Source organism: Mustela lutreola, chromosome X (assembly GCF_030435805.1).
Source record: "Mustela lutreola isolate mMusLut2 chromosome X, mMusLut2.pri, whole genome shotgun sequence".
Lineage (NCBI taxonomy): Eukaryota > Metazoa > Chordata > Mammalia > Carnivora > Mustelidae > Mustela > Mustela lutreola.
Genome location: NC_081308.1, coordinates 55,245,083 through 55,317,171, shown reverse-complemented (window position 1 = coordinate 55,317,171; position 72,089 = coordinate 55,245,083). Strand labels below are relative to the sequence as shown.

Here is a 72,089-nt window from a genome sequence, read left to right as displayed (position 1 = left end):
TACTTAACCATGAAAAATTAAGAAATACTGCCATTTACAACAGCATGGATGGATCTTGAAGGTATTATACTAAGTGAAATATTTCAAAGATTTTATATATTTTTTAAATTTATGTATTATGATATCCCTTACATACAGAATCTGAAGAAAAGGCAAACTAATAGAAACTTAGAGTTGAGTTGACAAGGGGTGAACCTGGGGTGGAGTAAGGTGGTCAAAGGGTACAAACTTGCAACTATAATATGAAAAAGTTCTGGGGATCTAATGTACAGCATGATGATCATAGTTAATAATATATACATACTTTTTTATTGTGCTTCCCTTTATTAAACTTTGCATATATCACATTCTTACAAGTTGAAATTTTATAGGATTCTTGTATAAAAAAGGTCTGCTGCCTCCATTTTTCTAACAACATTTGTTCATTTTGTGTCTCTCTGTCACATGTTGGTAATTCTTGCAATATTTCAAGTTTTTTCATTATTATTGTATTTGTTATGGTGATCTGTGATCAGTAATTACGACCCACTAAAAACTCAGAACTAGTTTACTTAAGGTATATACATTGTTTTTCTTTAAAGACATAATGCTTTTGAACAGTACAGTATAGTGTTTATTTTTTTATATGCACTGGGAAACCAAAAAAACAATAATAATTTGACTTAGTTTATTGAGATAATCTCTTTATTGAGGTGGTCTGGAACAAAACCCACAAGAACTCTGAAGTTTATCTCTACTGTACTATATACATAAGAGTTGCTAAGAGAGTAGATCTTAAAATTCCTTACGATACATGCATAAAAACAGTGGCAACTATATGAGATAGTAGATGTATTAACATTTTTATGTAGATTATATTGCAATACAGATGTATACCAATTTATCAAATTGTACAAAATTTACACAATGTTAAAAGTTTGCAATGTTATAAGAAATCATTTCTTAAATTTACAAATTATAATATGTCGATTATTTTTCAATAAAGCTGGAAAAAACTTTTTGTAAAATTAATCTATTTTTCAAAAAAGGAAGTAAGGAAGTAGAAACTGCAACTAACTCTGAAATAATAGAATATAAAATCCATTTTAGTTATATACACTGTGACAAAAACTATTACTTAGTTTACAATGAAGGAATACTTATGAAGCATGAAGGATGGTCTATAAATAAGGCTGAAAGAGCTCATTTTTAAGGTTTAAATTTAAAATCTTCTTTTGAGATACTAAACTGACCACCCAGTTTTCCAAACATAAATATCTTAACTGCATGAATTTATTTCATACAACTCTATAATCTAGTTTCATAAGAAAGCAGCATGCAAATTTTGAATAAGACAGACTTGCTTAAGTTTCTTTATGTTCAACAGTTTAGGATACTTCCCTAAAAATAAATAGAAGAAAAATCAGCATATTTATCATGATAATTATTATTCATAATGAGATTCATATTGAATTAGAAAATATATATCCTCAGGGGGGGTAAAGTAAAATGAAATTTATTTTGGTAAATGTGTCTATGAATAGTCAATACAATGCCTCAATATAAATGAATATTATCATTTTGAACAATTTAATTACTATTATTAGAATTATTATAAGTATAAAAATAGCTATCATTTTAGCATGGAATATGAGACTCTCATGCTCCATGCTTCATTACAGCCACACAACAACTCTGCATAATAAGTATTATCATCACCATTTCATGGGTGAAAAAACCGAGGAAACACAATTTAGATAACTGGTTTATGATTACATGGCTAGTAAAGATGCATCACACTAATTTAGGCTTTATGATTTCAGAATTGTACTCTTTCCACTGCACATTCTATTACTCTGTAAATACTTGGCTTGTTTTCATTTAGTTCTTCAATTTTATTCATGTGGTGGTGGCTTAAAGCTTCATTTAAAGGAAGCTTAAAAAATTCATTTAACCAAAAGCTCCCAAGAATTAAAAATGTCATGGATCTAATGTAGACATGGATATCATTAGTTAATGGGTAACTATATATTTTCCACTCTAGTGAGATAACAGAGTATTTTTCTAAGTTTCAGTCTCTGAGTGTTAAAAAGGACTTTGTTAAAATAGAAATATTTAGACAAAGGTGATCAAAAGTCTAGATCAGGTCACCTTAAGAGAAATATTAGGAAACTGAGGAAACCAATGGAGATTTGAACACTGAGCTATGATATAATGAAAGGTTTAAAGTATTTAGTAGAGTATAGAAAAGCCCTTTAAAGCCTGGTCCTAGCCTAGCATTGCAGCTTCTGGGATATCTGTCTATCTATCATCTATCTATCTATCTCTCTATCTATCTAGATATAAACTGGAAAACTTTTTTAACTTAAAGATTTTGAGAAATAGAACATAATCAGCACCATAGAAGATCTCTTTATGATAACAACCTAGCCCCTCCTCCCAGGTTGTTAATATTCTCTCTTATTTAATGTAACATTGTGCAAATATACCACTGCTGATCTGCTGTTATGAATGAAATAACTATAATCATCTGTTTGCATATCCTGGTGAAAATATTCATTTAGTTCCATGTTGTGTTTCTAGGAATGGACCAATTTTTTTTTTATTTTTATTGTTAAGTTTTCTAAATATTGTACAACTTACCTCAAATGTTTTTATTATGGGCACTGTCATTCTTTCACATTCTTGCAAGACATTTTTACTGTTGCCCAATATGGTAAGTGTGTAATAGTATGCCATTCTAGGTTTTAATTTAATTTTAATTTTAATTTAATTCCAGATTCATAATAAAGATAAACAGTTTTTATATATGAGTGGCCATTTGGATTACCCTTTCTGTAAAGTACATGCTCAAATCTTTTGATATCTTAACATTGTGTCATACTGAATTCTTTAATAGTAGATTTTTGAATGAACTTTTAGCTGTGTAGGTCTTCTCTATTTTATTTTGAACTTGTTTTCATTTCAAAATCTTTATATTTATTTCCATAATCTGCTTTTATTTTGCTTTGTCTATTATCTATATATTTATATATTTATTTATTTATTAGCAAGCAAGAGAGAGCGAGCGAGCAAGAGTGCAGGGAGGGATAGAAAAAGAAGAGAAAAGAATCTTAAGCAGGCTCCAGGCTCAGCACAGAGCCCAACTCTGGGCTCTATTTCACAACCCTGACATCATGACCTGAGCCAAAATGAAAGAAATAAAATAAAATTAAGGTGTTAAATAAAAGGAAAAGAATTGGAGGTTTAATTAAGTGAGCCACCCAGGCACCCCTGTGGTATCTTAAATTAGCTGTCATATCTTTAAAGTTCTAGAGTATCCATTTGGTTCATTTATAAAATCTTTCTCAATATCATTTTTAGTGTCAGTTTTTTGTTCAATTTGCTTCCCCTCTCATTTCTTTGAGCAGAGTAATCAAGCCATTTTACAATCTTTATTGATCATTTTAATATCATACTTAATCCCATTTTGTCTATCAAATCTTGTTAATGGTTTTTCTTTGCGTGCTTTGTTACATTTTGCTATGTTCAAGACATTATATTTGAAACTCTTATTGAGTAGGGATAATTAAGAGCTATAATAATGGTATGGTCCTCCTTGGCAGGATTTTCTATTATATCTGAGACTCTACAAGACAATCATACTCCAAATTCAGTGACTGACTTTCTCAGTTTACACAGAAGGCAAGGCAGGCTATAGTCTTATTTCTGCTTCTCCTTGTGCTTTGGGGATCTCAACTTAAATTTGGGTTGTACCAAAGTCCTCAAACTTGATTGTTGCTGGATTTTGAATTTTGTTTCTCTAGTATCAAGAGTCTATTAAAAACACAGCTCAGTGTGTTTTAGCAGTTTCAAATGCTCTCATAGCTAAAATGGCTTCAGGGCATATATCTCTAGGCTCTCATTGTATTTCGTATTTTGGCCCAGTAATCCCTCACTTATTTTTATAATCATTCTGATATTTTTAACTTTAAAAGCTATTTTGTCTGGATTTTTAGTTGTCTTAAGTAGGAGTTTTTAGATCACCAGTACTAGAAGCAACAACAAATATACATGAAAATATCTGCAGTAGTTTATCACATCTTTATGGCTTCGAAGTTCCATAAGCTGAGGCATCCTTCTCTAATCACTTAGACAAACTCCAATTTACCTTTTAAAACAACACAAGAATTGCTTCATTTAAGAACATGTTCAGGGATGACTCTTCCCCACTGTTCTTACTAACATTCCCACACACTCTTGGCTACCCACACCTTGTTTATGATCTTTCATTAGGTATATCAGCATCACCAGGATTTTGCTCTAGTGTATTTTTGTCCTTTAGAGCTTTAATTAAATATGAATTCCATAGAAAGTCTGTCCCTTTTCTTTCAAACCTGGGTTAGTTATTTCTTCTCATCCTTTGTCAGAAGTTACTTTATTAGAGAAACTTACAGCTGTATTGTGACTTTGGAGCCTTTACAGTTTTTTGACTGGAAAAATCACCCACCCCTGAGATCTTTACACAGCTTCATAGCTGATATTATTCAGAGATCTGTTCAAAACAGACTTTTTAAGGGAGTCCTTTTCGGACCACTCAGTTAAAAAACCTCTTCTTCTCAATCACTGCTCTTTTTAAAATGTGCTTATTTAGTTCAAATATGCATCACTATTAAAGAAAAACCAGTACAATTTTTTTTTTTAAAGTTGGGTTACCTATTATCTATCTCTCCCATTAAAATGATTCCTCTGGGCTGGGGTTTTGTTGTGCTCATCTTAGGCCAGGCACTCAATAAATTGTCTATGAATGATTGAGTTGTTTGACTCCCTTGCTAGATTCTCAACTTCATGAGGCCAAGGATTGTTCTATTCAGTCCTTCTTTATCCTCAATGTCTGTTATATTGCAGTCACTTACGTGACTAATGGGAAAAATCACAGAAAGAAAGAGTTAAAACTACAGAAAAACCCTGTAGGTTCAATAACACAAAGCTTTCTAAAATTATTTAGCCCAGGAATTGAATACTGGCTGCACTTTTGATTATTTTTTAAATGATATTGAATTTAATTTAAATGGAAATACTTGAATGGTAGAATAATTTAAAAATTATAAAAGCAACTTGTTCCTTAAAGTAAGAATTATATAGGGCTTGCTTTAGGTAGCATAGACAGTTTCACAATATTTATTCTTCCAATCCAGGAGCATGGAACATTTTTCCATTTCTTTGTGTCTTCCTCAATGTCTTTCATGAGTACGTTATAGTTTTCTGAGTATAGATTCTTAGCCTCTTTGGTTAGGTTTATTCCTAGGTATCTTATGGTTTGGGGTGCAATTGTAAATGGGATGGACTTCTTAATTTCTCTTTCTTCTGTCTTGTTGTTGGTGTAGAGAAATGCAACTGATTTCTTTGCATTGATTTTATATCCTGACACTTTACTGAATTCCTGTCAAGTTCTAGCAGTTTTGGAGTGGAGTCTTTTGGGTTTTCCACATATAGTATCATATCATCTGCAAAGCATGATAACTTGACTTCTTCTTTGCTGATTTGAATGCCTTTAATTTCCTTTTGTTGTCTGATTGCTGAGGCTAGGACTTCTAGTACTATGTTGAATAGCAGTGGTGATAATGGACATCCCTGGTGTGTTCCTGACCTTAGTGGAAAAGCTTTCACTTTTTCTCCATTGAGAATGATATTTGCAGTGGGTTTTTCATAGATGGCTTTGATGATATTGAGGTATGTGCCCTCTATCCCTACACTTTGAAGAGTTTTGATCAGGAAGGGGTGCTGTACTTTGTCAAATGCTTTTTCAGCATCTATTGAGAGTATCATATGGTTCTGGTTCTTTCTTTTATTGATGTGTTGTATCACATTGACTGATTTGCGGATGTTGAACCAACCTTGCAGCCCTGGAATAAATCCCACTTGGTCGTGGTGAAGAATCCTTTAAATGTACTGTTGAATCCGATTGGCTAGTATTTTGGTGAGAATTTTCGCATCTGTGTCCATCAAGGATATTGGTCTATAGCTCTCTTTTTTGATGGGATCCTTGTCTGGTTTTGGGATCAAGGTGATGCTGGCCTCATAAAATGAGTTTGGAAGTTTTCCTTCCATTTCTATTTTTTGGAACAGTTTCAGGAGAATAGGAATTAGTTCTTCTTTAAATGATTGGTAGAATTCCCCTGGGAAGCCGTCTGGCCCTGGGCTTTTGTTTGTTTGGAGATTTTTAATGACTGTTTTAATCTCCGTACTGGTTATGGGTCAGTTCAGGATTTCTATTTCTTCCTGGTTCAGTTGTGGTAGTTTATATGTTTCTAGGAATGCATCCATTTCTTCCAGTTTGTCAAATTTGTTGGCATAGAGTTGCTCATAGTGTGCTCTTATAATAGTTTGTATTTCTTTGGTGTTAGTTGTGATCTATCCTCTTTCATTCATGATTTTATTTATTCGAGTCCTTTCTCTTTTCTTTTTGATAAGTCTGGCCAGGGGCTTATCAACTTTATTAATTCTTTCAAAGAACCAGCTCCTAGTTTCGTTGATTTCTGCTCTGATCATTACGATTTCTCTTCTCCTGCTGGGCTTAGGGTTTCTTTGAAGTGTGTAAACCTGGCGATTCCTAGACCTGTACCCCTTGGGATAAAAATATATGTTTATAAAAAATAAAAAATTTTAAAAAAAGAATTATATAGGGCATCTCTTCTAGAAGCAAAATTTTCAAATGTCAAACATCTGAAAGCATAGAAGGAGAAGTAAGAATGTGAATTGTACTTCAATGCTCTTTTCTTTATATTCAGCAAACAGCTACCTTCACACCTTTCCAATTTTTTCAACTCTTTTGACAAAGCCTTCAGAGGAGTTACTGCTGATGACAATCATCACAGCCTAACAGGAGAAATTTTATAAAGAAAAATAATAGCATGTTTTTCCCAAATTGTTAAGGATATGGTGAAACTCTGTTGGATTCAAAGGAGGAATGTGCAATTCCATGCTCTATATAATAATAACTTATTTTAATAGTGGCTTTGCTATTTTTCAGATATATCCATTTACTGAAACCACTAACAAGTAATCAAAAACAAACAAATTAACAGGGGTTTGAGACAGGAATTATCTAATCTAAAATTAGCACATGTTCACAGAATACACAACACATATCCCAAGTACTACTATAGGTTTCAAGTAATAGTCAAAACAATAGTAAAAATTCTTCAGACCCTACCAGTCAAATCATAAATGGGACCTTAACTGTAAATCCTTATCTTTAGATCAAAGCGGGTAATTGGGTGCTGAAGATACATTATAGAACTAATATGTTATAGAACTCTGAAATGAGTCATTTATTCCACCACTTTTCCTGCACAGCTGCTGACCCATGTTTTGGTTCCTGGAAATAGCTGCTACCCTGTCATACTTCTTAAAAGCACATATATTGATAACTCGACTCATTCCTCCATTCCTCTGTGACTGTCACTGTGTTAAAATGTGGAGCCAGCTGACTCACTTGTGGTGGTAACTTGTAGAAATAATAAAGTAGAGGAGTTTGCAAAGTATTTTGTTATTTCTAAAAATGCAAAAACCAAGTTACATTGAAATCATAAGGGGTGTTTCAGGGAGAGCTGTAGGATGTGGTTTCTTGTGTAATCCACAGAGATTAGCTCCAACACATATTTAAACTCTCCTCTAGGAACAACCTTAATGGTAAAGCAAGAAGATAAACAGATGTATACACACCCTGGCACAAAATTTTCACTTATGTTTGGCTTCCTAGTCTCCTCATGTTACTTATTTATCTTAACTTCTCTCTGAAATCAGGGAACACAGAATCTCAATCAGTTGACATTTTTCTACTGAATTACCCAATAGTCTGATCACACCCCTAAGACTTTTTTAAATTAGTTCACTCATAATCCCAAATCTGCTTTGCCTCCTCAGCTCAGTACACTGTAATTTGATTTCAAAATGAGGACAGTTGTGAGTAATGCCACATTCATTAATCTATTTTACAATTCCTTGTACTTAGAACTATGAAAATATGTTAATAACATCCATTCCAATAAGCCACCCTAAATTTATTATCATGAAACAAGACCTCAAGAAAGAGAATTCAAAATCATCCATGTATTTGCAATGTGTTGCAATAAAGCCTTTATCAATAGACTTCCCTGTGCACATGGTGGTCAAATTGCTGGTGAAAGCCAGCCAGATCTATTACAAGCTTTCTCATGGCTTCTAGGTACCCCAAGTGAGCCTTTATTGATACTGGGAAGGAATAAAGCAGAGAAGGGATAAACAGTGATGTAAGAATTGGCTAGACAAAAGTAATGACCCTCGTTACAAAGTGAGTATTTTAAAGCAAAAGAGCCTGTTGGGAATATTGTTTTATAAAATAGTGGTATTTTTTTTACTAACTTTTTAAAATTCAATTAGTTAACATATAGTGTACCATTAGTTTCAAATGTAGATTTCAGTTATTCATCCATAGCATATAATAGCTAATGCTCAGTACTTACTCTTATAGCTTCTTGAAAGCAGAATTTTAACCCACTGAGCCACCCAGGCGCCCTTGAAAGCAGAATTTTAGATCATATTTTCTGATTACTTCCATGTAGTACAACACTTTTCTGCTAGCAACCTTCAACACATACTGTTTGTTCGAGGAATTTCTTTAATAATAAATAAATAGGAATTTATTTAAATTTATAAATATATAAAATAAATAGGAATTTATTTAAATTGATTTAAATATTGCATGCTGTTTCATTGTTCATAAATAAGGTGATGATATTATAGCCATTAGTTGGTAGCACTGATATATCACTTTCTCTTTACTTCTCAGTTCATTCTCTGTACACAAAATAGATACATATTTTAAAAGAATCTGAATCTGTGGCAAACTTTTAAAAAACCCTAAACAATAAAGTTTATCATTTTAAGTAATCTCAATTATCTTCCTCAATTGTGATAGTATATCCTTCTATCTAGGCCAGATATTGTATGAGGGATTTGAAGAGACATTTCCAAATTTCATTTTTCTCATCTGCAAAATGCTGATCATGATCCTACAATAAAATACACTTACAATTTTTTTATGAGAATTTATTTATTTATTTATTTATTTATTTTAAGATTTAAATTATTTATCAGAGGGAGTGGGCGAGAGCGCAAGCACAGGCAGACAGAATGGCAGGCAGAGGCAGAGGGAGAAGCAGGCTCCCGGCCGAGCAAGGAGCCCGATGCGGGACTCAATCCCAGGACGCTGGGATCATGACCTGAGCCAAAGGCAGCTGCTTAACCAACTGAGCCACCCAGGAATCCCTTTTGATGAAAATTTAATCTGTATAAACAACATATTTGCTGTAATGCGTGGTTCATGGAAAACATCTTATTTAATTATAAGCAACATCAGTATTAGAAATTAAGTAAATGTGTCTATAATATTTCAAGTTTTAACACATGATTCCAGTGCTTTGCCTTATTTTCTCAAATCCCTTTACCATTTTCACTGACAGAGTCAAATGTACTTTTTCTACTAGTAGCCAGCTCTTTGTGTTTTGTCAGATAAATGCCCTTGTGAATTATTTATAATAGAGATATGAGCAATAATAATAATAATAATAAATAGCAATGAAAATGTTAAAAAAAAAGTATTCTTAACTAATTAGGGTTCTTAGACATCATTTAGAGGAACCACCTCTGGCAAGCAAATTAATCTGCAAAACATTCCCAGAATTAACAAGTCAATCAGATACAGGGTTGTCCGCAGACTGAAAGGTGAAGCAAAAGGACTAGGTTTGGAAAATAGGTTAGGACAGTGAAAACAATGATCAAATTTTTGGGCAAAATTAATTCTTACGTGTCCTTTCAATGGAGTCCTGGGCATTATGTAGCAGAAACTCTGGAGATTATCTCAATCCTTTGGAGTCACACCGTTTATTAGCTTGCTATTGACAAAGTTATTTACAAACTGTAGAGCAACAGGTTTTAATATAGAAAACTGATGGTAATGCACAAGATTCTTGTTAACAATAATGCAAGTTAATGATTTTTCATTAGAAAACATAAATTCTATAACCCAAATTATGGGCCCAGAGCACTTTTGCTGCACAACTCTGCTTATATCCCAAAGTACCATGTGAACTAGTTTTAATATCTGATTCTCTTATTAATTTTTGAATAAAAATTCTTGACACAAGTATTTTATAATTGTGTGATAATCATGCATTTAATTTCTTGGAGAAAAAAACACACTTTAGCATAACTATGTTCATTCACAGAACCAGCCTTGATAACACACTTCTATATGTTAGAAATGATATAATAAATGTAGAATATTGGGCACTTGTTTGGTATTCTTTGCCAGGTTTTGCACTATCTAAAAAGAGATCAGTGAACTTGGACTGGAGTTAGTAGACATGGAAGAAAATAAAATATTACAGAGAAGAATACTCTGTGGTCCACAACCTAAACGGGCTGGGATTCCCATCATTTGGATCCCTGTAGCTTTACAAAAGTCAATTAAATTTTTGTATCTCCCATTAAAGTTGATTCCCCAGTACTTTTTCAAACATCTCTTGTAAAGTATTGTTTCCCAGAAAAAAGGGATTTTGCACATGTACCTGCCTTTGTCTCTGGTCATGATCTCAGTCAGGATCCTGGGATCAAGCCCCATATCGGGCTTCCTGCTCATTAGGGAGTATACTTCTCAGTCTCTCTCTGCAGCTACCTCTCCCTGCCCCACTCATGCTCTCTCTCTCTCAAATAAATAAATACAATCTTTAATTTTTTAATTAAAAATAAGATAAATAAAATAAAATAAAAAGTCTGGTCTTACTGCCCCATTTAGCTCCCTTTTTTTGAGTTGTATTTAAAGCAGCATGAGAGAACATGAGGCTCTCAAACTTAAAAAAAAAAAGGAAAAATTTGAGTTTTGTTAGGATTTAAGATCTTGTCTGCTATACAAAAACGTTAGCTTTGTTAACATGTGAAAATTAACAAAAGAGAATAAGGTAGAATTCTAATAATTTTTGTAGAAATTAAAAATTTCCTCCAACCCAATTACATACAGACCCATTAAGTAAATTCATTCCAATGTCCCAAACCAACCTTTTCTGATAGTAATGCATCTGTGTAAACAGGGTCAACCCAAGGAATGTATAAATATTATTATTTGTTTCCTGTATCTTCCACAGTCACATCTGGGTATATTGGTAGCAATATCCATCTTATAAGACATGATATCATAAGGAAGGGTATTCTGTCCATTTGGAATGACTGAAAATCATTGTAATTTTATCTTGGTGCAGTAGCTTGAGATGGCACAGTGTGGGTTATGAATATATATATTTTTTTACTGGGAAGAAGAGATTATAGAGATATTGGTTATCCAAGAGAGACTGACAGGTGTTGATAGTTGCCAGGTCAATATCCATCTACTTTTTCCTTTAATATCAGAAAGCACTGAGGGACTGACAACAGGAAACTTAAAACAACATCAAATATTTTATTGTCTCTTTTCTAGTTACATTGTAACCATATGACAAAGTATCAGTCTTACAAGATATCATTCTCTTTTACCTCTATCTTTCTGCCAGAAATGTGGGCTTAATAGTGAGAACTCCAACAGCAATTTTTGCAACCGTGAATAAAAAACCATGAAAACCTTTAAGACAGTTCACTGGACTTTCTTAAGACTCTGAACCAACACCAGAAAACACTCTCTGTAGTCCTCTTGTTAAATGAAAAACTATGGTTAAACCACTTTTGACAGTCTACTACATACAGCAAAATGTAAATCTTAATTGAAATATGTTCTCTCAGCTGTGCTTAAGCAACTGAGTCCTGAGCTTTTCAGGTTTTCAGTCTGAAAGAGTACACCTCTGGTGCTCTTAAAGGGAAGAGAAAGGACGCCCTGTTCTCCATATAAATTAAAGAAGAGAAATCTGTGCATTTAAGTGGGCCATATAAAATTTATCAAGCAATTATCTCCTAACTACTTCCTATCCAAATTACCTGATATGCTCTCCCTACTCCTTTATTCAATGTTACTGCCTTTTCCAGGATTCTGTATCACATCACAACATGTCTTCTGTTATTTCCTTCTTGCAAGCTAGATTTGTTTTCTCCATCTGAAAAAATCAATAATCATTGTGTATTTCAATTCCCATTTTCCTCAAATGCATTGATTCTTCTTATCTATTACTCGTTTCTCATACTCTGTGTCTTTGTCTTTATGGGGTTTGTGCTTTGCTTTTCCCCATCCTTTACTGCCATTATATAATCAAATCTAATAGCTTCTTAGAGAAAGTTAAAAATTCCTGCATAGCCACAAGTGAACACAAAGTCACTGATTTTTAGCAAACCTAAGAGATAGTCAGACATCCATTCAATTTCTTTTTTTTAAAGATTTTTTTTATTTATTTGACACAGAGAGATGACAAGCAGGCAAAGAGGCAGGCAGAGAGAGAGGAGGAAGCAGGCTCCCTGCTGAGCAGAGAGCCCGATTTGGGGCTCGATCCCAGGACCCTGGGATCATGACCTGAGTGGAAGACAGCGGCTTAACCCACTGAGGCACCCAGGCGTCCCTCCATTCAATTTCTTAACTGAGTCTCAAATGCATCCTGAGTTCTAACCTAAACCTAAGTTCTACTTCTTACACGTTGTTATATGACCAAACTCTTTCAGTTCAGTATTTTGTAACATTTAAATATTAATCAATTGATGCTTTTCTGTGAATTTCTATGAAAATAATTTGAATACAGTAGATTTATTGTTATATTTGTAGATTTATAATCAAATTTTCATCAGTTGAAGTTTTTGGAAATTTCAGATATAGTGATTAACCTAAAATGATACTGCCTCAAATACCTCTGATATCAAGGCCCAACACCTGATTATAGCCACACCTGTGGTGGATAGTTCCATGGGAAATCACAGTTATGTAACACTGATAGCATCTCATGTTCTCTCTCTCATTTTAGAATGTCTCCAACACAACCCAAAAGTGTAGGAGAATTAATGTCCTCTGAGGACAGCTCTCAGTGAAGTGGAAATAAGAACCATAGATAAAATTGTCAGTTTTCAGGTCTTCATGAGGACAACTTAAAGAAGTTTCTCAGGAACTTTCAGTAAAAGCAAGCCTTCATTTTCTATCCACAACAATTATATCAACAATGTACCTTTTTGACAAAGTTGCTTCTTCACTGTCTCACTTTCCCATTCTTTTCTACCTTGGATAATCCCCCAGATAAACTAACAGTACTCAAATCCTTTGTCCTACACTTTGCTCTCAGGATAAATGGAGCCAAAAGACTTAGATTAATATCAAGTTCTGAATGGGATCTTAGAGCTATTTCTGTCCAGATTTTCATAAACATAGGGACCTTTGAATTATCAGGCTATAAATAAGTTCCAAATGGAGGGGGCAAAAGCAAAAAGTAGAAATTTTTATGTTTGATTTTTTAATCATGATTAAAATATTAACATTAAAAAGTGTGGATATTTGTAAAACAATGTCATAATGTAAGAAATAAGTTGCATAGTCCTTTTGAGAATATTAAACCAAGTGTTCAGGTGCCATCTAATTTCTTGTTTAATCCAGAACTTTGGTGTGCATTATCTTGAGGAATAGGATTTTGAAGTCCGGACAGACTAACAGAAAACTGATCCAAATGTGTGTGTTTATATTTCTGCTTTTGTTGTAAAAATCAAAGTCTGATTGCTGGTTTAAAATGGTAAAACTAATAATGTTCATGGACTCTATTATAAATTTTCTAATTGTATGGGAAGAATCCAAGAAAAATATAATTAGTTGATTTGCAAATCCTCAAAGAGCTACAGATTCAGGTAGTGGTATGTTCTGATTCAACAGCATCATAATGCTGCATTTTATATGTGTGGCTAATGGATATTTTCATGAATGTTTGCTAGCTAGTCAGCCAATACAGAGAAATATTAGGTAGGGTAATTACTCACAGTTGTGTTTAATAAAATGAGAGAAAATTATCAAATGACTCTAATAATAATAATCCTAGAGCAGGCTAAATAATTCAATGATAATTACAAGTATTAATCTAGCTTTCTTCCCTGATTATGACTCTTCTCTCCTTTATCATAATGGGAGTAGCAGATTGTCTGCAATGAGTTGTGAAAAGCCAGCAGTGACTTTGGCAGTGAAGGCCTCCCATCAATTTTGATAGGTTAAAATGATTCTGGTTGGTCTTGAGTAAATGTGTCAATTTTTTTTTCTGTGTGTGTCATAAAAGAAAGAAGCAATAGTAAATTCTTGCTGTTATTCCATCGAGCCAATAAAATCATACTGCCAACAAGAGGCTGTTGACACCGTAAGTGTAGTTAACTTTCTTGAAATACTAGGCCTGGAAATAAAATTCCAATATTTCACATAACCTCTTTTTTTTTTTTAAAGAAAAAAAACAAAACAACTATACTGCTTACATTTAGGGCCCCGCTGTTGTGTAACTATTTTTGAACATGGCTACTGTCAATGTCTATATATATATTTTTTTCTGTGCAATAAATTCATTTAGAGATAAATTTGGATTGCAAATTATTTTGGGGGAGGCATGGTATTTGTGGCTAGTTTTACAAGTTAAAAGGACTAAAAGAAAGAAGAAAAACATTTTTCATTACAGCATATTTACATCTGTCCAAAGTACTTATTTACTATAACACTGACTAATGTATAATACTGTACACAAAGAAAGAAGTTAAATGAGTTATAATTCATTCGAAGTATAGCTGGCCATTTTAAAACTTACCACTGCATCTTTCTGGTATGAAATGTGATATCTGGCAATCTGGTCCAGTTCATTACATCAGGTCATTTGTATGTTCTTATTACCATTTTGATAGCATAGCACATTTTGATAGCATAGACATTTTACAATGGAACTATGATGCATATATTTTCAAAAGTATAGACATACATGAAGCTATGAGGTCAAAAAAGATGAATGTCCGTAGTACCATATAGACTCAACAAATAAAAGTATCCAAGGCTCTGAGTGAGATTTATGAATATTGTATAAGATTAGGCCAACATGTGGTTTTGATATAAATAATCTGTTCTTAAATTAGAATTACAATCGTTGAGTACAGTGTTGAAAATGGCAGATAGATTTTAGCTCTCTTTGCTGACTAAGGAAAATGGAAAAATGTTTAGTTTGGTCAGATTTTCACTTAACTTCTGAAAAGAGAGAACCCTTCTGAAATAAGAATCCTTAAAGATATAACCCCATTGGCACAAGTTTTCAAGAAACTTGATGTTGTAGACAATTATATGGCACACGTACTGTTCTAGATGCTTCATGCCAATAATATGTAAGCCATACCAAGGCTACATATTCATATAGAGATGTTCCTCAGCTTACAAGGGAGCTATGTACAGAGAAACACATAAAAAATTGAAAATGCATTTAATACCCCTAAACTATGAAATATCATAGCTTACCTTAACCTTATTTAACATACTCAGAACACTTACATTTGCCTGCATTTGGGCAAAATCATCTTAAGCAAAGCCTATTTTATAACAAAGTATCAAATAGCACATGCAATTTATTAAATATTACACTTAAAAAAAAGATGAATGGTTATATATAGAATGGTTGTAAGTATATCAGGTGTTCACCCCTGTAATCTTCTAGCTGACTGGGAGCTGTGGCTCACTGCCCCTGCCCAGCATCACAAGACAGCACCATACCACATGTCACTGGCCCATATAAAGACCCAAATTCAAAATTCAAAGTACAGTTTCTACTGAATCACTTTCACCTTCACATCATTGCAAAATATATCATAAGTTGAATCATTGTAAATCAGGAGCCATCTTATTTGAAAGTTAAATCACAGTCACCCATATACACACCAAAAAAAGGCCTTCATGTAGGGCCATCTATGGATCTCTAAACAACATAGCATGACATATCAATAGCAAAAAATGGATGTGAAGGGGACAATTGCTTTGCGTCAGTACTCTGAGCAGTAACATACATGGCCTTACTCACCTAGCAGAACTCCAGAGCTAGCTGTTGGCAAGGAATTTTACAAATGTTTGCTGAACAGATTAAGCACTATTATTTTTAAATTAGTGTGCATGTCTGTTTTCTAAAGATATGTTACTTTATTTTATTGACTTATTACAAAACCCAATAAGTTCCTCTTATTTAAGTGGCAGGTAAATAGAATTCTTTTTAATTTAAATCAAATGGCTTTTTAGGGAAAATATACTGAAAATTCTGAAACTTGTATTGCTTATGAATCTTTTATCGGAATCCTTATCAAGTTGTATTTTTCAAGTTTGTCCTAAATAATATTCAATGAATTGAAAATATTTTTTGGATTTTATTCAAGACTATTAACACACAATTTCACTTTGTTAAATATAGTGCTAAAGTTTCAACCAAAACGTTGTGTCTTTTTTTTTTCCACTACCACGTCCTCCATCTACTGACTGGATTCTCTCCCCAACTAGCACATATATACCATTGTCTATATTTAGGATAAGTAAGGGTCATCTTCTGTCTTTATTCTATTTGTTGTATGCTTCTGAACTTGTTGAATTTTAATATAGTCACACCATAAGCATCACATATTTTGTTCCCCTTTAAATAGTTATCAGTGCCCAACCAGAGCATACCTTCAATGCTATCAATATACTTACTCTGATATATTATTTTTGTATTTTTGTAAATTAAAATAATTAAACTACAGAACAAGAGTTTCAGGTGGTAGCTGTTGTAAGTTTTACCCAAACTGACTTTGTCAAACTCGCTTTTGTCATGATATATGTCAAGTAGTTTTCTCAGGTTTATTTTTAGAATATCCTTGTATAATGAATATTTACACTGATATCTAGTATAAAAATCTTGCAATTTATTTTAGAAACATTAAGATATTGAAAATCAATCTATTTCTTTAATTCATTGAAGACATTTTTGGCTTGTTTCCAGTACTTTCTTACTGGTTAAAAAATGAATTTGAAGTAGTCTGAATTTCATTATTATATGGCACTTTCCCTTTGATGAATACAAAGACAATATTCTATATTAGCTATCTGAGAAGAATTTATTTTTAAAATTTTATTTATTTGTAAGAGAGAGAGTGAGAGAGAGCACAAGCAAGGGGAGCAACAGGGTAAGGGAGAAGCAAACTCCCGGCTAAGCAGGGAATCTGTTGCAGAACTCAGTCCCAGGACCCTAAGATCATGACCTGACCTAAAGGCTCAGGCATTTAACTGACTGAGCCACCCAGGTGTCCCAATCTGAGAAGAGTTCTGTATGTTATTCCTATCAATATGCAGTTTAACGTCTAGGTAATTAACTTAATATTTTAGTGGCTATTATATAGATAGCACTATGTTCCAGGCAGAGAGTAAGATAGAAATATTAAATCAGGGCGCCTGGGTGGCTCAGTGGGTTAAGCCTCTGCCTTCGGCCCAGGTCATGATCCCAGGGTCCTGGGATCGAGCCCCGCATCGGGCTCTCTCCTTGGCGGGGAGCCTGCTTCTCCCTCTCTCTCTGCCTGCCTCTCTGCCTACTTGTGACCTCTCTGTCTCTCTCTGTCAAATAAACAAATAAAATCTTTAAAAAAAAAAGAAATATTAAATCAACCATATTCTATACATTCTAAATGAAAATAATTAATCAATCATAATAAATCCTTCTATTTATGGAATATCAACTTATAAGCTTTCCTCCATATGAACAATGCCAAACACCAGAATAAAGGGTCATCTAATACAAATAAAGGATAGAATTAAAGAATTCTGGTAAGCAATTTAATTTTGAAAAATGGTGTTATATTGTTGCTGAGTTGTGGTTTTCAGTTACATAATATCTAATAAGTGCAGAAGTAGCATGAGTGTTACGTGAGATGAGAAATGGTATATAATTAAGATATTTTTAATAGTACAGATAAATACAAATTTGTAAACATAGCATTATGGAGGAATAAAAATAAACGATAGCTATTCACTCTAAAGTGAATAAATCTTGGAAAGTTAATAGAGAAGTAAAACAAGGACAGTGCAAAAAGTATGGTACATTTTTATGAAGTTCAAACAAATTCTGTTAAACCATAGATGGACTTAAAGATACTATTATGTATCAAATATTGTAAAAATTAAGCAAGGAAATAGCAAACATAAAATAACCAAAGCATACAAACTTGGATAGATATAATAGGTGTGATCATGTTCTACTTTATAAAGAGATGAGTTAATAGATAAATAAAAGTAACTAGAATTTTTAGAAGTTAATAAAACTTCGCCTGTTATTTCTTACTAATATAAAATATATGGTTTTCTAACAAAAACGTTTATCTTAAAAATATTTAAAAATAAATTTCAGGCTACTCATAAGGTTATATTTACTTTTCCACTGAAGGAAAAGCTGGTTGTTGTAGTTGTAGTTGTTTGTTTGTTTTAGCCTCCTCCTTGTTTTTATTATTATAATGTGGAATGAGGAATGTTGGATTGAAAAGTGAATTATTTTATAGACAAAAATCATTACCTGATTCACCTCCTGGTACAGCAAATGGAACTCCTGAAAACATGCCCTTTTGCCTTACGGAAGAGTAACAGTTATGCTTACTTCTGAAACATACTTGGTGGTGGCCCTATGTAGTGACACCATAGTAAACATTTTGAATATTTGCAATTAATTTGTATAGTCATAGGGCTCCAAAGGGCACTTCTGGTATCTTAGCAGGTATTTCAATAAAGCTAAAAGTTGCCTGACTGTTTAAAAATAGTAAGGCACAAAACATGGCAGAAGTATTGTCCTCAGATATTATTTTTTTCTATATGCTCCTGATTCCAGACATGACAAGTTATTTTTTTAATTTTTTTTAATAAAAGATTTTATTTATTTATTTGATAGAGATCACAAGTAGGCAGAGTCAGGCAGAGAGAGAGGAGGAAGCAGGCTCCCTGCTGAGCTGAGAGCCCGATGTGGGACTTGATCCCAGGATCCTGGGATCATGATCTGAGCCAAAGGCAGAGGCTTTAACACACTGAGCCACCCAGGCGCCCCCATGACAAGTTATTTTTGATAGATATATATACAATGTATTTTCCAGTTATAAGAAAAATGGTTCTGCTATTTTTAACCTTTTTTTAAAATTACATAATATTTTTAAATTAAAATTTTATTTTTTAATGTTTTACTTTTCAATATACTTCTTAGAATATAAAACCTATTCCATGTTGTAAGAAGTTTACCACTTAAAAATGGTAATTTTCTCATTGTATCTTCCCCTCACATTGCTTTATTTTGAATAAAAAATTCACAATAAACATAACTGATGCTTTCCTTCTGATGGTCCCTCTGTTGGTCATATTGTATATGAGCCATGACAATTAGTTTTACAAAATTTATTGATGTTTGTTGATATGTTTTATCATAACTAATTTTCCCTCCCTTAGCTAGATTTCCCAGCTTTCAGACAGGTGGACACTTCAATAAACCATATCCAAGGGATGTATCAAGTACTTCTTAGACATTCTCTCAGATCCTTGAGGTCTCATTTTGCCTAGGGATTTGCAATAGGTTCTGCCAGAGGCACCACTGTGACGAGTGATGTCCATGGTCTATCTCCTGCTAAGCTCAAGAGATCACTGCTTTCCAAGTTTATCTATATAATTAATGCATTCCAGCAAGTTCTTTTTTTTTTTAATATTAACAAACTTATTTTAAAGTTTATATGGAGAGGCAAAGACCCACAATAGTCAACATAGTGTTGAAGGAGAACAAAGTCTGAGGGCTGACTTCAAAGTTTACCATAATGATAGGGCACGTGGGTGGCTCAGTGGGTTAAGCCTCTGCCTTCGGCTCAGGTCATGATCCCAGGGGCCTGGGATCGACTCCAGCATTGGGCTCTCTGCTCAGCAGGGAGCCTGCTTCTCCTCATCTCTCTCTCTGTCTGTCTCTCTGCCTATTTGTGATCTCTCTCTCTGTCAAATAAATAAATAAAATCTTAAATAAAAAAGTTTACCATAACGATAATTGTAAGCAAGATATTGTAATACCACAGAAAGACTAGATGAAAGGAACAGAATATATATTATCAATTATATTTTATATTAAATATAAAAACAAAAGCAATACAAGAGAGCAAAATACAATCTTTTAAACAAATGGTTCTGGAGTAATGGTGAAGCTAAAGGTAAAAATATAAAATAAAATAAAATAAATCCAGGCAGATATCATACACTCTTCACAAAAATTAACTCAGATTGGTTTATAAACCTAAACATGAAACATGTAGAAGGTAATATAGAAGAAAATTTAAATGGCCTTGGTTTTGGCAATAACTTTAGCTACAAAAGCACAAGCACTGAATTTAAAAATGTCTACTCTGTGAAACACAATGCCAAGAGAATAAAAAGGCAAAGCACAGACGATGAGAAAAATTTGCAAAATACACATCTGGCAAAGGACTGTTAATCAAAAATACACAAAGACCCCTTAAAACTCAACAATGGGGGAAAAAACCTGATTAAAAATGAGCCAAAAACCTTACCAGATACCTCACAAAAGAAAATATTACAGATGGCAAATAGCATATAAAAAGATGCTTCACATCATATGTCATCAGGAAAATGCAAATTTAAACAAAAAAGAGACACCAATACATACCTAGAATCCAGAACACTGACAACAGAACACTAAATGTTGGTGAGGATGTGGAGCAACAGGAACGTTCTTCTATATTTATTGAGAGTAAAAAATAGAAAACAACTTGGCAGTTTCTTCCAAAACTAAAAATATTCTTGCCAGATGATTCAGCAGTAGCAGTTCTTGGTATTTATCCAAAGAAGATGAAAATTATACCCACAAAGATGTCTATAGTACTTTTATTCATAACTGACAAAAGCTTGGAAGCAACCAAGATATCCTTCCATAGGTGAAAGGTCAAATAAAGTGTAGTACATGCAAACAATAGACTATTATTTAATGCTAGAGAAATGAATTATCAAGCCATGAAAAAATATGGATATAAATATTTAATAAATATTTGATTTTAGGCTTCTACCAGTCTATCAATAGTATTAGTATATTTTAACAGTGAATGCTCAGCATTCATGAATTTACCTAATAAAATATTTTGGGTTCAATATTTTAAATACTTCAACCTCTATGATTATATTCCTAATAATTTTGAATTGGGGTAAATAAATCTTAATTTTTGTAACTTGTTTCTTATTGCAAAACAGCTCAATGAGATTTTAGAAAATAAAAATTTACAAAAAAAACGTTTAGTTTACAATTGCCAAATAATTTAAAACTTTATCTTATATTCAAATACATATATTTTTCTAAATTGATTTATATGCTACTAAAACCAACAACTTTTATTTATACTAGATTTCATATCATGCAGTCAATGCCAGAAAGCCAACTGGCAATGATTTGTCTTAAATAGAGTTAAGATGGGTGTTATTACAATGCAAGATGGAAACATAGATAGTATAACAATTGAGTGTTACATAACTTTTCTGTTTTGTATCAAGTTACTAATCTACAAAAGGCTTTTATCGGTGACAGACTTGGGAATTTAACAAAACTTTTAAACTAGCGTGTGTGACTCATTCCTAGAAAACAACACAATCAATAACACTTTATTTAGATTAAATCATGACTATTTCTCCATTTGAATAAAAAAGGTAGCAACCCCAATAAGTTTATTGAACATGAAAAGTTGAAATGCTATAATGCTCCTAAGGAATTAAATGATCCAGTCATGAATTACAAAAAAAGGATATAAATTACCAAAGTGTTTGTATAATTGTAATGTACAACTGCCCATTATCGTACAATAGTGTAGGCTTGTACAAGAACTCTATAAAAGAACTCCACTTCTAAACTGTGGAAAATATGTTCCCTTTCCCCCTATATACAACTATTAAGCCATTCATTTAGCTTTTAAAATATCCACTTAATACAGGCTTTTTACTCATTTGAACAGGCAGCAGGGCTCTATTCTTATTGCTTACATCTGAAGGATAGACTTCTAGCGTAAGAGGTAAAGCCCATAAAGGAGCCCAATAATAACAACAAAATACAGTTTAGTGAGCCCTTACAATCTGCCAGCTACCTTTCTGAGAATACTTCAATTAATAAAACATATAAAATACCTGACCACAAAGAGCTTACATTCTTTTGAAATATAATAGTGAAATAAACCAATAATAGAGGGGTACCTCGGTAGCTCAGTCCATTGAGTGACTGCCTTTGGCTTGGGTCATGATCTCAGGGTCCTGGTATGTAACTCCCCAGCAGGCTTTCGAGGCAGTGGGGTGTTTTCTTCTTCCTCTGCGCCCCCTCCCAATTCTCTCTCTCTCTGTCTCAAATAAGAAAATAAACCAGTAATAGAATAATGATTGATGGTTGATGGTGATAAGTGTTACAAAGAAATACAGGAAAGGTAAAAGCCATTGGAGAATGCTGGGATGAAAGTTAATTTTATTTTGTGTTGGGAGGTTATATCTCATTTATGAGATGTTCTTTGCACAAAGACTCAGGAAGTGAAGGAGGGTGTTATACAAATATTAAAGGAAAAGATTGCTCTAGGCAGAGAAAGTAAGTATATAGACTTTGTGTGAACAGCTTGTCTGTTACTTTTGAGGAAAAGCAAGGAGGCCAATGAGGAGTTCATAGTGGTGGAGAGAGGAAGAAAGTATTGATGTATGACCTTCTAGTACAGTGAAATGCCTTCATTTTTTATTTACTATGAAAGGGGAAGATACCAAAAGATTTTCAACAGCAGAATAAAATCATCTGACTTGATTTTTAGGTTAAGTTGCTGTACCAAAATAAATTTGCAGGGAGAAAGGAGTGCAGTATGTGTGGAAGTGGGGTTATCAATCAAGTCAATAATTCAGGAACATATGATGGTGATTTTAGCATCATTGCTCACCAATAGAAGTGGTGAGGTATGGTTTTTATTTTGTGTATATTTTGAGGGTGAATATTCGGGTGAACAGAATGGGGTATGTGCAGGACAGACAATATCAACATTTATTTTACCTGTACAAACAGAAGGGTGGAGTCTTCATTCTCTTATATGGAGAGAACTCTGAGTTCAAATGTTTTTTCTGATTAAATGGCATAGTGATGATGAGGATTTAGTCAGACAGTGAAAGAGAACAGTAAGCATAGTGTTAAGCGGTAACACTTAACATAGTGTTAAGCGGTACATTTGAACATCAAAAAACATTGTGTTGGATCATGTGTTTATGTGAGTAAATAAATAAATAAAGCTTCCTGGGGTTCTGATAGAGGTAAAGAAGACTACTATATGATCCAAAGGGGCACGTGTACCGAATGTTTATAGCAGCAATGTCCACAATAGCCAAACTATGGAAAGAACCTAAATGTCCATCAACAAATGAATGGTATATATATGTACAATGGAATACTAGGCAGCCATCAAAAGAAATGAAATCTTGCCATTTGCGATGACATGGATGGAACTAGAGGGTATTATGCTTAGCAAAATAAGTCAATCAGAGAAAGACACTATCATATGATCTCCCTGATATGAGGAAATGGAGGTGCAATGTGGGAGGTTTGGGGGAAAGGAAAAGAGTAAATGAAACAACATGGGATCGGGAGGGATACAAACCATAAGAGACTCTTAATCTCTCAAAACAAACTGGGAGTTGCCGGGGTGGTGAGGAGGGTAGGGAGAGGGTGGTCGGGTTATGAACATTGAGGAGGGTATGTGCTGTGGTGAGTGTTGTGAAGTGTGTAAACCTGGCGATTCACAGACCTGTACCCCTGGGGCTAATAATACATTATATGTTAATTTTTAAAAAAGTAGAAGAAGAAGACTACTATAAATCCAATGGTTTTCAGCGAAGAGTGTGTAATCAGGCATATTTTATTAAAGTAACCAAGTAAAATGATGGTCGAAAATTGGAATAACAGAAAACATAAAAATCAGAGATTTTAAAAAGAGATATGGGACAGTGTAGAAAATATAGTCAATGATATTATAATAGTGTTATATGATGACAGATTGTGGCTATGTAGTGATCATAGAATAATGTATGGAGATATTGAAAACCTGAAACCAATGTAACACTGAATATCAACTCTACTCAAATAAAAAAAATAATAAAAATAAAACATTTTAATTTAAAAAGATAAAAAGAGGGAAAAGAATTTGAAAAGTGAATTTCAAAAAGAGTAAAGATGAGGCTAAGACATACTCTGAACCTTGAGGAAAACACCATTTTGAAAATTCTTCCCATTTTGAGAAAACTCAAATGAATCAATACCATAAAAGAACCCATTTTAACTGAGAGATGTAATGAATTCTCAAGAAATAATTTTATTGCAGGATAATTCTTCCCTATGAAACAGCATACAGAAAACAGGGGAAACACCTGGAAGCAAAATAAACTATACTGAAAATAAGAATTAGGAAAAAGATAAATGATGAAAGATAAGAAAATTAGACCTGTGACAGAGACCTAGTGAAGAGAATTTTTAGCTTGTGGTTTAATATTTTTGAGGATAATATAGAGTTCATAACTGCCTTTAGACAGGCTGGTTGTAGGCAGTTTAGGCAGACCCCTAAGACAGGCCTACTTTGGGCAGGTGGTGTTGGATGAGGCCATTGGGTTGGACAAGGACAAATCCAACCATTTGACTAAAGTGTCTGTGAAGATGTTGAAGTCAGATGCAACAGAGAAAGACCTGTCAAACCTAATCTCAGAAATGGAGATGATGAAGATGATTGGAAAGCACAAGGACACCATCAACCTGTTGGGTCCTGCACACAGGACGGTCCTTTGTACACTATCATGGAGTATGCCTCCAAAGACAACATACAGGAGTACCTGCAGGCCCAGAGGCCTCCTGACCTGGAGTACTGTTACAATATCAGCCACAATGCAGCAGAGCAACTCTCCTCCAAGGACCTGGTATCCTGTGCCTATCAGGTAGCCTAAGGCATGGAGTACCTTGCCTCCAAGAAGTGCATACACCAAGACCTGGCCACCAGGGAAGTGCTGGTGACAAAGGACATGATGACCTCAGACTTCAGCCTTGCCAGAGATATCACCACATCAATTACTATAAAAAAACAACCAACAATGGACTGCCTGTGAAGTGGATGGTCCCTAAGGCCATGTTTTATTTTTATATATATAGGATATATTTGTATTTTTAATATTCTAGTATTGCTGTCACGAAAAAATAAATCTTCAGAATGGTGGGGAGGACATAGATTGAAAAAATAAAGAAAACCAATTATGGTTAGAGAGCTTTAAAATGTATCAGGGCTATAGAGTCACAGAGAATTTCTAAAAGCTGAAGAACTTGGGGAAGACTTCATGAAGACAGTATCTTATAAGTTGTACTTACATGAAAGAAAGTATTTTAATTGACAAAGAAGTAGTTTGCCAAAACAATTCTTCTATTTTTTCCAGGAGTAACAGAAAATGTATGATACTTGGACTTCATGAAATCATATTTATAACTGAGAACATTTGTTCATATTATATATAAAATATACTATATTTTACTTTAAATATTTATATTAGATACGCATTTCATTTTATTGTATAAGTATCTATTACATGTCATTTATTCTAGTACATATTGTGTTGCATTTTTATTATTCAATTGGCATTATACTAGCATATTATGGTGAAAAATAAAGCTGCCACCTGATTTCCTGAATAAATAAAATAAGCCAAATAAAACATAACACTTTAATGCTATCCAAAAAACTTATCTTTGAATTCTTGCTATTCTATTTTTTTTCTATTCCTCTGTTCTTCTTGTCTGGGAGCTGGTAATTTAGGTGCTGCACTCAGAAGCTAGGGAGATTGGGAGAGAAACAGACATTTCTGTTATCACAATCACAACTCTGTGTGACAACAAAATTGATTTGACCATTATCCTTTCCTCCACACCCAAAAATCATTGCAATAAATGACAGCTCTCTATCAAGTAGCAGCTTAATTTAGTGTAGTTTCATTAATTTATCATTTTATTTTATTATTTTTATGAAGTTTTTTCTTTTACTTTTAGTATAGCTAATAGACAGTGTTCTATTAGTTTCAGGTGTACAATATAGTGATTCAACAATTCTGTATCTCATTAGTCAATCTCATCATGATAAATGTACTCAAACTCTTTCACTTGTTACACCCATCCTCCCACCGACCTTCCCTCCTATATGCTCTATTTTAAATGAGTAACTTCAGTTAAAGGTTTTTTGTTTTGTTTTGTTTTTCCCTCACAGGAACATTTTTTACTTGAAGCATGCTTCAGGGCACATGGTTCTCAAAAAGATATGTAAAACGTTCCATCTAAGAAAAATAGGATACACATTTTCTTCAAGCATGCGCAGAAGAATCCCCTAGCTAAATTACATAAAAAGAGATATAACTGGGACACCTGGGTGGCTCAGTTGGTTAAGCATCGGCCTTAGGCTCAGGTCATGATCCCAGGGTCCTGGAATTGAATCCCACTTTGGGCTCCTTGCTCAGTAGGAGACTAGCTCCCTCTTTCTGCTGTCTCTCTCTCTCTCTCTCTCTCTCTCTGACAAATTAAATAAAATCTTAAATAAAAAGAGGAACATAACACATACTACAAATGTAAGAAGATTGAAATCATACCAAGTATATTTTCTAGCTGCAATGGTACAAAACTACCGATCAACTAGTGACAGAATTTAAATATACACCAACGTAACTTGGTAACAGAAAAAAGCAATATATAAAAAGGAAATCAGGAGGATGGGGAGGTAAGTAACACAGGCAAAGGAGATGGTGAGAGAAATGCTACACTGACAAGAAACAAAGGACAATGCACATATTTTTATATTATTGGAACCTAAAGAGCAAGGCAGAGAGCCAGAAGCTGGGAAGCAAGAGCAGACCAAGATGGCATTTTTAATGGTTATAAAAACAGGAAGAGTTTATAGCTAGTAGTTATTGATGGAACAAATATGACTCATATATTACTGTATTATTAGATCCACATCAAATAGATTTCAGAAAGAGACTCAAATATCCTTAAATGATGAACCACTATTGTTTATGAAATTTCCCCAATGGCAGGCCATACAAAGTAAATTACATAGTAGATAAAGAAAACATACTGCTTAGAATATGCTCATAGTCTCTTAATTTTTAAAGTACTTAATATTTCATGTAATGTAAGAACAGAATAATGAGAGAGTGCTAATATTTGTAAAACAAAAAAGTCTTTCTTTTTTTTTCCAGTCAGTTTTACATCTCAATCATAGCGTTTTTAATTGAGACTTGACATTTTTCTGCTCTTGTTAGGACTGTTATTAAGATAACAAGGTAAATGGGCACCTGGGTGGCTCAGTGGGGTAAAGCCTCTGCTGTCGGCTCAAGTCCTGCATCGGGCTCTCTGCTCAGCATGGAGCCTGCTTCCTCCTCTCTCTCTGCCTGCCTCTCTGCCTACTTGTGATCTGTCAAATACATAACTAAGATCTTTAAAAAAATTAAAAAATACACTTAAGATAACAAGGTAAAAAATGCTTCAATAATTTTCTATATTTAAGGTATCTTCTCCTAAACCCCTATGGTTCATTTTGTTTTCAATTTTATATCCATAATTTAAAACCGATTTCTAAAATAAAAATTCTGTATGTTTGCACTTGGGCTTCAAGTTTGTTTGCCTTTTGTTGAGTGTCTAAAATATACGTATGGTTTCAGAATATAGGGTGCCAGCAAGCAGTTACTGTATCTACATATAGCTGTATATTTCCAGCTGTTTTATAAAGCTTATCTTTATTTTTCAATATGCACGCAAATGAATTCTTTATTCCAGTGAAATTCACATGCTTTCACAGAGCCACTACAATCTCTAAAATGAAAAGAGTTTCTTGCTGTGGAGTAGAGACATAAAAATATGTTAACTGGGAGTTATTGTAAAGCTATTTTTTTCTAAGCAATATATTCTTGGTATAATTACCTTTGCTACATCAACCAGACAAACTTGGAATTTCAATCTTTATGAGAAAAATAAAATAAAACATGAATCTGTGTAAACTGGAAATGATAATAAAGCCAATTTTACCCTTATAAAAATATACTACAATCTAATTTTCTCTAGTAGGAATACTTGACTAGTATGAAGACACTGAAGATGAATATTATTAAGCTGAAACCGGACATGGAAGTTTTGGAAAAAAAGTTATTGTATTTAATTATTTAGAAATATAATCAATATTAAAGATAATCTGCTGCCAAAGGTGAAAATGTTGAGTTAGAGCTGTTATTATTTTACTTCCAATAAAATATCTTTGAAGCTGAAAATCAGATGGTAAATAGAAAAGACAAACTAAGACTCTGACAAAAGAATGGATCCATAACTTTTATAATGTGAATATCAAAAGTGGTTTGAACAGGAAATTGGGACTTCCACTTTCAGCTGCATGATGTACTTGCAATCCAGAATCCATGTCACTTACAGATCATATGCTGGATATCAGCTCCTAGAATTCTCTGCACAATAGCCAAGAGGCTGTCTTCAGTGCCTTTTGTAAGTCTCTTTCCTGATCCCACTCTCATAAGGCAGAGTAGCCATTGGTATATGTGCTCCTAGGCTTGAGACATGGCCAAAGGCAGCAGGATGGCAGGTAGGGCCGGAGCATACGTGCTGCACTGTTTTGTTGTACCAATGGTGGTGTCAGAGTCCTTGTTTGCATGGAGCATAACTGTAAAGTTGGAAAAGAAAAGTGGACTCCAAAGCAGAGACTTACACTTGAGCTCTTATACCAGCCACACAAATGGAAGAGATAACCTGATCTCAGGATTTATTTCACTTCCCAAAATAAGTATCTCCCTGAGTAATTTATAATCCAAAACCTATATACACTGTTACAAATTTGTACTATGTGAGTGGTCTGAAAATGGCCAAATTGAATGATAACCTTTAAGTGGATTGGAAATGACTATAGAAAACAAAAGTTACCCCTGAAAAAATTCAACCACCTCCATTCAAAAGGTGAGCATCTCTTTCTTCTCCCAAATCAGAAAAATTTTATGTCAGTTTCTCAAAATGAAATTAAACTTAAAAAATATTGTTTTAATGTTCTATTCCATATATACCATACTCACTGTGACCCTCTAAATAAGAGTGAATTAGGGACCTCCATCCAGTTGCTTGTTGTATGGCCTGCCAGTTAAGAATTTTTTTTAATGTTTTTAAATGTTTTCAGATAATCAAAAGCAGAATAAAATTTTGTTACTTGAGGATTATAAAATATTCAAATTTTAGTTTCTATATTGTTTTATTATTACGGAATTCCTCTCATTTGATAATTCATTATCTGTGGCTGCTCTGTGCCCCACCTCAAGAGTTCTGAGAACCAATCTGTCTACCCCTCACCTAGCCTGGACACTAAGAATGCAAAAGATCCTTATTGTCTACAGTAATTAATATGTGTTGATATTCCACAATCTTTATTAGCATACTTTTGATTTTCTAGGGCCCTTACACCCAGGCAAATAGTTCTATTATTCATTACATGATCTGAAAGTCCCATCAACTCTTCAATGAAAAGCGTCAAACAACAGTTTGGACCCTAAGATTCTTTGAGTTATTCACTTCAGAACTCTACCTTCCTGTCTTTCCCAATCCTGGATTGTTATATCATCATTACCAATCTTAATCCAATCAAGGTCTCACATTGAAAAATTTACCACAAACAGAATTTCCAATTCTCAACAAATTTACCTCCCTCCAACTGAGATGTTGCTAAAGCTTCACAGAAGTGTTCCCTCTCCTAATGATAAGTAGTAAACTCAGCTTTGCCTTGTTAACACAATGTATTGGTAATATTTAGGGAGACAGTTTCAACAATTTACTAGATGCCATCTATATGATATCTATATGGACTTGGCATTAAGGACCATATAGTCCTCAAAGTCTAAAATATGTACTAGCATTCCTTTTACAGAAGAAAATTTGTCAACCTCTGTATTATATGAATCATATTTGTCCCATTAGAATAAAAATTCCCTACTGAATCTCTTTGCAAAGGTGCATTATTGTTTTATTTATGTCAGACTACAAGAGTTAATTTCCTTGTGGATTCCAAAACAATTTCTGGGAAGGTGCTGCAGGGTATGGGGCAGATCATGGATTATGTTCATCTATCCTCCAAATTTGATATTTTTAGGTACTGAGTAAGGCACCTGCTTCTATCTGGTGGATGTCCCCCTCATTTTTTTCTATATGAAGAACTTTTAATCAGTGGAAAAGATCATATTTCTTATAAAAAATATAAGTGTATGATACAGTTTCCTACAAAATTTGGTGCAATCTTAGCAAGATTTGAAGCAATACACATATCAAAAATAAGTGGAGAGGGTTACAGCACAAGGATGGAGTTTGCAAATTATCAAAGTCCTTGGTGTCTTACCTTCATCTCCTTCTGTGGGAATATGTGAAGAACACTCCCAATGAGAACAAGCAGGCTATTTCTTCAGACATTCAGAGATAGCTATAGCTAGGGAGTCGGTCACCATCACTTGCATTTGGTAGAGACTCAAAGACTGTCAGGGGAATGGAAAACCTTATGGTAAGCAAATGGTGAGGCTTCAGGTATGCTCTGCTTGGAGATTGAACTGTTTCCATTTCTTCAGTTCTCAACATCTCAAGAGTGATCACAGACTATACCTGAGAGCTTGTTACTGAGATATTCTTAGCTTTCCCACTTTTTCAAAAAAATGCATTTTTCCTTTTTTCTTCATATTTTATTTACATTTTTGGACTAGACTGATTTTTTTCCATTTTATTTTATCTTATTTTATTTTATTTTATTTCTCTTCAGTGTTCCAGAATTCACTATTAATGCACCACACCCACTACTCCATGCAATGCATGCGTTCCATAATATCCACCACCAGGCTCACCCAACCTCCCACCCCCGCCCTCCAAATCCCTCGGTTCGTTCCTCAGAGTCCACAGTCTCTCATTATTTGTCTCCCCCTCTGTTTTCCCCCAACTCACTTCTCCTCTTCTTCTCCCAATGTCCTCCCTATTATTCCTTATATGGCACAAGTATGTTTCACAAGTAAGTGAAACCATATGCTAAAATTGACTCTCTCTGCTTGACTTATTTCACTCAGCATAATCTCTTCCAGTCCTGTCCATGTTGATACAAAACTTGGATAATCATCCTTTCTGATGGAGGCATAATACTCCACTGTATATATGGACCATATCTTCTCTATCCATTTGTCTGTGGAAGGGCATCTTGGCTCTTTCAATAGTTTGGCAACTGTGGCCACCACTGCTATGAACATTGGGGTACAGTTGGTCCTTCTGTTCACTACGTCTATTTCTTTGGGGTAAATACCCAGCAGTGCCATTGCAGGGTCATAGAGTAGCTCTATTTTTAATTTCTTAAGGGATCTCCACACTATTTTCCAAAGTGGCTGCACCACCTTGCATTCCCACCAACAGTGTAACAGGGTTCCCCTTTCTCCACATCCTCTCCAGCACTTGTTGTTTACTGTCTTGTTAATTTTGGCCATTCTAACTGGTGCAAGGTGGTATCTCAATGTGGTATTGATTTGAATCTCCCTGATGCCTAATGATTTTTTCATGTGTCTGTTTAGTCATTTGTTTTAGACTGATTTTTTTTTATTGGAGCTTCTCCATGTAAGGATCAAGAGGTCAGAAACCAGTCTATACTTAGGTTTTTGATCTCTAAATGGTAAAATATGATGCTATACTATATTTTATTTGGTATTCTAGAGATGGTTCAGAAGTAAGTGTTTGTTCATGGCTCCCAAATCATTATGTCCTGTGAACCATCTAAGAGAAAACTTGAAAGGAAAAACAACAACAAGAAAACAGCAAAACCCTCTTCAACTGTGTGAAAGATGAGGGTTAAAACAGGAGACAAAATCCTTAATTGTCTCACTTAAATAAACTCAAATAAGGATGAAAATGGTAGTTTCTTGAGAGAGGAAAATAAATATCTGGGGACATATTTCTCAGATGCCTTGGAAGAGACCCCAGAAAGTTAAAAATCAAACCCTACACAGTTGCAGACCCTGATCCTTCCACTAGATCACATAGGGAAATTGTAACATTGAGAAACAAGCGAAGGAGAGAAAACCTGTCCACCAGAACATTGACACCACCAACATAACACAGTAAAATTGAGATTATCTTCCATTTATAAAAGGAACTTTGTACCAATGCTTGGTAAGACTTTAAGTTCCTTTCTTGAAAATGCAAGGAAATTATATATACGATTGTCTTAATGTGACAAACTATCCTTGATTTCCTCAGGATCTTTTAAAAAACATTGCAGAAATAATGGTCATTTGTTGTTATCTATTTTTATTAAGTAGGAAAATAGTCCTTCACAGGGAAAGTCCTGATATTAACCCCTTATTGGCTATCTACTGTACTGTACTGAAAACAAATTAGAGTAACTCTTTTCCCTCAGATTAATTTAGATGAAGAAGTAGCATTTTGGGGAATAATTAATTAATTAATTAATTAATGTCTTGCAAGAGGCATTAAAGAGATGTTAAATTTAAATATATGGATGGACCTAGAGGACATTACACTAAGTGAAATAAGTTAGACTGAGAAAGATAAATATCAAATAATCTATTTCATAAGTTAGATCTAAAAAAAGGTGAAGTAAATAAATAAATAAATAAATAACATCAGACCCATAAATACAGAGAACTCATAGATACAGAAACTGATGGTTGCTAGAGAGGAGTGGAGAGGGGGAATGAGGGGATGGGCAAAATGGATGAGGGGGAGAGGTAGAGATAGGGCCTCTAGTTACAGAATAAATGTATCAAGGACATAAAGGCACAGCATAAGCAATATAGTCAATGATATTGTAATAATGATGTAGTGGGATAGATGGTAGCTATACTGGTGAACAGAGCATAATGTTCGAACTTGTCAAATCACCAAGTTCTACACCTAATATAACACTGTATGCCAACTATATTCACATAAAACAAGAAAGAGGGTAAAAAAAAATTCATGGGTAAAAATAAATAAATAAGTTTAAATATAAGTAATGATAAAATGCTCTATTTTAACTTATAAAGGTACACTCACTTTGGAGTTTGTTGCAGAAAAGCCTGATGTTAAAAAATCAGAGTATTTAAAACATATTGTAGTATATTGGGTTAAAAATTATATCCAGAGATTTCAGGTTTTTAAGTAATGTCTGTTGGGAAAAAAATATATCATTCAAATAAACAAGATAAATATAACACAAGAAAAGTGATGAATTTTAGTTGAGTATTATCACTAGATGTGGGTTGTTGATATCTAGTTAAAAATTACAGGATGGCATTTAATGCCTGACTATAAAATTGGAATTTATGCAAATTTGACTATGTGAAACAATTATTTTAGCTTTTTTATCAGTATTTTAAGTTAGTTGGAAAAATGAGGGGTGCCCGGGTGGCTCAGTGAGTTGAACATCTAACTCTTGTTTTCAGCACAGGTCTTGATCTCAAGGTCATGAGTTCAAGACTTTCATTGAGCTCCACACTGGGTGTAGAACATTTAAGGAAAAAAAAAAGTTGGAAACATGAAATTTGGAGATAAGAAGTAACTATTGACCAGTTGATAAAGTTGACCTAGGGTCAATTTGAGAAGTCAAATAATAACAACTGAAAAAAATGGAGAGTTGTAAATACAACTCTCCATTGGAATCCAATGTTGGAATTTTTACATATGGCATAGTTTATAGTCTAAAAATGACTTTATTTAAAACAAAGTTAAAATATTATTATATTGGATTTAATATCTTCTAGCCTTATATTTTTCAGTTGTAAAAAAGGAATAAGAACATGACATATTTTATAAGATTATGAACCTGTAAAATTTATTAATGAAGTTTTTTGCCCACAATGAATTTACAAAAAATGTTAGCTACTACTGTATCATAAACTGTAGCAATCAAATTTTCTTTAATCTTGAACAACATAATTTATATTCTATATGTTATTTCCCATGATATTAAATCTGATATCAAAAGTAATTTAAACTCATCATAAAGCATATGAGTTCTCCAAAAATACTCCAAATATATTTTAAGTAACAAACATTTAAATAGTATTCAGAAAAGAATACTGTTACATTTTGGTGTTTATCTTCTACTTTTTACAAAGTATTTTTATGCAAAGACTTTTTTTAACAATATGGAATATTTTCTTCCCAATATATCTTCAGTGTTCTCATCAAAAATACACCAAAATAGATTTTTAATAGCTATAGAGTATTCTGCTATTACCAATCTTTATTTGCCTGGTGGTCAATTATTAAACTTTAAGATTACTTGTTTTGTCAATATTATAAAAAATGATTCAGAGTATATTCTACATATAAATATGCACATACCAAAGACTGTTTACGTAGGATAAAGTGCTGTCCCAAGGGATATAACTAATTTATAAAGATTTGAATATATGTTGTCATATTGCATTTTGAAATTTTGAATCAATTTATACCTCAAACATGCTATAAAGACTTTTTTCCCTGCACTCATGTAAACACTGAAAATTATTCCTGAACATTTGATAGACAAAGGCCTTTTCAATTTAACATAATGAAACTCAAAGGTGCACTTTACGTAGTTTATTACAGCAGTTATCAAAAACTGAATAAAATAAACTCTGAAAAGTGATTGATTCATAATAATCATTCAACAAACATATGTTGAGTGAATTCCACACCTTCTAAGACATAAAACACAAGTTTTTACAACTTCTAATAATTTTTAATACTTTGAGAATGATTTGCTGAACAGATTAATATAACTAAACTCTACTGACAGAGGCCGTCTTCCTCCAGGATGTGAAAGCGTTCGCGGAGGCACGGGATGTCCATGGAAAGAGTGGGGACAGTCCGTCACTGCTCCTCAACCCAGTGCACGGGCGGTGTGCAGCGATCCTGTCGCCTCTCCTCTCCTGTGGGGAAGCCACTGGCCTAGTCCCCGAGTACGCATGAGCGCCAGAGCAAAAGCCCTAGCAGTGCCAACACCGGGAGATGGTAGTGTGCATAGAGTTCCACCCTAGGCCACGTACGCTACTGCAGTGTTGTGACTGTATCTGCTTAGTTCGTCTTGGCAGGGTGAACCCAGGACGCGAACATGGAACCCGGGAAGCAGGGCCCAAGAGGCACCAGCTGTCCAGCATCTTTTCTTCCCTGAAGCGACAGGGCGACCTCCCAAAGCCTTGCTGAGGAGGCAGCAGCGAAGTGCCGTTCTCGCCAAGCTGAAAACCTCTGCGAAAGCATACTAGTCCCTGGGAAATCAGAGTTGGTTCTGTGTGCTGCTGTTGCTGCTTGCCTTAGCCTAGTATTCGCAGCACTGTGGGAGAAACCCGCATAGAGCGAAAGCCTCTTTGCCCGGACATCCCCTCTGGGAAAGCACAGCATTCTTTGGGAAATCAGAATCGGGTCTGTGGGATGCGGCTGCTGCTTGCCTGAACTTGTCTCCACAGGTGGGTGAAATACACCCGCATGGAGCAAAATCCTCTTTGCCTAGGCATCCCCTCTGCATGAGAGAGAAGCGTTTTTGCACCTGTAAAAAGAGCCTTAACGAAAGGGCCACGTTTGTCACTGCACTCCCCAGGAGAATGTCTAGGGAAGGTGTAACACGCAGCCCCGGGACAAGAGAAGGAGCCGGTGGTGTTACTATCCGGAAACGGTCATGATGCAGGAGAGCCGTCCCTGTCAGGAACAGTGGGCCGGAGGCAAGACAAGTGTCACCCACTCCTTGTGCGGAGAGCCGGAAGCCTGGGTGCTAAGGGGACACGAGAGGACTAGGGCAGGAGCACGTGCTCCACTCTGAAGGAGTCTAAACAGAAGGCAGGCCTGTTCTGTGCCTCTGGGCCCAAGAGGACTGCAGCTCCTTGGCCACCTGTCCATAGGGCAGACGTGGGCTTGCCACCAGGAGCCCGGCCCTGAACTCGCAGAAACAGCTCCAAGAGGAACGGGCAGTTAGATGCTGTCCTGCTCCAGGATGTGGAAGCGTTCAAGGAGGCACGGGGTGTCCGGGGAAGGAGTGGGGACAGTCCCCCACAGCTCCCCATCCCAGTGCACGGGCGGTGTGCAGGGATCCTGTCGCCTCTCCCCTCCTGTGGAAAAGGCATTGGCCTAGTCCCCGAGTCCGCCTGAGCGCCAGAGCAAAAGGCCTTGCGTTGCCTACAACGGGAGAGGGTAGTGTGCATCGAGTGCCATCCTAGGCCACGTATGCTACTGCAGGGTTATGGCTGTGTCTGCTTAGTTCGGCCTGACAGGGTGAACCCAGGGCGTGAACATAGAGCCCGGGAAAGCAAGGCCCAAGAGGCACCAGCTCTTCTGCAGCTCTTCTTCCCTGACGCGACAGAGCGAACGCCAAAATCCTTGCTGTTGAAGCAGCAGCGAAGTGCGGTTTGCGCCAAGCTGAATACTACTGTGAAAGCATAGCAGTCGCTGGGAAATCAGAGTCGGTTCTGTGGGCTGCTCTTGCTGCTTGCCTTAGCCTAGTATTCGCAGCTCGGTGGGGAAAACCCGCATACAGCGAAAGCCTCTTTGCCCGGGCATCCCCTCTGGGAAAGCACCGCATTCTTTGGGAAATCAGAGTCGGGTCTGTGGGATGCTGCTGCTGCTTACCTGAGCTAGTCTCCACAGCACGGTGTAATAGACCCGCATGGAGCAAAATCTTCTTTGCCCGGGGATAACCTCTGCCTGAGAGAGAAGCGTGGTTACGCCTGTGGAAAGAGCCTTAAGGAAAGGGACACGTCTGTCACTACGCTCCCCAGGAGCATGACTGGGGAGGTGCAGCACGCTTCCCCGGGAGAAGAGTAGGAGCCAAGGGCCTTGTTTTCGGAAACGGTCTCCAAGTAGGAGAGCCGGTCCTGTCAGGAACAGCGGGCAGTTAGAAGACCTGTGCCGAGAGACGTATGCCTGGCTGTTAAGGAGACACGAGGGGACGACTAGGGCAGGGGCGCGTGCTCCACTGTGAGGCAGAAGTCTGGGCAGAAGGCATGCCTGTCCTGGGACCCTGAGCCCAAGGGGAAAGCAGCTCCTTGGCCACCTGTCCCTGGTGCAGACATGTGCTTGACACCAGGCGCGTACCCTGAACTCGCAGAAGTAGCTCCCTGAAAGAACGGGCAGTCAGATGTCATCTTCCTCCAGGAAGTGGAAGCGTTCGCGGAACACGCGGTGTCCGTGGAAGGAGTGGGGTCAGTCCGTCACTGCTCCTCAACCGAGTGCACGGGCGGTGTGTCGAGATCCTGTCAGCTCTCCTCTCCTGTGGAGAAAGCACTGGCCTAGTCCGCGAGTCCGCCTCAGCACAGCATTCTTTGGGAAATCAGAGTCGGGTCTGTGGGATGCTGCTGCTGCTTGCCTGAGCTAGTCTCCACAGCTCCGTGTAATAAACCCGCATGGAGCGAAATCTTCTTTGCCCGGGTATCCCCTCTGCCTGAGAGAGAAGCGTGGTTGCTCCTGTGGAAAGACCCTTAAGGAAACAGGGACACGTCTGTCACTGCGCTCCCCAGGAGCATGACTGGGGAGGTGCAGCACGCTGCCACGGGAGAAGAGAAGGAGCCGTTGGCCTTGTTTTCGGAAACGGTCTCCAAAGAGCAGAGCCGGTCTGTCAGGAACAGCGGGCAGTGGCAAGACAAGTGTCACCCGCGCCCTGTGCAGAGAGACGGAAGCCTGGCTGCTAAGGAGACTGGAGGGAATGACTAGGGCAGGGGCGCGTGCTCCACTCTGAGGAAGGAGTCTGGGCAGAAGGCATGCCTGTCCTGAGCCTCTGGGCCCAATGGGCAAGCCGCTCCTTGGCCACCTGTCCCTGGTTCAGACATGTGCTTGCCACCAGGCCCCTACCCTGAACTCGCAGAAGTAGATCCCTGAATGAACGGGCCGTCAGATGCCATCTTCCTCCAGGATGTGGAAGCGTTCGCGGAGCCACGGGGTGTCTGGGGAAAGAGTGAGGTAAGTCCCCCACAGCTCCCCATCCCAGTGCACTGGCGGTGTGCAGGGATCCTGTCACCTCTCCTCTCCTGTGGGGAAGGCACTGGCCTAGTCCCCGAGTCCGCCTGAGAACCAGAGCAAAAGGCCAAGCGTTGCCTATACCGGGAGATGGTAGTGTGCATAGAGTGCCATCCTAGGCCACGCACGCTGCTGCAGGTTGTGGCTGTGTCTGCTTAGTTCGGCCTGGCAGGTTGAACCCAGGGCGCGAACATAGAGCCCACGAAAGCAAGGCCCAAGAGGCACCAGCTCTCCCGCAGCTCTTCTTCCCTGATGCGAAAGAGCAAACGCCCAAAGCCTTCCTGAGAAAGGAGCGGCAAAGTGCGGATCGCGCCAAGCCCAAAGCCTCTGCGCGTCCATAGCAGGCTCTGCGAAATAAGAGTCGGTTCTGCGGGCTGCTGTTGCTGCTTGCCTTAACCTTGTATTCACAGCACAGTGGGAGAAACCCGCATAGAGCAAAAGCCTCTTTGATCCTGCATCCCCTCTGGGAAAGCACAGCATTCGCTGGGAAATCAGTGTTGGTTCTGTGGGATGCTGATGCTGCTTGCCTGAACATAGTCTCCGAAGCATGGTGGGAGAAACCCGTATGGAGCGAAATCCTCTTAGCCCGGGCATCCCCTCTGCCTGGGAGAGAAGCGTGGTTAAGCCCGTGGAAAGGGACACGTCTGTGACTGCACTCCCCAGTAGCATATCTGGGGAAGGCACAGCACACCGCCCTGGGAGGAGAGAAGGAGCCTTGGCCTTGCTGTCGGGAAACGGTCGTGAAGCAGGAGAGCCTGCCATGGCAGGAACAGCGGGCGGGTGGCAAGGCAAGTGTCACCACAGTCTTTGATGACACTTTTGAGTCAAGGCTCATCTACTCTACAGATGAGACTACACTGTAAAAATTTTAAAGGCAACATGTTTAAAGGCAACATCATGAATGAATATTTGGTGGTTGCTTGGGTTTTCTATTCATGGTATCAGATGAGTTTAAGGGAGCATAATCCAATAAAAAATTTAAACTTAATTTTAAAAAATAAGAAAAAAACACATTTTAATATCTTTGCTTTTGTGGTTCCTGCAAATGAAACTACAAGAAAGGGCTGAGAACATTTTCTTTTTTTCTGTTTGTTTTTCTTCAATTTGGACCTCCTCCTAGGTCTCTGATCTAAGAATGCTTACACAGACTCTGTAGTGCAGAAAGGACAAAATATCATATTACAAAATATTCTATTCCTATCCTTTTGTATATGCAGAACAATAAGTTAATATATGTGCTGCCAAAGGAGCACACCAGAGCAATAAGTTGAATGAAGATTGTACTGGGAAGATAAAACAGTTATTCCATAACATGAGTGGGTTTTGAATGGGACATGAAGGGCGGACTTGTGAGTTAGGAAATATATATATATATATAAAGACTTAATGAAGGTTTAATTAAAGCATAACAACTATGCTGTATTACTGAAATATATTAAAATGATGATATGGAAATACCTTGACTATTACTTAATATCTCACAGAGTAACATCAAATCACCTATTAATCCTTTCAACTAACAGCTGTTCCTCTTTGTTTCACTTTACATAACATGTGATGGATTGACATTTGTAGAAATAAGGGGGAAACATGGAAGAAAGTGAACAATTAGAAAGGATCAAAATACAGTAATAAATGAGGTAAATAACCAGTGAATATTTACTATAGTGTAAATATATGCTGTTTCAATGCATGCACATTTATAAACTGAGAATTTTCAGGAGTGACAGCCAATGTAGAATATCTAGATGGTGTTATAGAAAATTCCATAAAACCCTTTGCATTGGTTTAATACAGCCTGGTATAATATTTAGAAACCAGACTGTGTAATTTCTTTGAGCAGTTAAACATAGAAAAACATGGCTGAAATAATGATAAACACTTAAAATTACTTAAATTTTTGTTTATTTTTATCCTTTAAGGCCCATATTGTGTTCATAATGTCTCAAGTATTTCTGATTGTTAGAGAAAAGTAAATTTGAAAATTTCCATGGGGAGGGGAAATGGTATCTGTTTTTAAAACAAAACAAAACAAAACAAAATCACAGGGCACCTTTCCTATGGTTGTGAACTGCCCTTCCCTTACTGCTCAGTGCATTTTCATTAACACCCACTTCACAGTCCATAGGCAGCCATCTGTGTTCCCATCTTTAAGAAATTTTATCCTACAAGTCTTTTCTCATGACACTGTTGCCTATGACATAAATCAAACAGACATTCAACCTCTTGGAATGGAATCAGAAACCCACAAAGCTGACTGCTGTCAGGACTCATAAGGAAGGCAATTAATACATTTATTATTTAGGAGAGGAGTTGTTTGCTTTCCAAAAATCCATGCAGAGTTGGAATGTTATCCAGAGTGTATATCAAACTAACAAAGCTAAAATGTCTTTTTATCTCAGGTTCACCCATTTGACAATCATTATATTTTCTCCTTGATCTCTGGTTTGGTCAGCTATGCTAGTGTCAGAACACTTAATTCATTCAGTCAATCAACAAAGACCTATTGAGTACTAATTTTTTGTGGGTGGGATGAATAAAACAAATATCTGCCACAATGGAGCATATGATTTAGAGTTTAAAATTCATATTTGAATTACTTACATACCACCACATACATGAATTACATACTTACCACCAGAAATGTAAACAACACTTTTAAAATGAAAAAGAAATTGATGATAATGATGTTAAGGAAAAGACCTTAATATTAAAAGCAATAAAATTGATATGTCTATTAGTAGAAATAAAAAATGGTCATATATTAACTAAAGTAAAATTTAGGGGTTCCTGGGTGACTCAATCGATTAAGCAGCTGCCTTTGGCTCAGGTCATGATCCCACGGTCCTGGGATTAAGACATGCATCGGGTCACTGCTGGGTAATAAGCCTGCCTCTCGATCTTCCTCTGCCTGCCACTCTGCCAACTTGAGATCTCTCTCTCTCTGTCAAATAAACAAAATCTTAAAAAAAAGATAAATATAAAGTAACACTTACTGAAGATTTGGGGACGGTGATGCCATCAAGATGGCAACATGGATGCATGGATGGCTCCTTATTTATTGCTAAAGGTAAATGTATAGTCAAAACCAGATTCTCCAATATTGTAATGGTGATATATAAATCATTTACTAGTCTAGTTTAAAAGTTAAAAAAAAACAAGCTTATTAAAAATAACTATAACTGCAAACATTTGTTATTAAAAGTATAATATAAAAATGATCTAAAATGTAAAAACATCAATAACCTGTTGTTACAGGAGAAGTATAAATTTTCTGTACACTATTAAAGTTCAGTTGTTTTCAACATAAAATGGAATGTTATAACTAACGTATTTTATATAAACTTAATGGTAAATATAAAAAAATATGTAGTAGATACACAAAAGATTTTGATAAAGAAGTTAAAACATACTGCCACAAAAAGTCATCAGATTACAAAGAGAACAATACAGGAAATAAAGAGCAGAGCATCTACAAAAGAGCAAACAATTAACAGAAACAAAACAGATAAACACTGGCGAAAGAAAAAATTTTTTAAAAAAGGGAGGGGAAGGCAAGCCATAATACAATTAACTATAAGTAACAAACTGATTGTTTCTGGAGGGGAGATGGGCAGGGGAATGGGCTAAGTCAGTAATAATTATTAGGAGGTCACTTGTGATGAGCATTGAATGTTATATGTAAATGGAGAATTACTAAATTGTACTCCTGAAACTAATATTACACTATATATTAACTAAAATTTAAATAAATCATGAAATATAAAGAGAATGAAAGGCAATAGTTAAGTCTTTACCTATCAATAATTATTTTAAATGTAAGTGAATGGAATCATCCAGTTGGAAAACATAGAAAGGCTAGAATAGATTAAAAAAACAAACAAAAAACACAAGATCCAACAATATGTTGCATATAAAAGAATCACTTTAGCTTTAAGGACACACATGGGCAGAGAGTAAAGGGATGGAAAAAGATATTCCAAGCTAATGATAACAAAAGAAAACAAGGGTAGCAATAACTATAACAGACAAAATAGGGTTTATATAAGCTAAAAATCACCACAGTCATTATACAATAAGAAAAGTGTCATCAATTCATCCATACAGTAATTGTAAATATGTACCTAATATTGAGCCCCATAAATATATAAAACAAATACTAACAAAACAAAAAGGAGAAATAAATAGCAATACAATAGTATCTGGGGACAATAATACCCCACTCTTACATATGGATAGATCATCCAGACAGAAAATCAATAAGAAAATAGTGAGCCAACTGGGTGGCTCAGTCAGTTAAGCCTTTGCCTTTGGCTCAGGTCGTGATCCCAGGGTCCTGAGATAGTCCCACATTGGGCTCCCTGCTCAGGAGGGAGTCTTCTCACTCTGTCTTTGCCCTTACCCCTTGCTCATTCTCTCCGCCCTGCTCTCTCTCAAACAAACAAACAAAACAAAACAAAACAAACAAACAAACAAGAACTATGTCAAATGAACCTAACATATTTACAGGATATTCCGTCCAATAGTATCATAATAAATATTCTTCTCAAACACACGTGGAAAATTTTCTAGGATAGATCACATTTTAAACCACAAAACAAGAGTCCCCCCAAAATCAATAATATAGAAAGCATATAGAGTATATTTCCAGACAAAATAATATGAAACTAGAAATTAATACAGAAGGAAATTTGGAAAATTTACAAATACACAGACATACACATTTTTAAACAAACAAAAAATCAAAAAAAGAAGACAAAGTGGGAATAAAAATACATCTTGAGGAAAATAAAAAAATATATACCAAAAAATTATGAGAAGCAGCAAAGCAGTTATAAAAGGAAATTTTATAGCTATAAATTGTATATAAAAAAAGATTTCAAATAAAGAACTTAATATAACAGCTCAAAAAACTACAAAAAGAACAAAGTAAACTTAAAAGTAGCAAAAGGAAGGAAAAACATAAAAATTAGGGCAGAAATAAATGAAATATAGAATTAAAAAACTAGAAAATTTTTTAAAATGGTAAATAAAATTAGACTTGGTTATGATAAATAAAAAAAAGACAGCTAGACTACCTCAGAAAAAAGAGAGAAGACTCAATAAAATCAGAAATGAAAAAGGGGAGATTATAACTGATACCACAGAAATATAAAGGATAAAAGACAGTTAAATGCCAGCAAATCAAAAGCCTAGAGGAAATGGACAAATTCCTAGGCACATACAACCTATCAAGACTGAATCATAAGGACATGAAAAATGTGAACAGACCAATAAGGGGTAAGGAGATTGAATCCATAATAAAAACCTTCTAACAAATAAAAGTCCAGAATCAGATGATGTCCACAGTGAATTCTACCAAACATTTTAAGAAGAAATTATACAAACACTTTTAAAACCCTTCCCAAAAAGTTGAAGTGGTTGAAATACTCTGAGGCACATTTCAAATCAGCAACAAAAAGAACTACTGGATAATATCCCTGATAAATAAAAAATGTAAAAATTCTCTACAAAATGCTACAAAACTGAATTCACCAGCATATATCAGTAAATGTGATGCATTATATTGATAGAATGATCAATAAAAACTCATTAGATCAATTCAACATATGCAGAAAAGGCATTTGACAAAATTCAAAACCCTTTCATAATAAAAATACCCACCAAACTGGGTGGAGAAAGAATACACATCAACACAATAAAAACCACATATTCCATGGAAGGATTCAAGATGGCGGAGAAGTAGCAGGCTGAGACGACATCAGGTAGCAGGAGATCAGCTAGATAGCTTATCTAACCATTGCAAACACCTACAAGTCCAATGCGAGATCAAAGAGAAGGAGAGCAACAATTCTAGAAACAGAAAATTGATCACTTTCTGAAAGGTAGAACCGGCGGAAAAGTGAACCCAAAGAACGGGAAGGTAGACCGCGGGGGGAGGGGCCAGCTCCCAGCAAGAGGTGGAGCAACGGAGCAGAAAATCAGGACTTTTTAAAAGTCTGATCCAATGAGGGATATCAACTCAGAGGTTAAACCAGAGGGAAGCCCAAGTGGGGTCAGCATAGCCCCAGGTCCCTCAGGGTCACAGAAGGACCAGGGGTATCTGAGTGTCACAGAACTCACAGGTATTAGAGTGGGGAAGCCGGCTACAGAGACAAAGCTGAGGAGTGAGCTCTCAACCCAGGGTTACTTTGAACCAGGCATAGGCAGGGTGAGCTTGGAGTAGGGCCAAGGGCCAGGGAGACAGGAGTAATTGAGCTCTTTTCTCCAAGCACGGCCAGAGGCCAGGAAGATGAGAATGACCAAGGACATTTCTCCAAGTGCGAATGACAGAGTCCTTCTCTCCAAGCGTGGCCAGAGGCTGGGAAGATGGGAGTGATTAAACACTTTTCTCTGAGAGTGCACCTGGGAGCGAGGCCCTGAGTTCTCCACTCCTCTGGGCCGGATTGTGAGACCGCCATTATCATACCATCATCCAGAACTCTACAGAAAGCCTTCAGGGAACAAAAGCTTCCGGATTACTTAGCCCTACCCTAGGTAAGGGCAGGACAAATCCATCTTGGGCAAAGACACCTGAGAATCAATACAAAAGGCCCCTTCCCCAGAAGACCAACAAGAAACCCAGCCAAGAACAACTTCACTTACTAAGGAGAACAGTGGAATTCCAGAGGAGGAGAAAGCAAAACAAGGAATTCATGGCTTTCTCCCAATGATTCTTTAGTCTTGCAGTTATATATTTTTCTTTTTTCTTCTGCTAATTTTTTTTAACTTTTACCCTTTCCTCGTTTAATGATTTTTAAACTAGTTTATTTTTAAAATATCTTACAAAAAATAATCTATTTTGAACCTTCATTACTATATTCATATTTTATCCTCCATTGTATCTAACTATATATTTTTTTACACATAGGGTTTTTTCTTCTAAAAAATTTGGAGTATAACTTATCCTAATAGATCAAAATATACCCTAAATCTAGCTCCAAGATTGTTCTAGTGTCCAGCCTGAGAAAATTCTCTCCAGGTTATCTTTCTTTATTGTCCCAACCAACTTGCTCTATCAACTTATTTTTTAGAAATTAAATTATTTCCCTCATTTTTATAGGTTTATTCCATCCCTTCATTGTGCCTACCCTTATATGTTTTTCATCCTTTAAAATCTTGGGAGGTAGTTTCTTCCAAGAGACCAAAATACTCCCAAAATTAAGTGAGTGACCCTGTTCTAGTCACAAGTCTAGTATATATATAATTTTTTTTCTTTGGTAATATTTTTTCCTTGTTTTCTTTTTTTTTTAACCTTTTTTTCCCCCTAGAACTTCTTTTTTATCCCCTTTCGTTCTCCCACAACTTGGGGTCTCTTCCGATTTGGTTAAAGCACAATTTCCTGGGGTCTTTGCCACCCTTTTAGCATTTTATTTGCTTCTTTATATATTCTTATCTGCTCAAAATGACAAGGTAGAAAAACTCACCACAAGAAAAAGAACAAGAGGCAGTACCAAAGGCTAGGGACCTAATCAAAACAGACATTGATAATATGACAGAACTAGAGTTCAGAATGACAACTCTCAGGGTTCTAGCTGGGCTCGAAAAAGGCATGGAAGATATTAGAGAAACCCTCTCCAGAGAGATAAAAGCCCTTTCTGGAGAAATAAAGGAACTAAAATCTAACCAAGTTGAAATCAAAAGAGCTATTAATGAGGTGCAATAAAAAATGGAAGTTCTTACTGCTAGGATAAATGAGGCAAAAGAATTAGTGATACAGAAGACCAAATGATGGAGAATAAAGAAGCTGAGCAAAAGAGAGACAAACAAATACTGGACCACGAGGAGAGAATTTGAGAGTTAAGTGAAACCATAAGACAACATGACATTAGAATAATTGGGATCCCAGGAGAAGAAGAAAGAGAGAGGGGAGCAGAAGGTATATTGGAGAGAATTTTTGTAGAGAATTTCCCTAATATGGCAAAGGGAACAAACATCAAAATCCAGGAGATGCAAAGAATGACCCTCAAAATCAATAAAAATTGGTCCACACCCCGTAACCTGATAGTAAAATTTACAACTGTTAACGACAAAGAGAAAATCCTGAAAGCAGCCTGGGAGAAGAAGTCTGTATTGTACAACAGTAAAAACATTTGATTGGCAGCAGACTTATCCACAGAGACCTGGCAGGCCAGAAAGAACTGGCATGATATATTCAGAGTGTTAAGAGAGAAAAACATGCAGTCAAGAATACTATATACAGCTAGGCTATCATTGAAAATAGAAGGAGAGATTAAAAATGTACCTGGACAAACAAAAGCTGAAATAATTTGCAAACACCAAACCAACTCTCCAGGAAATACTGAAAGGGGTCCTCTAAGCAAAGAGAGAGCCTAAAAGTAGTAGATCAGAAAGGAACAGAAACAATATACAGTAACAGTCACATTATAGGCAATACAATGCCATTAAATTCATATCTCTCAATAGTTACCCTGAATGTAAATGGCCTAAATACACCAATTAAAAGACACAGGGTATCAGAATGGATAAAAAGCAAAACCCGTCAATATGCTGCCCAAGATACTCATCATAGAACCGCAGACACCCCCAGATTTAAAGAGAGGGGGTGGAAAACAATGTACCATGCTAATGGACATCAGAAGAAAGCTTGGGTGGCAATCCTTATATCAGATCAATTAGATTTTAAGCCAAAGACTATAATAAGAGATGAGGAAGGACACTATATCATACTCAAAGGGTCTGTCCAACAAGAAGACCTAACAATTTTAAATATCTATGTCCTTAACATGGGAGCAGCCAACTATATAAACCAATTAATAACAAAATCAAAGAAACATATCAACCATAATAAAATAATAGTAGGGGAATTTTACACTCTCCTCATTGAAATGGACAGATCATCCAAGCAACAGATCAACAAGGAAAAAGGCCTTAAATGACACACTGGACAAGATGGACATCACAGGTATGTTCAACACATTCCAACCCAAAATAACAGAATACACATTCTTCTCTAGTGCACATGGAACATTCCCCAGAATAGACCACGTCCTGGGTCATAAATCAGATCTCAACCATTATCAAAAGACTGGGATCATCCCCTGCATATTCTCAGACCACAATGCTCTGAAACTAGAACTCAATCACAAGAGGAATATTGGAAAAAACACAAATACATGGAGACTAAACTGCATCCTCTAAAAAATGAATTGGTCAACCAGGAAATTAAAGAAGAATTGAAAAAATTCATGGAAACAAATGATAATGAAAAAAAAGTGCTCAAGATCTGTGGGATAGAGAAAAGGCAGTCCTGAGAGAAAATATAAAGCTGTACAAGCCTTTCTCAAGAAACAAGAAAGATCTCAAATACACAACATAATCCTACACCTAAAGGAGTTGGAGAAAGAACAACAAAGAAAGCCTAAACCCAGCAAGAGAAGAGGAATAATAAAGATCAGAAAAGAAATCAATGAAATAGAAACCAACAAAACAAAACAAAACACTACCAACAAAAAAAACAATAGAACAAATTAATGAAAGTAGGAGCTGGTTCTTTGAAAGAATTAATAAGATTGATAAACCCCTTTCCAGACATATCTAAAAGAAAAGAGAAAGGACCCAAATAAATAAAATCATGAATGAAAGAGGAGAGATCACAACCAACACCAAAGAAATACAAACAATTATAAGAACATACTATGAGCAACTCTACGCCAACAAATTCAAAAATCTGGAAGAAATGGATACATTCCTAGAGACATATAAACTACCACAACTGAACCAGGAAGAAATAGAAAACCTGAACAGACCCATAACCAGTACGGAGATTGAAACACTCATCAAAAATCTCCAAACAAACAAAAGCCCCGGGCCAGATGGCTTCCCAGGGGAATTCTACCAAACTTTTAAAGAAGAATTAATTCCTATTCTCCTGAAACGGTTCCCAAAAAATAGAAATGGAAGGAAAACTTCCAAACTCTTTTTTTCTGAGGCCAGCATCACCTTGATCCCCAAACCAGACAAGGATCCCATCAATAAAGAGAACTTCAGACCAATATCCTTGATGAACACAGATGCGAAAATTCTCACCAAAATACTAGCCAAACGGATTCAACAGTACATTAAAAGGATTATTCACCACGACCAAGTGGGATTTATTCCAAGGCTACAAGGTTGGTTCAGCATCTGCAAATCAGTCAATGTGATACAACACATTAATAAAAGAAAGAACAAAAACCACATGATATTCTCCATAGATGCTGAAAAGCATTTGACAAAGTGCAGTATCCTTTCCTGATTAAAACTTTCAAAGTGTAGGGATAGAGGGCACATATTATCAATATTATCAAAGCCATCTATGAAAAACCCACTGCAAATACCATTCTCAAAGGAGAAAAACTCAATCCTTTTCTGCTGCTGTCAGGAACATGGCAGGGATGTCCGTTATCATGACACTGCTGTTGAACATCGTACTAGAAGTCCTAGCCTCAGCAATCAGACAACAAAAAGAAATTAAAGGCATCCAAATTTTTCCAGTTGGCAAAAGAGAAGTCAAAATATCACTGTTTGCAGATGATATGATACTGTATGTGGAAAACTTAAAGGACTCCACTCCAAATCTGCTCTAACTTGTATAGGAATTCTGTAAAGTGTCAGGATATAAAATCAATGCACAGAAATTGGTTGCATTTTTTTTATACCAACAACACAGAAGAAATAGAAATTCAGGAGTGAATCCCATTTACAATTGCACCCCAAACCCTAAGATACCTAGGAATAAACCTAACCAAAGAGACAAAGAATTTATACTCAGACGACTCTAAAGTGCTCATGAAAGAAATTGAAGAAGACACAAAGAAATGGAAATATGTTCCATGCTCCTGTATTGGAAGAACAAATATTGTGAAAATGTCTATGCTACCTAAAGCAATCTACACATTTAATGCAATCCCTATCAAAATCCCATCCATTTTTTTCAAAGAAATGGGACAAATAATCCTAAAGTTTATATGGAACCAGAAAATACCTCGAGTAGCCAGAGGAATATTGAAAAAGAAAGCCAAAGTTGTTGGCATCACAATTCCAGACTTCAAGCTCTATTACAAAGTTGTCATCATCAAGATAGTAGGGAACTGTCACAAAAACAGACATAGATCAATGGAACAGAATAGAGAGCCCAGAAATACACCCTCAACTCTATGGTCAACTAATCTTCAACAAAACAGGAAGGAATGTCCAATGGAAAAAAGACAGCCTCTTCAACAAAAGGTGTTGGGAAAATGGAACAGCCACATGCAGAATAATAAAATTGGACCATTTCCTTACACCATACATGAAAATAGACTGGAAATGGATGAAGAAGCATAATGTGAGAAAGGAATCCATCAAAATCCTTGAGGAGAGAACAGGTAGCAACCTCTTTGACCTCAGCAGCAGCAACTTCTTCATAGGAACATAGCCAAAGGCAAGGGAAGCAAGGGCAAAAATGAACTATTGGGATTTCATCAGATCAAAAAGCTTTTACACAGCAAAGGAAACAGTTAACAAAGCCAAAAGATAACTGTCAGAATGGGAGAAGATATTTGCAAATGACATACCAGATAAAGGGCCAGTATCCAAAATCTATAAAGAGCTTATCAAACTCAACACCCTAAGAACAAATAATCCAATGAAGAAATGGGCAGAGGACATGAACAAACATTTCTGCAAAGAATACATCCAAATGGCCAACAGACACATGAAAAAATGCTCCACATCACTCGGCATCAGGGAAATACAAATCAAAACCAGAATGAGATACCACCTCACACCAGTCAGAATGGCTAAAAGGAACAAGTCAGTCAATGACAGATGCTGGCGAGGATGTGGAGAAAGGGGAACCCTCCTACACTCTACGTGGGAATGCAAGCTGGTGCAACCACTCTGGAAAACAGCGTGGAGGTTCCTCAAAAAGCTGAAAATTGAACTACCCTATGACCCAGTGATTGTATTACTGGGATATACCCTAAATATACAAACGTGGCATTCTGAAAGGGGCACATGCACCCAAATGTTTATAGCAGCAATGTCCACAATAGTTAAACTATGAAAAGAATCTGAATGTCCTTCAACAGATGAATCAATAAATAAGATGTAGTATATATGTGCAATGGAATACTATGCAGCCATCAAAAGTAATGAAATCCTGCTATTTGTGATGACGTGGATGAATCTAGAGGGCATTATGCTTGGCGAAATGAATCAATCTGAGAAAGACAACTATCATATGATCTCCCTGATATGATGAAGTGGAGATGCAATATAGGCGGTTTGGGGGGTATGAAAAGAAAAATAAAAGAAGATGGGATTGGGAGGGACACAAACCATAAAAGACTGAATCTCACAAAAGAGACTGAGGGTTGTTGGGGGGAGGTGTGTTGGGAGAGGATGGTGGGGGTATGGACATTGGGGAGGGTATGTGCCATGGTGAGTGCTGTGAAATGTGTAAACCTGGTGATTCACAGACCTGTACCCCTAGGGATAAAAGCACATTATATGTTTATAAAAAAATTTAAAAAATCCATTAAAAAAACACATATTGCAAGCCCAGAGCTAATCTCATATTCAATCAAAAAAGTTTGATAGTTTTCCCCTTAAAGATCAGAAACAAGACAAGTGTGTCCACTTTCACTACTCTCATTTGACATAGTACTGGATGTCCTAGCCAGAGAAGCAAGGAGCACAAAGAAATAAAAGACTCCAAAAAAAAGGAAGAAGCAAAATTTTCTTTTTTTGGATAACATGAACTTACATGTAAAAAAATCCTAAAAACTTCACAAAAAAATTTGAATAAACAAATTTAGTTAAGCTGCCAAATAGAAGATCAATATATAAAAGACAAGAATTTTTTTGTTTTGTTTTGTTTTTAATATGGATTGCTTCCCAGTTTTTCATGTCATCCTTGTTCAGTGATCACGCTAATCTTCTCTGCATCATTCCAATTTTAGTATATGTGCTGCCAAAGTAAGCACAAGACAGGAGCATTTTAACACTCTAATGATGAACTATCTGAAAAAATAAAGAAAACAATCTAATTCACAATAGCATCAAAAATAATAAAATCTTAGGAAAAGATTTAACTAAGAAGATGAAAGATCTGTACCCCATAAACTATGACAGTGATAAAGAAATTGAAGGAGATACAAATGGAAAGATAGCCCATATTTATGAACGGTAAGAATTAACATTGTTAAAATGTCCATACTACCGGAATCCATCTGTAAATTCAATTCCTATCAAAAATCCAAATTTAGGGGCACCTGGGTGGCTCAGTGGGTTGAGCCGCTGCCTTCGGCTCAGGTCATGATCCCAGGGTCCTGGGATCGAGCCCTGCATCAGGCTCTCTGCTCAGCAGGGAGCCTGCTTCCTCTTCTCTCTCTGCCTGCCTCTCTGCCTGCTTGTCATCTCTCTCTGTCAAATAAATAAATAAAAAATATTTTTAAAAAATCCAATATTATTTTTTTACAGTAGTAAGTAAAGAATCCTAAATATATAAGAGACCATAAAAGACAACAAATAATCAAAGCAGTTTTGAGAAAGAATGAAGAAGAGAAATTACACTTCTTGATTTGAAATTATATTACAAAGCCCCCATGCTCAAAACAATAAAGTATACTGGCATAAAAACAGACCAATAAAGAAGCAGAACAGAATTGAGAGTCCAGAAATAAATCCTTTCATACAGTCACCTAATATTTGACAGGGGCCAACATATGTAATGGGTAAAGATAGTCTGTTCAATAAATGATATTTAAAACTGAAGAGTCACATAAAACAGTATGAAACTGGAGCCTTATATCACTCATAAATCTTAACTTGAAATAGATTAAAGACTTAAATGTGATGCATGAAACTAAATTTCCTAAAGGAAAACATAGGAAAAATTCTCCTTGACATTGGTCTTGCCAATAGTTTTTTGGATACCAGACCAAAAACACAAGCAAAAAACACAAAAATAAATAAATGATATTACATCAAACTAAAGTTTCTGCATTGCCAAAAAAAAAAAAAAAAAGAGAGAGAGAGACAGAGAATAAAAACACAATCCACAGAATGGAAGAAAATACTTACAAATCTTATATCTGAAAACAGGTTAATAACCAACAGATACAAATAAAAATATATATAATTTAAAAAATAGCAAAAGGATCTCAATAGACTTTTTTTCAAAAAAGTTATAAAAATGACCAACAGGAGCATTAAAAAGTGCTCAACGTAAAAACTCAGGGCAAAGTCATTATGTTGTTTTTGTTTACCTCTGGAAAACACAGCAAGATATTACTACCTATTAGAATATATACTACCAAAAAATTAAAACTAACAAATTTTGGTAAATATTGGGGAAAATGGGGAACTTATGCACTGTGATAGGGATATAAATTTGTGTGGAAAACAGTATGGAGTTTATTCATGTTATTAAAAGTAAAATTACCATATGATTCAGTAATCCCACTTCTAGGTATATATCTAAAGGAAACGAAGTCACTATTCGAAGACGTATCTGCACTCTTTTTTTTTTTAAAGATTATATTTATTTATTTGACAGACAGAGATCACAAGTAGGCAGAGAGGCAGGCAGATAGAGAGGAGGAAGCAGGCTCCCTGCTGAGCAGAGAGCCTGATGTGGGACTCGATCCCAGGACCCTGGGATCATGACCTGAGCCGAAGGCAGCGGCTTAACCCACTGAGCCACCCAGGCGCCCCCATATCTGCACTAGTATGTTCATTATAAAATTATTAACTCTAAGAAAGAGATGGAAATAACTTCAGTATCCATTAATGGATGAATGAATAAAATAAGAATGGTAAATATATACTATGGAATACTACTTAACCATGAAAAATTAAGAAATACTGCCATTTACAACAGCATGGATGGATCTTGAAGGTATTATACTAAGTGAAATATTTCAAAGATTATATATATATATATATATATATTTAATTTATGTATTATGATATCCCTTACATACAGAATCTGAAGAAAAGGCAAACTAATGGAAACTTAGAGTTGAGTTGACAAGGGGTGAACCTGGGGTGGAGTAAGGTGGTCAAAGTGTACAAACTTGCAACTATAATATGAAAAAGTTCTGGGAATCTAATGTACAACATGATGATCATAGATAATAATATATACATACTTTTTTATTGTGCTTCCCTTTATTAAACTTTGTATATATCACATTCTTACAAGTTGAAAGTTTATAGGATTCTTGTATAAAATAGGTCTGCTGCCTCCATTTTTCTAACAACATTTGTTCATTTTGTGTCTCTCTGTCACATGTTGGTAATTCTTGCAATATTTCAAGTTTTTTCATTATTATTGTATTTGTTATGGTGACCTGTGATCAGTAATTATGACCCACTAACTACTCAGAACTAGTTTACTTAAGGTATATACATTGTTTTTCTTTAAAGACATAATGCTTTTGAACAGTACAGTATAGTGTTTATTTTTTATACGCACTGGGAAACCAAAAAATAATAATAATTTGACTTAGTTTATGGAGATAATCGCTTTATTGAGGTGCTATGGAACAAAACCCACAAGACCTCTGAAGTTTATCTCTACTGTACTATATACATAAAAGTTGCTAAGAGAGTAGATCTTAAAATTCCTTACGATACATGCATAAAAACAGTGGCAACTATATGAGATAGTAGATGTATTAACATTTTTATGTAGATTATATTGCAATACAGATGTATACCAATTTATGAAATTGTACAAAATTTACACAATGTTAAGTTTGCAATGTTATAAGAAATCATTTCTTAAATTTACAAATTATAATATGTCGATTATTTTTCAATAAAGCTGGAAAAAACTTTTTGTAGAATTAATCTATTTTTCAAAAAAGGAAGTAAGGAAGTAGAAACTGCAACTAACTCTGAAATAATAGAATATAAAATCCATTTTAGTTATATACACTGTGACAAAAACTATTGCTTAGTTTACAATGAAGGAATACTTATGAAGCATGAAGGATGGTCTATAAAAAGGCTGAAAGAGCTCATTTTTAAGGTTTAAATTTAAAATCTTCTTTTGAAATACTAAACTGACCACCCAGTTTTCCAAACATAAATGTCTTAACTGCATGAATTTATTTCATACAACTCTATAATCTAGTTTCATAAGAAAGCAGCATGCAAATTTTGAATAAGACAGACTTGCTTAAGTTTCTTTACGTTCAACAGTAAAGGATACTTCCCTAAAAATAAATAGAAGAAAAATCAGCATATTTATCATGATAATTATTATTCATAATGAGATTCATATTGAATTAGGGAATATATATCCTCGGGGGGGGGTAAAGTAAAATGAAATTTATTTTGGTAAATGTGTCTATGAATAGTCAATACAATGCCTCAATATAAATGAATATTATCATTTTGAACAATTTAATTACTATTATTAGAATTATTATAAGTATAAAAATAGCTATCATTTTAGCATGGAATATGAGACTCTCATGCTCCATGCTTCATTACAGCCACACAACAACTCTGCATAATAAGTATTATTATCATGATCTCATGGGTGAAAAAACTGAGTCTAACACATTTAGATAACTGGTTTATGATTACATGGCTAGTAAAGATGCATCACACTAATTGAGGCTTTATGATTTCAGAATTGTACTCTTTCCACTGCACATTCTATTACTCTGTAAATACTTGGCTTGTTTTCATTTAGTTCTTCAATTTTATTCATGTGGTGGTGGCTTAAAGCTTCATTTAAAGGAAGCTTAAAAAATTCATTTAACCAAAAGCTCCCAAGAATTAAAAATGTCATGGATCTAATGTAGACATGGATATCATTAGTTAATGGGTAACTATATATTTTCCACTCTAGTGAGATAACAGAGTATTTTTCTAAGTTTCAGTCTCTGAGTGTTACAAAGGACTTTGTTAAAATAGAAATATTTAGACAAAGGTGATCAAAAGTCTAGATCAGGTCGCCTTAAGAGAAATATTAGGAAACTGAGGAAACCAATGGAGATTTGAACACTGAGCTATGATATAATGAATGGTTTAAAGTATTTAGTAGAGTATAGAAAAGCCATTTAAAGCCTGGTCTTAGCCTAGCATTGCAGCTTCTGGGATATCTATCTATCATCAATCTAACTATCTATCTAACTAGATATAAATTTGAAAACTTTTTTAATTTAAGATTTTGAGAAATAGAACATAATCAGCACCATGGAAGATCTCTTTATGATAACAACCTAGCCCCTACTCCCAGTTTGTTAATATTCTCTCTTATTTAATGTAACATTGTGCAAATATAACACTACTGATCTGCTGTTATGAATGAAATAACTATAATCATCTGTTTGCATATCCTGGTGAAAATATTCATTTAGTTCCATGTTGTATTTCTAGGAATGGACCAATTTTTTTTATTTTTATTGTTAAGTTTTCTAAATATTGTCCAACTTACCTCAAATGTTTTTATTATGGGCACTGTCATTCTTTCACATTCTTGCAAGACATTTTTACTGTTGCCCAATATGGTAAGTGTGTAATAGTATGCCATTCTAGGTTTTAATTTAATTTTAATTTAATTTAATTTAATTCCAGATTCATAATAAAGATAAGCAGTTTTTATATATGAACGGCCATTTGGATTACCCTTTCTGTAAAGTACATGCTCAAATCTTTTGATATCTTAACATTTTGTCATACTGACTTCTTTAATAGTAGATTTTCTGAATGAACTTTTAGCTGTGTAGGTCTTCTCTATTTTATTTTGAACTTGTTTTCATTTCAAAATCTTTATATGTATTTCCATAATCTGCTTTTATTTTGCTTTGTCTATTATCTATATATTTATATATTTATTTATTTATTAGCAAGCAAGAGAGAGCGAGCGAGCGAGAGCGCAGGGAGGGATAGAAAAAGAAGAGAAAAGAATCTTAAGCAGGCTCCAGACTCAGCACAGAGCCCAACTCTGGGCTCTATTTCACAACCCTGACATCATGACCTGAGCCAAAATGAAAGAAATAAAATAAAATTAAGGTGTTAAAAAAAAAGGAAAAAGAATTGGAGGTTTAATTAAGCGAACCACCCAGGCACCACTGTGGTATCTTAAATTAGCTGTCATATCTTTAAAGTTCTAGAGTATCCATTTGGTTCATTTATAAAATCTTTCTCAATATCATTTTTAGTGTCAGTTTTTTGTTCAATTTGCTTCCCCTCTCATTTCTTTGAGCAGAGTAATCAAGCCATTTTACAATCTTTATTGATCATTTTAATATCATACTTAATCCCATTTTGTCTATCAAATCTTGTTAATGGTTTTTCTTTGTGTGCTTTGTTACATTTTGCTATGTTCAAGACATTATATTTGAAACTCTTATTGAGTAGGGATAATTAAGAGCTATAATAATGGTATGGTCCTCCTTGGCAGGATTTTCTATTATATCTGAGACTCTACAAGACAATCATACTCCAAATTCAGTGACTGACTTTCTCAGTTTACACAGAAGGCAAGGTAGGCTCTAGTCTTATTTCTGCTTCTCCTTGTGCTTTGGGGATCTCAACTTAAATTTGGGTTGTACCAAAGTCCTCAAACTTGATTGCTGCTGGATTTTGAATTTTGTTTTTCTAGTATCAAGAGTCTATTAAAAACACAGCTCAGTGTGTTTTAGCAGTTTCAAATGCTCTCATAGATAAAATGGCTTCAGGGCATATATCTCCAGGCTCTCATTGTATTTCGTATTTTGGCCCAGTAATCCCTCACTTATTTTTATAATCATTCTGATATTTTTAACTTTAAAAGCTATTTTGTCTGGATTTTTAGTTGTCTTAAGTAGGAGTTTTTAGATCACCATTACTAGAAGCAACAACAAATATACATGAAAATATCTGCAGAAGTTTATCACATCTTTATGGCTTTGAACTTCTATAAGCTGAGGCATCCTTCTCTAATCACTTAGGCAAACTCCAATTTTCCCTTTAAAACAACACAAGAATTGCTTCATTTAAGAACATGTTCAGGGATGACTCTTCCCCACTGTTCTTACCAACATTCCCACACACTCTTTGCTACCCACACCTTGTTTATGATCTTTTTTTAGGTATATCAGCGTCAACAGGATTTTGCTCTATTGTATTTTTGTCCTTTAGAGCTTTAATTAAATATTAATTCCATAGAAAGTCTGTCCCTTTTCTTTCAAACCTGGGTTAGTTATTTCTTCTCATCCTTTGTCAGAAGTTACTTTATTAGAGAAACATATAGCTGTATTGTGACTTTGGAGCCTTTACAGTTTTTTGACTGGAAAAATCACCCACCCCTGAGATCTTTACACAGCTTCATAGCTGATATTATTCAGAAATCTGTTCTAAACAGATTTTTAAGGGAGTCCTTTTTGGACCACTCAGTTAAAAAACCTCTTCTCAATCACTGCTCTTTTTAAAATGTGCTTATTTAGTTCAAATATGCATCACTATTAAAGAAAAAAACAGTACAATTTTTTTTTAAGTTGGCTTACCTATTATCTATCTCTCCCATTAAAATGATTCCTCTGTTGATGGGCATCTAGGTTCTTTCCATAGTTTTGCTATTGTGGATATTGCTGCTATAAACATTCGGGTGCACGTGCCCCTTTGGATCACTACATCTGTATCTTTAGGGTAAATACCCAGTAGTGCTATTGCTGGGTCATAGGGCAGTTCTATTTTCACCATTTTGAGGAACCTCCATGCTGTTTTCCAGAGTGGCTGCACCAGCTTGAATTCCCACCAACAGTGTAGGAGGGTTCCCCTTTCTCCGCATCCTCGCCAGCATCTGTTATTTCCTGACTTGTTGATTTTAGCCATTCTGACTGGTGTGAGGTGATACCTCATTGTGGTTTTGATCTGTATTTCCCTGATGCACAGTGATATGGAGCACTTTTTCATGTGTCTGTTGGACATCTGGATGTCTTCTTTGCAGAAATGTCTGTTCATGTCCTCTGCCCATTTCTTGATTGGATTATTTGTTCTTTGGGTGTTGAGTTTGCTAAGTTCTTTATAGATTTTGGACATTAGTCCTTTATCTGATATGTCATTTGCAAATATCTTCTCCCATTCTGTCAGTTGTCTTTTGATTTTGTTAACAGTTTCCTTTGCTGTGCAAAAGCTTTTGATCTTGATGAAATCCCAAGAGTTCATTTTTGCCCTTGCTTCCCTTGCCTTTGGCATTGTTCCTAGGAAGATGTTGCTGCAGCTGAGGTCGAAGAGGTTCCTGCCTGTGTTCTCCTCAAGGATTTTGATGGATTCCTTTCGCACATTGAGGTCCTTCATCCATTTTGAGTCTATTTTCGTGTGTGGTGTAAGGAAATGGTCCAATTTCATTTTTCTGCATGTGGCTGTCCAATTTTCCCAGCACCATTTATTGAAGAGGCTGTCTTTTTCCATTGGACATTCTTTCCTGCTTTGTCGAAGATGAGTTGACCATAGAGTTGAGGGTCTATTTCTGGGCTCTGTATTCTGTTCCATTGATCTATGTGTCTGTTTTTGTGCCAGTACCATGCTGTCTTGATGATGACAGCTGTGTAATAGAGCTTGAAGTCCGGAATTGTGATGCCACCAACTTTGGCTTTCTTTTTCAATATCCCTTTGGCTATTCGAGGTCTTTTCTGGTTCCATATAAATTGTAGAATTATTTGTTCCATTTCTTTGAAAAAGATGGATGGTACTTTGATAGGAATTGCATTGCGTAGATTGCTTTAGGTAGCATAGACATTGATCAAGAAGATGTGGTATATATACACAATGTAATACTATGAAGCCATCAAAAGAAATGAAATCTTGCCATTTGTGACAACATGGATGGAACTAGAGCATATCATGCTTAGCGAAATAAGTCAAGCAGAGAAAGACAACTATCATATGATCTCCCTGATATGAGGAAGTGGTGATGCAACATGGGGGCTTAAGTGGGTAGAAGAAGAATCAATGAAACAAGATGGAATTGGGAGGGAGACAAACCATAAGTGACTCTTAATCTCACAAAACAAACTGAGGGTGGCTGGGGGGAGGGAGGTTGGGAGAAGGGGGTGGGATTATGGACATTGGGGAGGGTATGTGCTTTGGTGAGTGCTGTGAAGTGTGTAAACCTGGTGATTCACAGACCTGTATCCCTGAAGATAAAAATATATGTTTATAAAAAAATAAAAAATTAAAATGATTCCTCTGGTCTGGGGTTTTGTTGTGCTCATCTTAGGCCAGGCACTCAATAAATTTTCTATGAATGATTGAATTGTTTGACTCCCTTGCTAGATTCTCAACTTCATGAGGCCAAGGATTGTTCTATTCAGTCCTTCTTTATCCTCAATGTCTGTTATATTGCAGTCACTTACGTGACTAATGGGAAAAATCACAGAAAGAAATAGTTAAAACTACAGAAAAACCCTGTAGGTTCAATAACACAAAGCTTTCTAAAATTATTTAGCTCAGGAATTGAATACTGACTGCACTTTTGATTATTTTTTAAATGATATTGAATTTAATTTAAATGGAAATACTTGAATGGTAGAATAATAAAAAAATTATAAAAGGAACTTGTTCCTTAAAGTAAGAATTATATAGGACTTGCTTTCAGTAACATAGACATTTTCACAATATTTATTCTTCCAATCCAGGAGCATGGAACATTTTTCCATTTCTTTGTGTCTTCCTCGATTTCTTTCATGAGTACTTTATAGTTTTCTGAGTATAGATTCTTAGCCTCTTTGGTTAGGTTTATTCCTAGGTATCTTATGGTTTGGGGTGCAATTGTAAATGGAATGGACTCCTTAATTTCTCTTTCTTCTGTCTTGTTGTTGGTGTAGAGAAATGCATTGATTTTATATCCTGACACTTTACTGAATTCCTGTACTAGTTCTAGCAGTTTTGGAGTGGAGTTTTTTGGGTTTTCCACATATAGTATCATATCATCTGCGAAGAGTGATAGTTTGACTTCTTCTTTGCCGATTTGGATGCCTTTAATTTCCTTTTGTCTGATTGCTGAGGCTAGGACTTCTAGTACTATGTTGAATAGCAGTGGTGATAATGGGCATTCCTGCCGTGTTCCTGACCTTAACGGAAAAGCTTTCAGTTTTTCTCCACATTGAGAATGATATTTGCGGTGTGTTTTTCTTAGATGGCTTTGATGATATTGAGGTATATGCCCTCTATCCCTACAATCTGAAGTGTTTTGATCAGGAAGGGGTGCTGTACTTTGTCAAATGCTTTTTCAGCATCTATTGAGAGTATCATATGGTTCTGGTTCTTTCTTTTATTGATGTGTTGTATCACATTGACTGATTTGCGGATGTTGAACCAACCTTGCAGCCCTGGAATAAATCCCACTTGGTCGTGGTGAAGAATCCTTTAAATGTACTGTTGAATCCGATTGGCTAGTATTTTGGTGAGAATTTTCGCATCTGTGTTCATCAAGGATATTGGTCTATAGCTCCCTTTTTTGATGGGATCCTTGTCTGGTTTTGGGATCAAGGTGATGCTGGCCTCATAAAATGAGTTTGGAAGTTTTCCTTCCATTTCTATTTTTTGGAACAGTTTCAGGAGAATAGGAATTAGTTCTTCTTTAAATGTTTGGTAGGATTCCCTGGGAAACCGTCTGGCCCTGGGCTTTGGTTTGTTTGCAGATTTTTAACGACTGTTTCAATCTCCTTACTGGTTATGGGTCAGTTCAGGATTTCTATTTCTTCCTGGTTCAGTTGTGGTAGTTTATATGTTTCTAGGAATGCATCCATTTCTTCCAGATTGTCAAATTTGTTGGCGTAGAGTTGCTCATAGTGTGTTCTTATAATAGTTTGTATTTCTTTAGTGTTAGTTGTGATCTCTCCATTTTAATTCATGATTTTATTTATTTGAGTCCTTTCTCTTTTCTTTTTGATAAGTCTGGCCAGGGGCTTATCAATTTTATTAATTCTTTCAAAGAACCAGCTCCTAGTTTCGTTGATTGCTCTATTGTTTTTTTTGGTTTCTATTTCATTGATTTCGGCTCTGATCTTTATGATTTCTCTTCTCCTGCTGGGCTTAGGGTTTCTTTGAAGTGTGTAAACCTGGAGATTCACAGACCTGTGAATATGGGGATAAAAAAATATGTTTATAAAAAAATTTTAAAAAAGAATTATATAGGGCATCTCTTCTAGAAGCAAAATTTTCAAATGTCAAGAAGGAGAAGTAAGAGTGTGAAATGTACTTCAATGCTCTTTTCTTTATATTCAGCAAACAGTTACATTCACACCTTTACAATTTTTTCAACTCTTTTGACAAAGCCCTCAGAGTGGTTATTGCTGATGACAACCATCACAGCCTAACAGGAGAAATTTTATAAAGAAAAATAATAGCATGTTTTTCCCAAATTGTTAAGCATATGGTGAAACTCTGTCGGATTCAAAGGAGGAATGTACAATTCCATGCTCTATATAATAATAACTTATCTTAATAGTGACTTTGCAATTTTTTAGATATATCCATTTACTGAAACCGCTAACAAATAATCAAAAATTTAAAAATTATAGGGGTTCGAGACAGGAATTATCTAATCTAAAATAGCACATGTTCACAGAATACACAACACATATCCCAAGTACTACTATAGGTTTCAAGTAATAGTCAAAACAATAGTAAAAATGATTCAGATCCTACCAGTCAAATCATAAATGGGACCTTAATTGTAAATCCTTATCTTTAGTTCAAAGCAGGTAATTGGGTGCTGAAGATACATTATAGACCTAATATGTTATAGAATTCCTCTGAATGAGTCATTTATTCCATCACTTTTCCTTCACAGATGCTGACCCATGTTTTGGTTCCTGGAAATAGCTGCTACCCTGTCATACTTCTTAAAAGCACATATATTGATAACTCTACTCATTTCTCCATCCCTCTGTGACTGTCACTGTGTTAAAATGTGGAGCCAGCTGACTCACTTGTGGTGGTAACTTGTAGAAATAATAAAGTAGAGAGTTTGCAAAGTATTTTGTTATTTCTAAAAATGCAAAAACCAAATTACATTGAAATCATAAGGGGTGTTTCAGGGAGAGCTGTAGGATGTTGCTTCTTGTGTAATCCACAGAGATTAGCTCCAACACATATTTAAACTCTCCTCTAGGAGCAACCTCAGCGGTAAAGCAAGAAGATAAACAGATGTATACACACCCTGGCACAAAATTTTCACTTATGTTTGGCTTCCTAGTCTCCTCGTGTTACTTATTTATCTTAACTTCTCTCTGAAATCAGGGAACACAGAATCTCAATCAGTTGACATTTTTCTACTGAATTACCCAATAGTCTGATCATACCCCTAAGACTTTTTTAAATTAGTTCACTCATAATCCCAAATCTGCTTTGCCTCCTCAGCTCAGTACACTGTAATTTGATTTCAAAATGAGGACAGTTGTGAGTAATGCCACATTCATTAATCTATTTTACAATTCCTTGTACTTAGAACTATGAAAATATGTTAATAACATCCATTCCAATAAGCCACCCTAAATTTATTATCATGAAACAAGACCTCAAGAAAGAGAATTCAAAATCATCCATGTATTTGCAATGTGTTGCAATAAAGCCTTTATCAATAGACTTCCCTGTGCACATGGTGGTCAAATTGCTGGTGAAAGCCAGCCAGATCTATTACAAGCTTTCTCATGGCTTCTAGGTACCCCAAGTGAGCCTTTATTGATACTGGGAAGGAATAAAGCAGAGAAGGGATAAACAGTGATGTAAGAATTGGCTAGACAAAAGTAATGACTCTCATTACAAAGTGAGTATTTTAAAGCAAAAGAGCCTGTTGGGAATATTGTTTTATAAAATAGTGGTATTTTTTTACTAACTTTTTAAAATTCAATTAGTTAACATATAGTGTACCATTAGTTTCAAATGTAGATTTCAGTTATTCATCCATAGCATATAATAGCTAATGCTAAGTACTTACTGTTATAGCTTCTTGAAAGCAGAATTTTAACCCACTGAGCCACCCAGGCGCCCTTGAAAGCAGAATTTTAGATCATATTTTCTGATTACTTCCATGTAGTACAACACTTTTCTGCTAGCAACCTTCAACACATACTGTTTGTTCGAGGAATTTCTTTAATAATAAATAAATAGGAATTTATTTAAATTTATAAATATATAAAATAAATAGGAATTTATTTAAATTGATTTAAATATTGCATGCTGTTTCATTGTTCATAAATAAGGTGATGATAGTATAGCCATTAGTTGGTAACACTGATATATCACTTTCTTTTTACTTCTCAGTGCATTCTCTTTAGACAAAATAGATACATATTTTAAAAGAATCTGAATCTGTGGCAAACTTTTAAAAAAACCCTAAACAATAAAGTTTATCATTTTAAGTAATCTCAATTATCGTCCTCAATTGTGATAGTATATCCTTCTATCTAGGCCAGATATTGTATGAGTGATTTGAAGAGACATACTTTTCTAAATTTCACTTTTCTCATCTGCAAAATGCTGATCATTATCCTACAATAAAATACACTTACAATTTTTTGATGAGAATTTATTTATTTATTTTAAGATTTAATTTATTTATCAGAGAGAGTGGGCGAGAGCACAAGCACAGGCAGACAGAATGGCAGGCAGAGGCAGAGGGAGAAGCAGGCTCCCGGCCGAGCAAGGAGCCTGATGCGGGACTCAGTCCCAGGACGCTGGGATCATGACCTGAGCCAAAGGCAGCTGCTTAACCAACTGAGCCACCCAGGCGTCCCTTTTGATGAAAATTTAATCTGTATAAACAATATATTTGCTGTAATGCGTGGTTCATGGAAAACATCTTATTTAATTATAAGCAACAACAGTATTAGAAATTAAGTAAATGTGTCTATAATATTTAAAGTTTTAACACATAATTCCAGTGCTTTGCCTTATTTTCTCAAATCCCTTTACCATTTTCACTGACAGAGTCAAATGTACTTTTTCTACTAGTAGCCAGCTCTTTGTCTTTTGTCAGATAAATGCACTTGTGAATTATTTATAATAGAGATATTAGCAATAATAATAATAATAATAATAATAATAAATAGCAATGAAAATGTTAAAAAAAGTATTCTTAACTAATTAGGGTTCTTAGGCATCAATTAGAGGAACCACCTCTGGCAAGCAAATTAATCTACAAAACATTCCCAGAATTAACAATCAATCAGATACAGGGTTGTCCGTAGACTGAAAGTTGAAGCAAAAGGACTAGGTTTGGAAAATAGGTAAGGACAGTGAAAAAAATGATCAAATTTTTGGGCAAAATAAATTCTTAGGTGTCCTTTCAATGGAGTCCTGGGCATTATGTAGCAGAAACTCTGGAGATTATCTCAATCCATTGGAGTCACACCGTTTATTAGCTTGCTATTGACAAAGTGCCCAGCCTGTGTCTGTTTTCCATTACTGTCAGGGTTCTAGAAGTTCACGCACTGCCCACCACTGACAGTAGGGGCATCTCTCTGTCCAGATTTTCCCTTTACATAAGGAGGTCAGTTACAGGAGATTAGGGCCCACTCTAACGACCTCATTGTAATGTGATTGCATCTGTAAGGACTCTAGTTCCAAATAAGGTCACGTTCTGTGGTACCAGAGATAAGGACAGCAGCAAGGTTTCTGGGGGAAATGCAGGTCAGCTCTTAACAGTCCACTCTCTGGCACCCCAAATTCGTGTCCTTCCCATGTGCAAAATGCCTTCACCCAATGCCCCCCAAAGCACTAATCATTCCAGAATCAACTCAAAATCTGAAATCTCATCTGTCCTCCTCCACTCAAAGACCCAGATCTCACCCAGGCCATGGGACCTGAGGACTGCATCCAAAAGCCACAATCTCCTTGTAAAGCTGCCCATCAGGTCCTGACATCACCCTCATTAGTCCCAGCAGCCGAGGGCCTACAGTTCCCAGAGACAGTTTCTCAGAGGAAGTTTGAAGACCACCTCAGAGGACGTTCTTTGGGAGTGAATGAAGAGGGAAGGGGGTCAGAGCCTCCTGCCATTCCCAGGGCACCCAGAACCCAGAGAGTGAGGCCTCGGGTGCTTTCTAGTGACCGATTCAAGGCAATTCTTCGAATTTGGGACTTCAGAGTTAACTTAGTTTTCATTTGTGATTATTATTTTTGTGTGGGGGCCATAGCTTTTCTTTTGACCTATGGCTGTTTTCACTCCCGGTTCTGAAGAAGCCCCTAAATCCTAACCCTGTTGAGGACTCCGAAAGCTCTCAGAGCAGCAGTGCTGGGGGACAGTGTGGACACATGGTTTGGTTTCTCCTCTGGCCTGATTCTGCGGCAGCCCCGCTCTGTCCTCCTCAGACTTCAGAGCAATAGCTGAACAAGTGGAGAAAGGACCAGGGGGTCAGGAAGGTGGCCACCGAAGAGTGACTTCTCTGGAGGGTGGCTGAGCTAGCAAGTGAGTGTGTTAGTCCAGCTCTGCCTGCAGTCGGGATGGAGCTGAACAGGGGCCAGGGAACGGGAGGAGGAGCAGAGAGCGGGGACAGAGGGACCAAAGAGGAGATTCAGACGAAGGGAAGTAATTGGGAGGACAGAGAAGAAAATCTAGAAGACAGGCATGTAAGAAAGGAAAAGGGAGGAAGTGGGCATTGGGAAAGGGCACCACCAGGGAAGGAGAGAGGGGAAGGGAAGAGGAAGGAAGAGAGGAAAGGGGAAAGGGAGAAGGGAAGGGTCAGCATGCCAGGGCTCCCCCTGCATCTGAAGAAGAGGTGGCTGGTCAAACAGGGTGCTCACTCCTTGGTCCCAGTTTCTGCTCCCAGTGCTACTGGGATTTGCAAGGAAGGCAGGCTGTCCCCTGGGACCCACTGGAGCCCACTGGAGCCCACAGGAGGGTGGGAGAGGTAAGATGCCACCGGGTCCTGTCCTGAGCTGCTCCCAGCTGCCAGCCTCACCACATGGGGCAAGAGGGACCCCAGAACAAAGGAAGGACACAGGCCCACATGTCTGCCGGTGGCCCTGGGCACTTAGCTCATCGCAGTGAACCACACCACCTCCTCCACCCAGGCTTCCAAAGCCTCCTTCTTCGTTCCTGGCTTTCATGTCTGTACGAACATGAGCCAGATCTAACTCATCTCCGACAGACAATTCTGACTCACCCTGTGTCAGATTTTTATTAGTGGCTGTGATAGAGTAAGACAGCAACGCTCCATCAAACGGACTATTTCCTCCCACGTGACCTCAACAGTCTTATACATTTTTCTTAGCGAAAAAATCTTGTCTCCTTCCATTAAGCTCATAACGTGGTCTAATAGTATACATGTGCCTTCGTTAGATGCGAAGCGATACAGAAGTCCTTTTTTTAAATTTTACAAGGTAAAGTCAGTGAACACATCTAACTTGACGAATAGGTCTCTAAAATGTCAATCCAGGCAAAGCTTTTTCTGCCTACAGTTTGAAGCCTACGTGGTGACATTATTAAAACGCTTTCAGTCCCTCAGTGAGGCTCTTAGAAGCTAGCCAGGGCTTACTACATGCCAGGCACTGTGTCAGGTGTTGGAGCTAAATGGATGGAGAGCTTGGAGGCTGGCAGGGGAGGGACATCCATGACACAACCACAGCTAGAATGGGAGGCCAGTGCTAGAAAAGAGAGAGCAGGCTGCATGGAGAGTGTGTACCATGGGGCTTGTGAGCTCACGAATAAGTGGGAGTACCTGGAGTGGGGAGACAGGGGAGAGGAAGAGGGTCTTCCCATCAATGGGAATCACCTGTGCTTGGAGTCAGGTGCCATGAGGGGTCTCCACAGGAAGAGGGAGGCAGCGTGGTTGAAGGGCAGACAGACGGGGCAGAACAGGCATCAGTCTTTTGGAGGAGTAGGAAGAGACGGATGGGAGGATTATGGATGCCTTTGGAGGACTGAGAATTTGTTAGAAGATCAGTGCAGATTTCTATGGAGACAAATGCCAGGAACTGATAGGTCTTTGAAAGGTCACTCTGGCTACCTTTTGGCAAAGCGGTGGGTAAAAGGCACGTGCAGGTGTGAACACACCAGGTGGGAGGTGAGTGCAGGGAATCAGGTGAGGGAGCATGGGAACTTGGTCCGGGGGTATATAAGGGAAAATAGCCTTTAACGAGTTCCACAAATTGGCACCAGCTGTGGCTTCATTACAGCGCTGGAAGGGGTAGGTGGGTGTGTCCTGGAGGTTACAGAAATTACATGAGAAAGGGAAGTCATTTTAGATCTTTTTTCCAACTAGAGGAACTCTCACCTCATTGATAGAATTCCAGAGTGGGAACGGATGGACATGAGGACATCTTTGAAATGTCTGAATATGTTCTTCGACATCTTTGCAAGTGACGAGGAGACCTTGACCTTAGGAGCCCTCGGCCCTCTTTGTAGCCAAAAAGATTTCACCTACAGATTTGGGTTCTCCCTTTTAAAGTCAAGGAGACAGTCCTTCCAAAGGACACCTCCTATCATTTTACCCTCTCATCATACCTCACGTGCTGGGATCTCTAAGACCCTCTGTTCCAGGTTGTGCGTATCCACTTTGGTGGGGCCGGTCGTGCCAAGAACACCACCACAGGAAATCTAGAGCCTGTAGTGCTACTAATAACATCTTCTAAGACTGTATTTTCTGCTCTCATGGCCTGTTCCCACCATGACTCACTGAAGCTTTTTACACGTTGTATCCAGTAAGCTATAGTTCCCAAAGCTCATCTTCTCTAGTGCCATTAATTTTTAGGGGACCAGGCCAGTCACTTTTCTCCCCACCCCTCCCCTCTCAACCATTGTTTATTTCTGTGAAGGCTTTTCCTAGTTTGTTTCAAGGCAAGAGCACTCTTCATGGGGAAGGGGGAAAGGTCAGGACCTGAAGAGAGACATTGTGGACTCTTCCCTGAGCCCAGAGTTAGCCTCAGGGCTCAATCTCAATAGCGTGAGGTCACCACATGAGCCAGAACCTAGAGTTGGGCACTTCACTGAGGGTGCCGCCCAGGTGCTCCTCAGCTGTTGTTGACCCATTTCTGGAGATGGGCACCTGCATGGCTCGGTTAGTTCAGTGAATGCCTTGGGCTCAGGTCATGACCCTGGACTGGCAGGATCTCGTCCCACCTCGGGATCCCAGCTCCTTGGGGAGTCGGCTTCTCCCACTGACCTTCTCCTCTCTCATGCTCTCTCTCACTCATTCTCGCTCCATGAAGGAAAGACAAGCTTTCCAAAAAGTGTCTGGAGCCTTGTTGGATGGGCTTGAATGTGGTGGATCTCAGTGAGTTTTCTCATCGCATGCAGACACCTTGAGGATAGCCATGTCTTTCTAAAAGGATCCCTTGTTGTTCTGCCATGGTTTCTTTCTCTGTTCACGGATCGGGTGTCTTTCCATTGTCTCTTCTCAAGACCTCAGAAAATCAGCCTTTGAGGATTCCTTTGGGTACGGTCTAGCCCTTTTCATCTTTTCTCTTTCCACAAAATCTATACTACCCTCTGCATCCGCCTATGTAGAGTTTATTTTTCACTGACCTATCCAGGTCTTTTCTTTCAATAGAATTTCAGTCCTTCATTCTGCAGGTCATTGTTGAAAAGTTAAAGGTGAAGTCTCCTAACTCGCTAAGCGTATTTTCTTTTTCCTATCTATTCCTTCCTACCTTTCTATCTATACACATAGATATATATAGTAATACATATACACACACACGTGTGTGTGTGTGTGTGTGTGTATGTGTGTGTGTGTGTTTATGCATATAAACTATCCCAGTCCTAATCTCCAGCACCTGGGAACATGTCCTTTTTTGGAAACAGGGTCCCTGAAGATGTAACTATCTAGGATGAGGTCATATTTGAGTAGACTGGGGCCCTAATTCAGGAGAAATTGTGTGCTACTAAGAAGAGAGAGTGCGGATACACAGATATGCACTGAGGGAGAAGGCCCGGTGAAGACGTCCAAAGCCAGAGCAATACTTCAAGCTGGAAAAGGGGCCTGCAACAGATCCATCCACAATACCTACAAAAGTAGCATGTCCTACCAACATTGTACCCTCTAGAAATGTAACACTGTCCACTTCTGTGGTTTCAGCCTCCAGGCTTCTGGTATCTTGTAATAGCAGCCATATAAAAAACCATTATATATATATTATATATATATATAATATTTATAATATCTATAATATATATATATTATACATTCTTTTACCTAATAAAACATTTTTGTTCAGAATCTCAGTCTTCCTTCCTTCCAGTAAAATGTTATTCTCATTCTTTCGGTGCCTCCTGAACAATTCGACCACGTCTACAACTTCAATTTGCATGAGAGTTATTCTTACCTAAAGTCTTCAGCCATTTCTTTAAAAACAGTTGGCATCTTTTTGCAGTTTCCAGTGTTTTTGGTTTGAGTATCTGATTATAGGCTGATTAATGTAACTTTCATCCTACTCTTTCCTTCTGAGTTTGTTTCTTTCTGGGACAGTATATTTTCTACTCTTTAAAAAGAAGGACCTAGAAAAGCAAAATGCTTCTTCTTTGTAAGTCTACATTCCCTTTCCCCATTTTTTGTTACCTCTCTTTAATGTCTCCCCCTGATCTGAGGCACTGCAGGGTGTAAGCAGCCTCAGGCAGGCATATCTCTTTCAGAACGTCAGACTGACGCTGAGTACACATACGGAATAAGGCATTTTTTGAGTCTGAGTATAGAATTGTTCCTCTATGTCTGTGCAATGAATTACCCCCAAACTTAGCAGCCCAGACAATATATTTAAGTACTTAGGATCTCACACAGTTTCTGAAGGTCAGGCACCTGGAAGCAGTCGAGCTCTGTGTTTCTGCCTTGAGGTATCTCATGAGATTTCCATTACACAGCCGGCTGCAGCTGTTTGAAGGACATGTGATGATGGACAGACCTCAATTCTGTGCAGGTGGCAGGTGTGGAGGGCTTCAGTTCCTTGCCACCCGGGTATCTACAGGGAGACCTGTGTGTCCACAAGAGCTAATAATGAATGAGAAAGAGAGAGAAAGGGAGGGAGTGAGAGAGAAGGAGAGGGGGTATAGAGGAAGAATGGAGAGAGAGAGAGAGAGAAGAGAAAGAGAGGAAAAGAGAGAGAGAACAAAACAGAAGCCTCCGTGTCTTTCATAACCTAATTCTGTAACTGATTTACCACCAATTCTGCTACATCCTGTTAGTCACACCAGATGTGGGAGGGTACAACACACGTGCAGATACTGGGATGTGGAAATCTTTGTGGTCCTCCCCGAGCCTGGCTAGCACACTGACTTGTGCTTTTCCCCCCACACAATCTAACATCTTTGAAATTGGGATACATCTTACAATCAAAGGTATAGCATGGTTTGAAAGGCAAAATTCCCATTTAACAGCATTTAAATCATCGTAAGCCTTATCACCATGATTTGAGGATATGCTATCCTTTGATATGTGGGCTTTCAGGAGGCTTCCTGGCTCCTGGCAGCTTGCCTTGACCCCAGTCTCTCACGGCCCCACCTTGACAGTCGACTTGCCACCTGCCAGATGTGCTCGGCTCCTGTCCTGTGCCCTTGCTCACCACACCACCCCTTCCAATGTGCCCTCTTCACGACTAAATGATCACACCAGGTACTGAAGCCTCCAGAAGATTTCCTGGACCATCCTGAAGCATCACAGTCTTCTCTTGCTATAGGATTGTCTATAGTCATAGCTACTGCTTCCATCCATTCATCAGTACTTATGCTTCTGGCCTTGTAGACTTGCTGCACTTTCTGTGTAATAAATGTTGCTGTATGCATTTAGCCTGTTTTTTAAAAGCAGAATTTCTAGACTCTTCATAAAACAACTACAACAGACTTCTGCTCCTCAGGTGAAACTGTAAAACTAATCCGGCACACATCAGTAATGGACAGCTATCCAAGAATGCACAAGCTCACTGTTATAAACTGAAGCTTCAAAGATCACTGTTTCCAACGTTCATCAAACTGATGAACATTCTGTTCCCTACAGCTTCTACATTCTAAGATTTGCTTAGACAAGGCTTTGAAGTGCACCATCACATAGGATGGGGAAGGGGTGCCTGCTCTTTTTTACTTGCAAAAATAAGGGTTCTGTCCAGTCACTGTGTTAAGAATAAAAGGTCAGTACTTCATGACACTCTTGTAAGTGGCTTAATTTGTTGCCCTTTTTTTTTTAGGTTTAATTCCAACAGGTGAATTGATGTTCTCTATAGAAAGCAGGTTGAAAAGGGGAAGTGGATAAAATGCATGAACTTCCATTGAAACCCAGTAGACAAGATTGTTAAATTTGAGGATTTTCTTTCAGTTATTTGCCTGCTCTGAAGGAAAGCTGTGCTGGACCATTGCCAGGAAACAGTGGGAAAGACCCAGGCTCATTCTTCTTGGGGACAGGCTGGAAAGCATTTCTATCATTGCATGTATGTATGGGAAACCAAATCATGACTCTTGCCTCACACTATATCCAAAAATTAACTGGAAATAGATTGTAGACTTAAATGTAAAGGCTAAGCCCATAAAACTTTCAAAAGAAAATGCAGGGGAAATCTTCATATTCTTGGGGTAAGCATGGCTGGATCGGGCCAGGTACACTATTCCCTGGGCACCATTTTTCAATTCAGGGCACAGGAAGATTCAAGACTATTTTGGTCTTGAATCTAAGCCGTGCTGACTCATCTAGCCCTCAATACCTATCACATTTGATTGAACTCGGTTCTTATCTGTTGTCAGTCTAGGTTAGAACCCAGAAGGATGATTCATTGACACCTTCCCTGATCTCTAAGAGCACAGAGTCTAATATTCTTCAGTTTTCCCAGACTTGGGAAGAAGTGCCTTGCGTGCACATTGCAAAAAGGTGGATGAGAGGTTGTCTACAAAACACCCAGGTCTTTAGGAGGAAGACACCTCAGATTCACAAGGGTCCACTAGCATAACTCTTTCCCCCAAGAATATGTTCTGACCTGTTGTCAAGAACCTGTCTTTGATCTGTCTCAGGATGTCTGTGTTTAAATGCACAGAGTTAATGATTGGGTTGGTGGTTGACATGAGGGAATGGTCACTGAACAAAGGCACCCCACCTATCCTCAGCTCTCTGACTTCCTCCCTCTTCTCCAGGT

At 36.6% G+C, this 72,089-nt stretch overlaps 1 non-coding gene across 1 annotated transcript; it reads right to left on the bottom strand.

Annotated features, from left to right (window-relative positions):
* Positions 1 to 50,909: 50,909 nt before the first annotated feature.
* On the bottom strand, positions 50,910 to 51,016 carry LOC131822326 (U6 spliceosomal RNA). The gene has a single exon (XR_009350203.1). It is a non-coding gene; the product is annotated as a U6 spliceosomal RNA (small nuclear RNA).
* Positions 51,017 to 72,089: the final 21,073 nt, after the last annotated feature.